The 60,948-nt window shown below is 38.8% G+C and overlaps 2 protein-coding genes across 2 annotated transcripts; both read left to right on the forward strand.

The window, feature by feature from the left end:
- Positions 1-11,257: 11,257 nt before the first annotated feature.
- On the forward strand, positions 11,258-26,076 carry EPHX4 (epoxide hydrolase 4; the record flags this gene model as incomplete). Its single annotated transcript, XM_079536376.1, has 7 exons — positions 11,258-11,500; positions 14,087-14,172; positions 17,571-17,728; positions 19,610-19,738; positions 21,543-21,646; positions 22,484-22,632; positions 25,842-26,076. 7 exons carry the CDS (start codon positions 11,258-11,260, stop codon positions 26,074-26,076), a joined length of 1,104 nt encoding a protein of 367 aa, XP_079392502.1.
- Positions 26,077-27,574: 1,498 nt separating this feature from the next.
- On the forward strand, positions 27,575-58,630 carry BTBD8 (BTB domain containing 8; the record flags this gene model as incomplete). Its single annotated transcript, XM_079536107.1, has 18 exons — positions 27,575-27,684; positions 27,758-27,943; positions 34,772-35,040; positions 35,949-36,066; positions 38,852-38,941; positions 40,653-40,733; positions 41,736-41,832; positions 42,391-42,479; positions 42,698-42,800; positions 45,640-45,822; positions 46,576-46,713; positions 47,773-47,902; positions 50,414-50,475; positions 51,426-52,062; positions 52,534-52,621; positions 53,242-53,381; positions 54,480-56,825; positions 58,161-58,630. The coding sequence occupies 18 exons, from the start codon at positions 27,575-27,577 to the stop codon at positions 58,628-58,630; spliced, it is 5,337 nt and encodes a 1,778-aa protein (XP_079392233.1).
- Positions 58,631-60,948: the final 2,318 nt, after the last annotated feature.

The raw sequence follows: 60,948 nt of genomic DNA on the forward strand, positions 1-60,948 counted from the left end.
TAAAAAGGAAGAGTTTGGCATTGACTGAAGTGCATCAACTTTATAATGCACTATAAGACTCACTTATTCTCATTTTCAGTGCTGAAGTTTAAATTCAGGTAGTCCTTGTAGTCATATATGTCAAAAGCTCACCTGTAAACCTACAGCTGTGCAGAGAGATGAACAATTCATACTGTGTGTTCTTGCTCTCTAGAAATATCAAGCTCCAGAAGCTTAACAAGAATCTAGAGGCTTTTTCTTTCTGTGAAATATTTAAGCACCATCTCCATGCTCTTGGAGAGCATGCTGCTTAGGAGGGCCTCTGCATAAAGAAGCTATTGATGTCATTGCCACAGCATGATCTCTTCTATCTTTGGATATTGAACTGTCTTTCTCAACATGGCTTTGAACACATTAATACATTATCATATAGAGAGAACTAACATGTTATCAGAGTATGTTTTGAAGTCTAATTTCTCTATTTCTCTTCTAGGTATCCAATACAACCTCCCCTGCTGATGATACTGATGGGACTAAAACTGAAAAAACATTAGTTAATCTAGATGAAGTTCAAAGCAAGGCCAGTGAGAGAGCCGCTGATTCAATATCTATTAGCCAAGAGCAGAGTATGTACTGCCATAATCAGAACCAATTGATTTGAAGGCTAGAAAGTTAAATGTCTATGAATCTGTCTTGAAGAAATAAAATGTTTAACACTTGTGCATGAATCAGTTGACAAAACACTTTCTTTTATTTGCTGTGTTTTTGGTGTGGGGTTGGTTTGTTGTTTTGTTTTGTTTTGTTTTGTTTTGTTTTGTTTTGTTTTGTTAAGGAAAAAAATGTTACAGGTCCTTTCTCGTTCTGCGCTAAAATACAGAAAGCAAAATGACTTAGTACTGACTTCAGAAAGTTAACTAAAGATAATTCAGTATTCCAGGAAGCTTGAGAGTGTTGATTGAACCTCCAGTCTGCACAGAATTCTGCTGGCCCTTGATTGTTTTCTGCTGATTCTCCAAGGAGGGGGGGGGAGCTCATTCCCTAAGAGCACTTTATGCTTTTTGTGTAACTATCTCCAGTTTTGTGATGAGGATCTGATAGTAAAGTGATGTCAAGTAACTGCAAATTTATCCCATGAGATTACAAGTAGGCAGGTCTCTGCATTCCACAGCAGAATGTGTCAGGCTTCATACATATTGCAAACTCAAGACTGCACGGTGAGGTACGGAGTGCCCTCACTTAAATCTGAGTGTTACTAGACACAATTACTTGGGTTTTGTTCCCTCTTCACCATTCCTTGCATATGATTGAACAGGGTGGGAACAAGCATTGGCAAAACCTAATTGAAATATCACAGATTAGTTCTTCAACTCTGGACAAAGGATAGTTCTTCTACTGTATTTAAAAAAAATAATAAGAAAGAATTTTAAAATGTGTAATAGGTGAATCAAATAGACATAACTTACTATATTCTGCCCTTTTGGAATTTAAATTCCTGTCCTGTGTACCACATATAGCGCCAGGATTGTGATTGTTTCTATACATTGAAGGGTTGGGAAAGCAAGCAGGAATGAATGAAGCTTACTGCTTCATGCTCACAGGGTTAGCAGGGGGATGCAAGCATAGCCAAAACTATTGTCTACTGCTTAGCCTTTAGTCTTCTTAAATTTTGACTCTTATCTTTCATTTAATTTGTCCTACTATCTCTCCTTCCCTTCCTCGTTCAATTCTGCATGTGCAGACAGCTTTGGGGGAAGGAGAGGGGGAGGAATACAGGAATTATTTCGTGATTAAACTGCCTTTGAGTATGTGTGAGCTTCAGCATTTAATTTTGAGAGGAACTATCTGACCTCTTCAGTAACAGTGGTGTTTGACTGTTCCTGCAATAATATGTGTTCCAGACATTCTTAGTGTTGAAGAAAAACTTTTTTGTTAATAACTTCTTCTGTAGAAAACTTGAGGGAAAAAACAGAATGCATGTAGTTGAATTGAACTGCACCAACCTGTAGAAAAGTGGTTCCGTTCAGCTTGAATATTAGGAAATGCTACCAGTATTTGGGAGTGTTTTTGTCATTTTGAACCACGTGATTTAATTTTGAAAATTCTGTGGTGTGAATTAAGTCATCTTCTAGATTGACTAAACAAATTATTTTTTATTTTTTGAGGTAACAAAATCCACAAAGTCAACATGAATAAAAACCCCATTTTTATTCTTCCGTCAGGTCATTGTAATACACCTAATGGTACAAAGACTCTAGAGACAAAATCCCAGAGTTTTCCAGAAAGGGTAGGTGCTGTCTTGTGAATTCATGTTTTCTAGAATTAAAATTAGAGAAGTGAACAGAAGGAACTGCATAAGAGCTGCAGTTGCTACTGGTTATTAAACTGCTTTGCTAGAGAATTTCAACACTGATGAAAACATCGAAAAAATGTACTGAAGTCTGCTTAGATTGCTTTATTTGCTCAAATATTCTTAGAAAAGTGAAGAATTTTTTGTTGTAGGTTGTCTACACTAAGTTCCCTGAAAACAGCATTGTGCTAATGTAGGAACCAAGTAGAAAATGGGTAATTGAAGTGAAAAAAAACAACTTTAGTAGCTGTATTATTGCTACTTCCATGTTTCCTCCCACCCCCTTTTTTTCTTTTGAATAATTTTAGGCCGCAGGAATTAAGAACATAGACTCCTGGGTAAGCTTGTGCAAAATGATGATGCTTCCAGCTCCAATAAAGTCATCTGCAGAGAGCTTCAAGCATTTCAGGAAAGTAGCCTTACAGAAGGCAGCTGGGCAAGCGCAGGAAAAAGAGAGGTTTGTAACAACATATGCTTAAACATCAATCTATTTTTTTGCTTACATGTGTTCAATCTACGTGCGTGATCTATCATCTGGATAGTTGAATAATTTTGTGGGCTAAATTAAAGAAGAATTAGCTTTGGACTGCTTAGGCAATGCAATAGTTGTCTTTTTTGTTGGAGCACTCAGTTCCTCTGGCCATGACCAGAATTCATACCTGCACTCAATACATTACTTTTCTGTATCTATAGTCAAAAAAATCCCTATCTAATTGATATCCAAAGGGACAAGTAGGATAAACTTGAAGGATAGTCTTCAAGAAGTTGGTGCTAATGTAGCTAAAGTAGTACTGCCAGTGTGAACTACTTTAGACAGTAATACTCACATTCAGAATGGTCTATCTGGAATCCTGCCATACAGGCAAGTAATGCTGGATCTTGCTTAAAGTCCTTCCCCTCCCAGAGGATCCTTGTTTAAGCACTACTGCTTTAGCAGAACTTGGTATAGATAATGGTGCAGCCTACACCTAACAGTTGCAAAAGCATCCATCTCATTCAGCAGAGCTTTTCTTCCCCACTGGCATGCACTGTAAGCAGCATCAGTTTCGGTTAGTTGCTTACATAATCTGACAGTCCCTCTTTGCACTCTTTCATATCTTCTATAAATACCTCTTTGTAAGTTTTCAGTGATTCATATTTACTAGTGCATAAAAAGTTTTTTTCTGGTTAACTTCTGCATCGTTTTTAACGCAAGAGAGGTATCTGTCGAGTGACATCAGAAATCCTTGTCTGAAGTTAGTGAAATAGAACTCAATTAATTTAGAAAGATGAATTTGGAAGCAAAATGTCCAAACTAACAGAAAATTAATCATGTATGAAAGAATGTGACTTCAGTAAAAGTTTTGCATAGCATGCATACAAATCCTGTGTGCATATAGATTGGAAATAGAACACAAGCAGCCTTATCTTACTACCACATAAAAACTGTGTACACTGTACTTCTTGCAAAGAGAAATTATCATAACTCATAAAATGGAACCACGTACTATGTGCTAAGTTCGGATTTATTTGCAGAATTCTGTTGAGTTGCACAGCCTTGTTACAAAAGAAAATAAAAAGATTTCAAGCCTGTACTTGTTTCTCCTCCATTCTCTAAAGGGTCCCTAAAGGCACAGGATTGGATGCCATGGTAATGAAAGACTTTAAGCCCCCAAAAGAAGAGGATATGAGCAAACAATTGCCAGAAGCTCAGCAACACCCTCTTGTTCAGGACCGTAACTTGGCCAAAAAAATGGAACAAGAACGCAGAAGGAGAGAAGCAGTAAGTTGCTGACTTTTTTTGGTTAATTTTGTTTCAATTCTAGTACACAACTGAGAGAAGAAATTCAGGTCCTTCAAAGTAAGAACCTGAACAAGTAAAAACAAGATAACTCTGCAATCTGAAGTTAGACCAGAAAATAAAATAGGATGATTAAATAAATCTGTAAGTGGCATAACAAAAGAAGTGCTCATATTATTCATACAATGTTACAATAATTGCATAACAAAATCAAATTATTAAGTAGGCAGAGATTCCCCTTTAAAAAGTCAAACCTCAAGTCTTTGCAAGCTGCTCTTCCTCTTCAACATGCTAACATACAACATGTCAACAAAAGTGCGCCATACTGTAGTACTCTGAAATACCAACATGGAGCCTTTTAAAAACTAACTTACTGGTCTTATTGGTACAGATAATGAGTGCTCTTTAATTGCTATTATGCTTTAGGTTAAATGTTTCTAAACCAGTTCAATGTACAGTATTACGCAGTTTGGCTAAGATCATAATAGACCCAGATAAAATCTCCTGAAGCTTTCATCTTGCTCAGCACTTTTCAGAAAGGACTTGAACAGTATGCATTAGCAAATCTGTAAAAACACAGGAAGCATACACTTCTTTGGGAAGAAGCTTTGTAGGTTTTCATTAAATCTTAATATTTGTCCTGCATAGTATTCATTACTGCCTGACTGCTCTGAGAAATACACTGATTTGCTTTCTTGCAGATGGCTTGTACAATTGATATGAATTTGCAGAGTGATATTATGGCAACTTTTGAAGAAAACCTTGAATGAAAATGGTCGTTAATGTAGAACTTAACTTTGGTACTACTGCTGACTATATGACTTTGCAAATATAATAGTTATGAGCTTAAACACTAAAATCACTTTAAAGAGCATGCAAGCTCCTGTAAAATGCTTGATGTGGAAAGCTTGCTCACTGGCATCTGAAGCATCACAAGATAGTTTTGTTTCTTGCTTATAACATAGATATGATCTAGTCTTCTATGCAGTGGGATACTGTTGTACTCCTGATTACAGTTCATATTTTGTACTTACATATGCATGATTTTTTCTAATCCTTTAATCCATTTTTTCAGACTTGCTTCAGATTCTGTTATACAGTCCACAGCCAAATGCTCTTGGTTTTAGTAGTCAGTGCAGTAAATGCGCAACTACAGAAACTACTTCAACTCAAAGTCTTGCCAGCTAAATGATTATTATTAAGACAGTCATTTGTTATCATATTTGAACAAAATCTGGGCTGTGACAAAAGATTTCATAACAATAATGATTTCTACAGAGTGTGTAACATTACTTGTGATCAGAAAACAGTACTTCCTGGAATTCTAATTTCAGTAGTAAATCTAACTCATTCGCAAATCCTATATACTTGCATGCCTTACAGACATGTCGATCTTCTGTTTAATGTATTTTATGTTAACATCAGTGTGCAAGCATGTTTGCCAGATGGTTCTGATTTTTCATGGAAAGAAATTATTTAAAATACTCCTCATCTGGGTCCAGTTTGAAGGCCTTTCTGTTTAATGCAAGATTTTAATAACGTTGAGATACTTATCTGAAGTAGAAACTAGTCTAAAAGATCTATATTCCTGTTGATTACATACAACTTTCTCAAACTAAGTACGGGATTAATTAGACATTTCTTTATATAATTAACACCAAAATACAGCAAGTACTATGGAAATGTTGGAGGAAGATCCCCCTTAGGATAATCTGGTGTAGTGATCTCAAATTTTTTGGATCATGTAGCCATCAGTAAAAAAAGAGCATGTACCAGGTATCCTTATACATTTATGAATTATGTACAACCATACAAATATTACATATCCTAAAAAACATACACAAAGATGGAAATTAAAGGATTAAATAAATGCTATTCTATTTTTTTCTTCTTTTGTTTATTAACAGTACCAAAAATAAATTTTCTTCCTGCACCTCAGCGGATTGTCTTGTGCATTCTCCTTTGTAGGCCACAGTCCTAGCTAAAGTTCCCCTTGAAACTCTCCCCATGGGGACCTCTGGTCTGCCGAGTTCTTGGATCAAAGCTGAAACTGAAGGGAGCAGACAGTGTTGTAGTGTGCTCTGCTACAGACCACCCAGTTAAGTGGACAAGGCTTTCCACAAACAACAGAATTTTCAGATAAATAAAATAAATTACAAAGCCTGCATAAAAACAGCAGCATGGGTGAGGAGACAGCGCTAGCCCCAAAATACCTATTTTGCCTTAAAAAGCTATTCTGTATCTTCTATTTCTGTCACTGATGGAATGTAGTATTTATTAATTTGTAGAAAGACTGTATATTGACAAATGCTCAAACTGAGATATTGCCACTTGAAACATGTATGGAAGTACTCTTACATCAGCTGTGTGTGGATGTACTCTCATCTGCCCACCATGTGGGAGATCTCAGTACTTGGCTAGGAAAGAGATTCTGGGTGACATATGGATTGTAATACACAGGGATACTGTTAGGATGTTATGTTTCCATTCTGCATCAAAAGTGATTTAGCTCTGCCTTCATTTCTAGTTTATACATCATAAATAACTTTCAATTCTGCAATAAAATATTACAGTTTACGTTCAGGACTCTCTACCTTGCCATTGCCTGGACATGCTTTCTAATGCAAGTTTAAGATCTTTTGCTTTGGAAACATGTATGATGGAAAGCAGAAGGGTAAATTATTATTTGCATTTCACCTGTTCTATATAGCTATGATTACATCATTGACGATATATACAAGTTAGTGCTCTTGCCCATTCAAAATTCCAGCTCCTGTAACAACTTCTCTGCTTAGAGTTTCACCTGCTGTGGTAGGCCTGTAGAGGTAGAAGTGAAATTAGCCTTCCCACTAATTGTGATACACAGGTAAGAAAAATCACACTAGGATTTCACACTACTTCATACTGTCACATACTGATGATTTTAAATCACAATGTCAGCACTGCTAGTGCTAATCTGATAAACCTGCTCTTTGCAGTCTACAAGAGGATAATCAGTTCTTCCCTACAGAGAGATGCTTGAGTTCAGAGGAAAGGGAGATGGCTTTCAAATGTGTGTAGCAAGTCTATAATTTCTGTCTTATTCTAGAGCTGTCACCATTTTCAAGACAATACAGCTTGCAAACAAAAACTGACTGAATACTCTAAGCATTGCTAGTTACCTGACTATGCAAATGTGTGTAAAGTTCTGTTTCACTGTGTTGCCTACAACATTTGTGAAAATAGCTTCACTAATGCATTTCTATACCAGCATCTGCACAAGTACATCACATCTAAAAGCTTAAATGTCCTCTGCCACTAACCTACAGAATGTGTTAATTCGTTTACTCTCAGCTGGAAGCAATCAGTGATGTGCAAAGGCGTCCTCTTTTGTCTCTCAGAAATGGGCTGAGTTGAACTGACAAAAGCTGAGCAGGCAGATGGCACATAGGGGAGGGCAAAGCACGCTGATAAAGCTTGTAAAAGTCTGCCCTGGAGTTGGTTTGGCTTGGAATCCATTACAACAATCTGAAGCAGAAGATGGGAAAATCAAAATACAAGGATGCTAGAGAAGGATTTGTAATTTTGAGGCTTCTCAAGTTTAGCTATATTTGCCATTAACTAGCATGGAATCTACAGAAGATTCTGAAATTCTTTTTGAAATGCTGGAAAATGCATGGAAGATATCTGTTGTGCAAGTTGGTTTGCCTTGTGAATGTAGACAGCATGGCCCTTCAGCTCTAAAGAAAGCATTTCTCGGTGAAAAGGAATTCTGCTGTTTTCTTGGCACAGAGCAGCTGAGGAAACTGAGGAAACTGAGGAAAAAGTTTGCTGATGATACGAAGTTGGGAGGATTGGCTGACACGCCTGAAGGCTGTGTTGCCATTCAGCAAGACCTGGATAGGCTGGAGAGCTGGGCAGAAAAAAACCGGATGAGGTTTAACAAAAGCAAGTGTAGAGTCTTGCATCTGGGGAGGAATAATTGCATGCACCAGTACAGGTTGGGGGATGACCTGCTGGAGGGGAGCTCTGCAGAGAGGGACCTGGGTGTCCTGGTGGACGACAGGTTGGCCATGAGCCAGCAGTGTGCCCTTGTAGCCAAAAAGGCCAATGGCTTACTGGGGTGCATTAAAAAGAGCGTGTCCAGCAGGTCGAGGGAGGTGATCCTCCCCCTCTACTCTGCCCTGGTGAGGCCTCATCTGGAGTACTGCGTCCAGTTCTGGGCTCCCCAGTACAAAAAAGACAAGGATCTCTTGGAAAGAGTCCAGCGGAGGGCCACAAAGATGGTGAAGGGCCTGGAGCATCTCTCCTATGAGGAAAGGCTGAGTGAACTGGGTCTGTTCAGCCTTGGGAAGAGAAGACTGAGAGGGGACCTGATCCAGGTCTATAAATATCTGAGGTGTGGGGGGCAGAATGGCGAGGCCAGACTGTTTTCAGTGGTGAGTGGAGACAGGATAAGGGGAAACGGCTGGAAACTGCAGCATAGGAAGTTCCGCACAAACATGCACAAGAACTTCTTTACAGTGAGGGTGACGGAGCACTGGAACAGGCTGCCCAGGGAGGTGGTGGAGTCTCCTTCCCTGGAGATGTTCAAGACCTGCCTGGATGCCTCCCTGTGCGACCAGGTGTAGGGAACCTGCTTTGGCAGGGGGGTTGGACTCGATGATCTCTGGAGGTCCCTTCCAACCCCTACAATTCTGTGATTCTGTGATTCTGTGAAACTCAGCTAGAGTTCCTGAGAGACAATGTTGGGCTGAGGGCAGCCCCAACAACATCTTTGTACAAAAGCTCTCAGAACTGTGAGGTTCCCAGTGCTCCCATCTTCCAGCCCTGATACGGGATCCATATCTAACAGCTGAAGATCACATAGCTAAACTCCATGGGCTACTGCAAAACTTGTGCATTGGTGAGAAATCTGACGTAAAACTACCTAGGTAGTTAGATGTATAAACATTTTCCTCCAGCCAAACTTTAGAACTTCATTAACTGGATTGCTGGTCTGCTGATGTACACTTTGGGGAAAGTTCTGCTGCAGCCAGTCTGGCACTGAGCAAGTGAGGCTTCTTCCCTGCAAAAAAGGGCTATTAGCACGAAGGCTGATGCATAAAAATTAGTTATGTGCTATTCCTAGGGTTGGCAGTATGAGTAATTGCAGTATGAACAGAAGGTTCAGGCTTGGTAGGCATGATTCATGTAATCCTGCTGGAGTCTGCAGAGGTTGGTGTCTTAACTGAATCACAGCAGCTTCTGGAGTTATTGCTGTTCTTCTTGCCTAAGACAAGGATGGGAGCATTACACAGCCTTGCACTCTTTTCTCAAGCAGACTGATAAAGCCTTGACTTCAAATCTGCAGGGCTCACATTAAGACAAGCATGGCTAGTGAACAGCAGGATTCAAATACTTTTCTGATTACATAAATCAATAACGCTGTTGTCAGCTGCTGTGGGTTACTGATATTTCATTTGGTGTTGATGAAGGCAGACAAGTTTTTTACAGCTAATTGAAGATGTCACCTTTATTAGTAGAAGAAAAAAAAAAGATATTGCTTTTCTGTGTTTAAGCTTTACAAAATGAATGAAAATTGGCAGCATTCCTTTCCGCTGCTTCAGTTCTTCATTTCAACACCTGACAGCGGAGAGAGTGGTCAGGTGCTGTACCACGTTTCCACAGAGATTGTGGGTGCCCCAGCTCTGAAAGTGATTGAGGCCAGGCTGGATGGAACACTGGCCAACTGATCTAGGACTGGATCTAGCAGCTGGCAGCCCTGCCTGTGGTAGGGAGGTTAGAACCTGGTGATCCTTGAGTCCCTTCTAACCTGAGCCATTCTATGACTCTATTATTCGATTTAATAACAGAAAACTTGAATCTGTTGAAACCAGCATTAATCCTGCCACTGCCTTCCAGAGGGATTACATGTCAGCACTGGGGTATATATTTTTAAGTGTAAGTTCAAAACAAGTAGGAGAACACATTTGGCATGCAATAGACAGAAACTGTCTGTAAGCTGTGTTCCATGCACAGTATAAGATAATATATACTGCCTGTATGCATGCAAGTATGCAAGTCCAATTTTGTTGTTTTTTTTTTCAGTAACTCATTAAATTACATGTGCTAATTAACAGAAACGTAGTCTCTTCCTGACAGCTTCTACTTGCACTGTCTGAGGGAGCAAAAGTACCCCTTGGAAGTTCTAATCCTCCAAACTAAACTGAACCAAACACAAATTCTGGTCACACGACATTTGGGCAAGACACCAGAAGCCAGGCAGGCCAGGTCTGTGTTACAGGCTGGGATCCTGCTCCAGGGCCTCTCCAAGCCTTGGACTTACTGCATCCCACTGAGGAACAAGTGCAGAATAGAGAGGGAAGTTGGTGTGCCTCGTGGAGAACTGAGCTTGTTCAACTCCCTGTGTCAACTGCAGGTGCTGAGAATTCAGTACCAAACTCAGTAATGGAAAACGGCTGCTAATGATGGTCCAATTGCCTCTACTAGCCAATACCTTGATTAAAGTTCCATTTTCTAAATTATAAACATTTGTGCTGAAGCTCAGAATTGGTATGTTCTTCAGAAACACTCATACTAACAGGCAGTTGAGGCTGTAATATATTTACAGAATCATCTTTCAATGGACAATAGTTAAACAGCAGAGACAGAACGCACACAGTTTTTAAAAATAATTGAAATCTAACCACACAGCCGTACACCTCTTTTTCATCTCACACCAGTAAGGTATGTGCGTCCAAATACGAGATCAGGGTGAGCAAAGCTACCGCATGCAAAGACCTTGCGAAGGCAGCAGAGGTGAGGCTGTCCCGCGTCTCCCACACGCACTTCTCGCAAAGACCTTTCGGCGAGTTTCGATGCGTGCGGCAGCCCTGGCCGTGGACGCGGCTGGGAGCAGCCCCTTCGCTCCTGGCCAGCTTTTTCCTTCGTTCCCTGCGGGCCATCGGGCGCAGATCCATCGGCCGGGCAGGGACGCGCCGCTCGGGGCCCGGCGGGGCCGGGCGGGAGGCGCGGCGCCGCGCGGTGCCGGGCAGCGGGGCGAGGGCCTCGGGGACCGCGGGGCGGGCGCGCCGCCGCCGCCGTGAGCGGTGCCTCCGCTCGGGCGGCTCCTGGCGGCGGCGGCGCTGCGAGCCCCTCTCGGCCGGCGGGGACGGCGGCGGCGGGGCCCGATGGCGAGACCGGGTGCTGCGTGCCAGCCGCCCGCCCGCCGTGTGATGGTGGCCGCGCGGGCGCTGCTTTTCTGGGCGCTGGTGTACAGCTACTGCGGAGTGTGCGCCTGCATCGCCGGGCTGCGGCTGCTATGGAGCATCGGCCGGCGACCGGGCGAGACCTTCCGCTGGGTGATGCGGGAGAACCCCCCCGCCTGCCTCAACGACCCCTCCCTGGGCACCCACTGCTACGTCCGGATCAAGGTGAAGGCTGGGGTCGGGGGGAGCGGGCCTCGCCGTGCGCACCCGTGCTCCCGTGCACGCGTCTCGGCTGCGTGCGCGCCCGCCCGCCGGTGCATGCCTGTACACGGGCACTCGTGCGTGCTCCCCTCCGGCGGTTCCCCTGCGGGCTCGCCCCGCCGCACGCACGCACAAGGAGCCGCTGCCCCGGGGGCGCCGCGGGAGGAGCCCGGGCCGGGCAGCGCTGCCCGTGGGGTGCGGCCCCGCGGCCTCGCGGCGGAGCTGCAGGGGAAGCGCGGAGTGAAGCGCTCAGCCCCATCCCTGAGGCTGCGCGGTTACGGCCCGCAGGGTTGTTAAAAGACTGCTCTGGGTCTCTGCCTGCGATCTGCTCCTCCGGGAACTGCCCGGAAAGAAGTTGTTTTAGCTCGGTTTCTTCTTCAGCTGTAGGTGAGCGCTGCAATTTTCATAGCGCTATTTTTAATTGAATGAGTACTGAGAGCATTGTTCTGAGGGTTCTGTGCAGCCTTTTTTGCCACACAGAGCTAACATAAATCGTTCAGCCTCCCAGTCCCTCACAATTTGCCTTCTTGCTTTTTTCCAACATCACCAGGAGACACGCACACACTGCTGCACTCACACGCTGTATTTGCCTCTCCCATAGCGCCAAGCAGTAATGCGGGGTTGCTGGGAAGCGAGGGGATGGTGGGAATAAGGGAGCCTTTGGGGCAAAGCAGACTGCTTGCCAGGATGACGGTCTGCTGCTCGGTTCAGGCAGCATGAAACTCTCTGGCCGCTGGGTAACAGCAGGCTCATGTGTTACCTCCCAGACACATGCATCCTAGAGATCTGTGCAGGTTCCAGCAAAAGAAAGACAGAAGTGGGTTGCAGAGAAGATGGCAATATCTGATGCCATGTTGTTGCAGTAATAAAAAAGAGGAGACCGAAAGGAGCAGCTGAACTGGTGGAGGATGGGCTTAGTTTGGGGTATGTGACATTCAACTTGCTGCAGTACAAGAGATGATTGAATTTGCATGAGTAAAAACAATATCCTTAAAAGCAATACATTGATTAAATAAAAACACTGAGGGTGAATCCCTAAAGGACACAAAGAGAAGCAGAATGGAGGAGGGCTAGATGACTGAAACGAGAGGAGAATCTCTGGAATAAAACTGAGAAACTTCTGTTGTGTTAAAGGGATCAAAGGCAGGGATGGTATGGAGAACGGTGGAGGTGTTGTAATGGCCCTAGAATTTACTAGAAAGAGATCAGTAAGTACCTAAAAATACAGAGATATTTCAACTTCACTGGCATCCCCAAAGAAAAGTATCAGTGTAATTTTTGATAGAATTGAGCAAAAATCCCTCCTGTATCTACAATGAGTACAAAAACAAGAAAACAGATGTGCCCTTTTCAGAGCCTTCTTAAACTCCAAGATATACGTTAATGGCTTGGTAGCTGGTTAGTGACTTCACTGTGCAGAAGTATTTCAGACAGTATGAAGCACTGTGGGCAAGAAAAGCTTTCTGCACAGTTCTGACCCTTGAGGGCTCAATCGACAGCAAAGGCAGGAGTTTTGTCTTCCCTTTTTAAAATAGCAGAGACAGTTCAGGCTCTGACATTTGTTCAGGAGCAGTATGGCCTTCCTTCCTGCAGTTTCCTTCAAATGACTCCTAATTAGCATGTTGTATTTTATGAGCTAAGTCCTCCCAACTTCTGTATTCACATCTGTGTAAGAATTCAGTAAACCTGGAGGACATCATTTCAGTTTTAAATTCTGCCAGATTTGACCCTGAGTTAGCATAAGCTTGCACACATCCATTCATTTCAATGGCATTTCAGTATTAAGCCTCTGGACAGCTATCACTAACTTATCTGTTGGTGATAAGACTCATTTGTTTAAAAGATGTATCAGAAATAGTGACTATAGTAGGGTAGAAAGAAGAGGATTGTATGAAGGCTTTCTCTCCTGAAGTAAGTCTGAAGCCTTGGACAGTAAAAAAGCAAGCAGGAAGAACTTCCTTTGTAGTTAGTTACTTTTGATTGCTTTGTTGTTTGTTTGTTGTTGGTTTTTTGTTTTTTTTTTTTTTTCCTAAGAATCCATGCAGTGCTTTATTGTGCAAGATTGTAACTTCATAGTTTTAAATAGTTGCTCAATCTTAGAAACTAAGTGAAAGATGAGAAGTGCATTCAAAGTACATTATGTCTGAAAGTCTTTCCATCAAGCACATGCTATGTCTGTAAGAAAGCAAGGTCCTTGCTTTTATAATGATCTTCATCCACCTCATCATCCCCATGCCATGGGGTGGTCTCTCAGAACCCTGAGCATGCTTGTGGCTGAACTGCCACGCACTCGCATAGCTGGGCATGTGTCAAAGCTGGCTGTACAGGAAGGGGCTGTGGCTGCTGGGCTGTGGGATGCTCAGCATTGTCAGGGTGTAGCAGTACCTGACCTCAGCATTACAGAAGACTTCAGCTTTGAGAACTGACAGCTTGATGTGTTTTCAGGGGCAGTACCTTAGAATGTTGTCTAAAACTACTTATTCTTGAATACCAGTACAGCAGTTATAATGCAGCAGTAAGAACACCAAACTTCTTTTTCTCTCCTTCTAGGATTCAGGATTAAGATTCCACTATGTGGCTGCTGGAGAAAGGGGTAAACCACTCATGCTGCTGCTTCATGGCTTTCCAGAATTCTGGTAAAAACTCCCTACATGCTTTTCTTGTATAAATGAGGCTGCTTAAGATAACCAAGAGAGATAATCAAAGCTTAAGTAATCTCAGAGTGAACTGTTCTGTAACCCTATGCATATTAACAGTATTAAGACCTAGTCAGGAACAAACTATTGACATTTCTAACTGCAGCAACCATAAAACATTCCTACAGCACAACTGTCTTTTTTGCAGTGTCATTCTATTCTTTCTCCAAGTACGTATTCTTTTCTTCAAACTTTGGGGAGGAACAGCTTGTTTTTAATGAACTTCCCTTTTGGAAAACACATAGCATTTGTACTAACAAAGCTGAACTTCAGAACTACAGCAGGGGGTGCTGAAATGAGGATCCAATGTATGTTAAGAGCAGTATGGATCACATTGTTAAAAACACTATACGTGAGTTTTAACTGGGGAAGGGAGAGAACTACAAGTTCTATAGGCTGCTTTGCAGCCTAATTTCAGAGTGCTACTTGGAGGGAAAAGGCTCTATTATTAGTTCATCATAAGATGAATGGCGAATCAAAACCAAGCCTGCACATTAGTTAATAACAATGAAAAGCAGTCATGTGCCTGATGTTTAAACCAAATCGCTTGAGCTGTCGCAGCCTGGTTTAACTAGGAGGTGTGGCTTGCAGAACTTCCACATAAAAAACAATAAGTGAATAGAGGAAGTGGTGATGCCAGTAATTCAGCAAGTTCAATGATCCTTTTCCTTTCTAAACTCAGATATGGAACTGTAATCTTTCAAGCCACAGTCAAGTCATACCATGATAAATTGACCCAGGTCAATGAGAGGCCAGTTCTCTTCCCTCAGCAATATCCTGCAGATACAAAAGGCATTGAGGATGATGGTAAAGAGTCACATTTATTATTTTAAGATAAATTTTCAAATAAATACACTGTCCTAATACTAAATTGCCAATTACAAGTCTAAAAGCTGTACACACCAAATAAAAAGTCAGTTACATTGGGGGGAATGCATACCTAATGCAAACATTATGCATATCTTGCAGAATGGGTATTTAATGTGTATTCCAACACAGAAAGACAGCTGAGAATACACCTAATTTCCACTACAGTGGAAAAATATGCAAAAATTAGCATTTCATGTATATATTCTACTGAAATTCAGTATATATCAAAATTCAGACAGCTGCTTTTACAATTTAGAATGGTGAGCCATGCTTTAAGTGACAGTTTATATATTATCTGACCATTCAAATGGAATGGAATAATGATTAAAAAACTGCAGTGTAGGTTACTGGGACCACCAATAGCACAGTTTACTATCTTTGGAAAGAAAAACACATACTAACCGTTTATAAAGCAGTCACACTACAAATATGATGCTGGCTTGTTAATTCAATCAGTGCAAGATTTTAATGCAAGGATAGAAAATGTTCTCAGAGCATGCAGTACAATAATCACAATTTAAGAGACAGTTAAATACGCGTTAAATTTGTACTGTTCAACTAGGAAAAAAAATGGATACAACTCACAGTTACAATTTTTAATTGCAGCAAATCCTTTGCTTTCCAATGTCTCAAGGTTATAAGTAGGACAACTATAACCAGAGAACACTGACCTTACCAAGTGACTCAGAATGTCTGAAGATGAAAGATCACTTAGGAATATAATGCACCCGAGCCATTAAGAGCTTTAGATGCATAAGAACTTGATAATCAATATCAATTTCGTGATAAAGACAAAATATTTGAAAGTGAGCATGATGTGTTGAGACAGCTGGGATGTGTAAGCTGCTGAATTTTGTACAAGCTGCCTTTCAGAAATAACATGAATAAAAAGTCACAAAATAATTTCAGTTATTTAGCCTTATGATAACAAAGGCATTCACCAGCATTCCAATTCCTGCCTGCAAAGCAACTGTCTTCTGGTTATATTTCATACACAGTAAAAAGATTTCTTTGGATATGAAACACGTTCAGTCAGACATTTGGTGGCGGATGGGCTGCTGCGGATAGCAGTTAGACATGCTCTGAAACAAACACAGATTATTTATTTATTTCTGGCCCTTTTTTCTTCTTACTGAAATATACATGATAGCTACAGCAGTTACCATGGCAAATTCAGCTTCCAAATCACTGTACAATGCATTTAAAAATTTAATTCCTAGAGATCTGATAAATATTGCATTTGAATCATATAGCACTAAAATGGAAAGGTTCTGACTTCTGTTTACATGAATATAAATTTCTATAATTAATAAATATTACTGTGATATTACTTACGATATTCAGAATGCCTAGTAGGTTGGAGGCAAAGCTAAAAGTGGAATACCCAATGAACTGATATAGTTTGAATTCAGGTAGAATTCTGTGCATCTCTCATGATACCTGATGATTCTTATGCTTTGTATCATCTACCTGATGGACACAGTTGAAAAAAGAGCAGAAGAAAAAGCTAGATCCTAGCAACATGCAGTCAATGTTATCCATGTCCAGAAGGATGATGTTTTTCATGTATCTTTTTATTATAATCTAAGGCCAAGTCTTCTTGGTGCTGGCTATTCTGAAATGTAATTGGTGTGAGTAACACTCGAAGGCAGGTAATTCTTTCAGGATCACCTTTGCCATTTTCTTGCTATTTTTGCATTACAAACATACTCATCCAGTCACTACGTACTATTGCAGAATGAGGAATAGTTCAAGCCTTTGCCTTCTTCATTTTGTATGTCTTTAAAAGTATGTGATGCTCTCACTCTTTTCCACAGAAATGCAAGCAATGCAATGCTTTGTGGAGTACCAACACGCTGACAGATTGTTCTGGAACAGTTCTAGCAGTAGAGTGACACAGATGAAAGTGTGCACAATATAAATCATATGGAATTCACCACATTCATTTGTTATTCATTGTATTTCTTTCTTTGGTTAATTTAGCATATGAATTGCCTGACATTCTTTTTCTGAAAAGGAAAAAAAAAATCTTTCCCTAGAGGCATATTTCCCTAGTCCATCAAAATTTGCATATGAACAAGGGAGAAGAGAAAGCTTTTCAGACCTTACTTTTTTGATGATGGAATGGTTACAAGGATAAGACAGAATACTCCAGTGTGTGCTCTGTTTTAAGCCTGCTTCCTTTACAGCAAAGGGATCATGCCAGGCTCCAAGAACTGTTAAAATAGCCAGGCTCTGGCCATGCTGCCTCTTCGGCAGCTGCATTTCCTTACTGTAGAATTCAAAAAGGGAGCACAGAATTGCCATAGCTACAAGGGATAAGCAACATACCATAGAAAGCAAAAAGAACCTAATTGCAAACAAAGCCATGTTAATGTATCCTCAACTATTTGGGAGCAAAACCATTGACTGCATTTTAGTATCATACTGCTTGACCTTATAACTCCAACTTTTTTTCCCTTTGTTAGGTACTCTTGGCGCCATCAACTGCGGGAATTTAAAAGTGAATATCGAGTGGTGGCCCTGGATTTGAGAGGTTATGGAGAAACAGATGCTCCTTCGCACAAAGAAAATTACAAATTGGATTTCCTGATAACAGATATAAAGGATATTTTGGAATCTCTAGGTGAGTTAGTAGAAGACAAACTACTCAGCTCACGGAAAAAAACCTTAAGTGTATAAATATTGATTTCAAAACAACTGCTTCTCTTTTAGATATACATATCCTAGATATGTAGAGATATAAAGCTAAGGATATTCCTAATATATGGACTATAACAGTACTAATGGAAAAGGTTTGCTTTCCACTCATGATGTATATACCAGTAGAAACAATGTATAAAGATGATTTTCCATCATGACTTTCAAAAACTCTTCTCCATGTGCTGTGAAATGCAGCAGAACAAACCTATGATATTTCCTCTAACTAAAAAGACCCTTCACTTACTCCTAACAGTTGCACTCAATAAATACTGTTATGGATTAGTCTAATAGCACTCTCAGACAAGAGAATTTCTATCACGTGAAATTCCTCTAGCACAAACAAGATAGAATAAATATTGTGGGCTTTATAGTGATGATGACAGTATATCTGATGCCTTAAGAAAAAATCCCAAAATACTACTCCTGCACCATAGTCATTTCTCAAGAGCTGAATCACTCTGTCTTACACAACAGTGAGAGGAGTGGAAGGGAGAGAGAAGGATGCATTGCTCTCTGTGCTAAAAAAAAAACGGTGTAGTAGATCCTGAACTGAAACATTCTGGTAAATTTTACCCCTTCAGTTCAGAAGGAAGCGCAGCTGTTCTGACAATGAAAAACATCACCTAGTGAGGGGTATTTCCTCTCTGTACAAATAGTAAGACAAAAGATTAGATTCATTTTAATTCGTTAGATACTCTAGGCATAGTGAAACAACTAACTGCATTTCACATTAAAAAATAGTGCAGCAGTTGTGCCAGTTCTAAGGCTTGAATTTGGGATTTGCTTTGCTTGCAAAGCCTGAATATTGTTGAAAGGTTGGGCAGGCAGCCTCCACACTGTGCTTACATTTTCCAACCTTTGCTGGTTGTGTTAATCTCCATGGTAATGCCATGGTTATGTTTGTGAAGAGCTCTCACCATCATGTAATTTCATACAGATTTGAAAATTTCTGAAAAAAAGTATTTCTGAGACTTCCTACCTTTGTTCTAACCCTAAGTTAAATTCTTTTGGAGACGCTGATTATATCAAATGTGCTTGATGAGATTTTTATTCAAGAGAGATTTTAAGATGCTTTGACAACTGCATCCACATTTTTCGGAATTCAGAACAGTTGGGCTTTTATAAATTTTATTTGTAGCATACATGCTCAGTATTACAATCCTTAGTGAGGACTATGATAGTATCTGACACTGTAGTATGTATTCGAGGAATGGTTAAAGAAGGAATAGTTAAGCTTTCAAAAACAGGCATGACTTTCCCCCTGCCCCCCACCTTTTATTGCTGCAAAATTCCCATTTCCATCAATGAAATAGTAATTAGGTGAATGCTAAGAACTTTGAAAAATTGACATCAAAACAGCATATGGAGAAGTATTACTTCTATACTTCTAAATATTTAAATGTGCATATTCATCTATATGTATATATACGGATCACCTAATACAGATATTAAATATAATCTAGCACAGTGATGATATATAGTGCTTAGCTAACCTCCCATATTCAAAGCAATCAATTCAAAGCAATATTTGACTGTGCACTGGCTGATATGTGAACAGAGCGGCATTTGGATACCACATTACTTCAATTTGATATCAATGTTAAAGCGTAATTGAAGTCAAATTAACTCATTTTAATATGTATTATATTTTTAGCAATAAAAAGACATTTTTCCTGGCCATTAGTAATGGAAGCAGTGCAGTATTAAGTAGTTACATTACCTATTTTATCCAGCACTTACTGTATGTGATGATCTCTATGGAATTTTTCTGAAAAAAACCCACAAATTTGTGTTTGTGTGGTAGGATACAACAAGTGTGTGTTGATTGGCCATGACTGGGGAGGAATGATCGCTTGGTTAGTGGCTATATGTTACCCTGAAATGGTGACTAAACTAATTGTGGTTAATTTCCCTCATCCTTCAGTGTTTACTGGTGAGTTTTATCATACTTACAATGTTCTGTATGTTAATCCAGAGTATTTGCATTAAGATTGTATTTGCGCTAAGCGATTAAAGGTATTTGCTCTTTTAGATATTCTGTTACCTTTTACAGTTTGGAATGTGTTTTATGAAGCAGTAAGGTATCCAGCATTATACTTTGGGAAATAATTTATTGTAGGGAGTGGGACTGTTTGTAAGCAAATTTACTGGGTTTTCTTCTTAATCCTTGAAGTCCAACAAATATTATTTTCATGAACATGAATCTGGCAGGATAGAATTCCCTGAACATGGCTGTATAATACCTAGGTTAAGGTCTCACTGTATTATTAAAAATGTATAAAACAACCTGAGAATCAGACTTCTAGAATGTAATCCTGATTTAGGTGACAAGTGAAACTTCATCTTACACAATATTCATTGGAACAAGACAACCTTTCCAGTCTGTTTACCAGAAGCTCAGGAATGTGCTAGCAGTTACCACAAAAAGATATCTGGTGCACTAACAGAATTTATTGTGTGATAGGCTTCAAGCTTGCCTGCTACCCACAATTACAAAATTTCATAGGGATTGGATCTACATTCAGTAATTACAATGACAGTAATACCTCCCTCATTTTAGTTTCTCAAATAGCTGACCTTATGCTGTTTTCATTTTTAAAGTCACCCCTAGAAATAGTTGAGAAAATTCAGCAAAGCTTTATCTTTCATCTCTGTTGAATGTAAATCTGACCTTATGACACCATGGAATCAGAACTCTTCACACATATTGTTCTCACAATGTACTTGACCACCCTTCCAAGGTATTAAAGAACATTTTGCAATGTAGTTAAGCTTCACTTACCCAAGGAAATGTCTGTTCTCCATTGGAGCAAGCAGGAGCTGCTGCAGTTCTTACATTGAGAGCAGGAGCCAGGCTGTATAGAAGCAAAATGCATATTACTATAGCTTTCCTTAATATTTGTTTGCATGTTTTTAAAGAACAAAATATGTTATGCAGCTTGATAAAGTCTCCCTGGATCAAATTTCTCCTACTGTGAATAAAATGAAAACAGAGAGCTTATACACTGAGCATTCTGCTTGCCTTTACTACTACAATCTTCACAATCATCAAAGTCTTATTTTTTTAAATATTTTTGTTATTTGCACAATTAATGCCATAACAGCAGTTAAAACACTCCCAGGCACTCCTAAGGGATTTATGTATTTATGAATTCGAAATTGCTTGATCTTTGACGTTGTACCTTCCATGTGACTGCTTTAGGCACACTCTAATTGCTTAGTTACTCAATGCATGCCATTCCTTGTTGCTAACTGATGGCAATTATGACACTAGATTTTTAAGAGTTCCATCTCAGGTTTCTTGACTTAGCACTCACAGTGTAAGTGGATTATCATCTACAGATTTCTCTACACCTCATCTTTGATGAGAGAATTACAGGCAAAAGTAACATTTGTATTTATGCCTCTTATTCTACACCTGAAAAAATGCTTCGGACTAGCTGCACTGATAGAGCTCTTAAGTGAAAACCTCTCATGTGATTAAGCTCTTGAATGTCACTGCTCTTACCTAATCTTTGGCAGACTTCATTTTGCTGCCTGTTTCTACTAACACACATAAAAGAAGAAATAAACTTTAATGACCACATCATACACTTACTGCTGAAACATTAATCATCTCTTGTCACATAATGCAGTATTTTAAAACACTCCTTTAAGTTTAACAGATAGTGATATTAACAGTAATTTTGTTTAAGTCATCAGTTTTCATTTTTAATTCATGGGCATTTTTGTTTCAGAGTACATTCTACGACATCCATCACAATTGATTAAATCTGGTTACTACTTCTTTTTCCAAATGCCATGGTTTCCTGAATTCATGTTTACAGTCAATGATTTCAAGGTGAGCAAAATGAGTGCTCTTGTTTGTATATTTATCTGTGAGTGATGGAAGAATTACCACGTACATTGATCCCTTCTCATGTAGTGATAATTACTGGAAAAAATACAGAGCTTTCTGATTTTTCTTCAGTTTTATACATTTATACAAAGCAGAATAAAAGCATAAAGAATCTGTGCTTGGTTTGGGATCTCTGGCAGGCATTTGGGACACACTGTTAACCCCCAGCACTACAGTGTGTTACTCCACCTCAGAAGTCACATGCTGTGCTCTACCATAGACACATTTGGTGTCAGGGGAACTCCTGACTTAGCTGCTGCTCCTGAGTGGTGGGACATCCCCTCATCATGCACTGACTGCTGCAGGATGGGCAGCCTGGCAGTTCGGATATTGCATTCTTTCAGGTGGTTAATTCTGCCTGAGAAACCAATAAGGCCAACATTTTATGTAATGTTAAACAATCAAAATGAATGTATAGAAAGAGAAAAACCAGTATGCATTGACCCAGACCCACATATATGCAGCCCAGCACAGCACTGTCAGTGCTGCAGGCATACAGAACAGCAAGCTGGGGGATGCTGCCTCCTTCTGCCTCCTTCTGCCTCCCACCTCTCAGCTGCTGGCTCCATCCTGAGGAAAAAAGTATGTGCCTACAGCCTGCCACTGCCTGTCATAGGCAGGATAACGTAACTGAGTACCTTGGTGATAGTGCTATTTGCGTGTACTCTAATTACTCTGGAGTGAGCTATGTATAAATAGGTTTTAGAAAGATGTGTCTTGTTGAAGGAAAGAAATAGCGCTCTGTAGATATGTGATGGCTTTTTACTCTTCTTTTGGTAGGTTCTGAAAAGTTTGTTTACCAGCCAGACCACTGGAATCGGTAGGAAAGGATGCAGATTAACAGCAGAAGACATTGAAGCTTACCTCTATGTCTTTTCACAACCTGGAGCATTAACTGGACCTATCAACCATTACAGAAATATTTTCAGGTCAGTCTAACGTTCCGAAACGAGGTAAAATATTCTAGAGCCCTCTAGAGTCCAAAAGCGTTATTGTCTCTTCTGCCGCTAAGGTAGTAGGGAAAAAATATATATATGTATTCCTAAAGTCTCAACAGTTAACAAAAACATTTGGCGTCAGGCAGCAAAATACATAGGAATAGGTATCCATGCAAAACAAAGTAACAACCAGAGTTTTCTCAAGCAGCCAGACTTGGCCTTAGAGGCTGACACCCTCTGCTTATCTACCAAAAACTTACCGGCCAGAATGTGTTTAAACCTGGTCATTCTCTACTCAGGACTGGTAGCCCCATGCTGCACGGATATATCAGGAGGTCTGAACTCTTTATTCCCTTAATTCCTGTTTCCAGCAGTGTTAAACCTCCTTCCCTGAACTCAGCAGAGTTTTGAAGCAGATTAACTCTCAGCTTTCCCTGTTCCAAACATATTGCCACCCTTCCTGCTCCTCTTGTGCCTTCCTCATTGCCACTGTCAGGAAAGCAGTCAGCAGCGCAATGCTGGGAGGAAAACAGGTGTTCAAGCTAGGTGCTGTCTGCACAGCCTAAGACAAAACAGCATAGAGAGACGGCATGTTATCTTCTAAATAAGCTAACACCAAGCACAGACACCAACGGTGAATATGAGAAGCGGCTGTGCTTGTAGGAGTGTCCCTGTTTGCAGCCACACAGTGCGGCTGATAGCAACAGCTGGGACATCCAAGGGCAACTGGAGCTGTGGAGTGTCACAGGATTCCCTGGTGCTAGCATGGCACAGCCGCAGCCTGCAGGGTATGGCTAATGAGCAGCTGGAGAGGCAGGAGGACCCTGAGCCTTGCTCATTAGGTTTGCCACAGCACCTCGCATCAGTGAGTGCACATTAACCAGCTGCGGCAGCAGCAGTGAAGAGACTGTAGCAGCTGCATTGCTGTGGGATTTGCATGAGTAGAAGACTTGTATGTTTAAACTACCAGTTCAGGCCTTTTTCAGGCTCAAGGAAAAGAGAGGTATTAATCAGGAAGTCTCTTCACAGAGCTATTAATTCCTCAGCGTGAATGTTCTTGTGCGCTGTTTGATTTACCTTTCTAATGAAAATACTCCTGCGATGAATTCACAGAATAACATTCTAGGTGGTATCAGCCACAACACAGCAGGATTTCCACTGGGAAAAAAAATATGGGCCTTCAGCTCTTTCTATTCTTGCCACCAATTCTGATGGTCACACCATCACACAAACAGGTGAATCACTAGCTATTATAACTGGATTGAAATTTTCACTTCCTCTCATATAAGCAGCACTTAGGTTCTACTGTCTTGAATTCACTATGATTCCCAGCGGGCTGGCACTGGTCTCCTACATGTGAGAGGCTTCCATCTCATTGCTGTCACCCTGGAGCTCTGATTCTTAATTTTTCTGGAAGGTTATTTCCAAAGAGATGATTAAGATGAGCTACTTCCCACCCACTGTGAACACTTACTTGCATAAACAGAACAGCAGTCACTCTGTTACTTTAGATAAGCAAGGCAAAGAATCTTGAAAGGCTCTTAGAGATGAATCTAAACGCACTGAATTGGATCACCAGATTATCAGTTGTTAAAGATGCTACTATGAAAAATCTATGGTTCTGGGGGTTGGGCCACTTTGTTGGAAAAATGAAATCTAAATCCACTGCTACAAAAAGTCATTTTAAGAATTTTACTAGTTCATCAATTAAAATGAAATTATTATTTAACCTGATCTTTTATTACTAATTCTCGGAATTATGTGTAAGTAGAAAGAAGGAATGTCTCCAAAGTCTCCACTTTTGTGTAACATTAAACTAATGCATAGCATCTTCCCTTTCCATTTTTAGAGTATAGTTTCTCAATTAACACCTAAGTTTGAACCTAGCAATAAATTTTTCATAAAAGCTTGTTGAGAACAAACTTTTTTTATACATGATTGGTTCAGCATTATCATTATTTGAGCATTAGCATAATAATGATTTGTATCTGTGCGTATGGAATCTGTTCTGAATTGTTGCAGTTAGTCTTTTCCAAGATAGAGTCTGTTCTAAGATAAAGCAGTTCAGGAGTAAATACAGATACAATTTTCAACATCTCTGAAGTAGATAAATAATGAATTCTGATGTGTTAACATGACTCATGTTGAAACAGTCTTTCATTTCTGCCTGCTTGTCTTCTGTGTTCTAACATCTATCCTCAATGTAAGGAAACATTTATGAAATAATTACATTCAAAATGACTGTATTAAGAAAAAATAATGGAAAGTTTTTATAGAAAGTTTAAATGTGTCAGTGTGGTGGTATAATTTTATTAACATTTTAGTTTCTAAGGGCTTTTCTTCAAAAAAATCAATGTCTTACGATGTGTAAATGCTTTTGAGTCTGTGTTGTGGTTCAACGCAGCACCACTCAGCTGTTTTCTCACTGCCATGCGGTGCAATGGGGGAGAAAACTGGAGAAAGGTAAAACTTGTGGGCTGATATAAAGACAGTTTAGTAGGACAGAAAAGGAAGGGAAAATAATAATGATAATAATGATAAAAGAATACATAAAACAAGTGATGCAGAGTGCAACCGCCTGATGAGTGATTCCAGGCAGACCCAGATCAGCTGCAGACACCACTGGCCAACTTCCCCCAGTTTTTATTGCTGAGCACAATGCTACATGGTATGGGACATGCCTGCCATTTGCTGGACAACCATTTTTGGTAACACAGTATGGGTAGTCAGGTAGCTGGATGCCTTGAACACTATATTCCAAACATGATTCAAAGCATTGTATTTCATTGAAATCTACATACAGTAGATAAAACAGGTTCAGAAATCTGCCATATCATTCATATCAACCCAGGGAAATCCATGGACAACCAGAATTCTGGGCATGTTGTTCCACATTCACTTTTATGGAGATTATGGAGCTCCTGGGCTACGCATCCTGAAGAAGTATCATTCATGCTCCAAAAATAAGACTTCTGTTGCAACCAGCTGCTGATTACAGACACGTAACTTCTCTATCCTTAACACTTTGAGCACTTTGAGTCACATGAGGGTTCTCTTCATATTGTAAAGATACCCTGGAACCTGAAAAGCTTGCAATAAGATTATCTGTGTTGATTTAAAAAACTAAGTAAATCGAATGATGAAGTAAGTTGGTGATTATTATGAAACAAGACTAAAGTAAGCCTATTTTTTTTTTAAAGCTGCCTACCTCTGCAGCACCATGAAGTCATCATGCCAACCCTGCTCTTATGGGGAGAAAGAGATGCATTTATGGAAGTTGAGATGGCAGAAATTACAAGGATTTATGTTAAAAATCATTTCAGATTAACTATTTTGTCTGAAGCCAGCCATTGGCTCCAGCAGGATCAACCTGACATAGTGAACAAGTTGATATGGACCTTTCTAAAGGAAGACACAACAAGAAAGAGAGAATGACTGTACATGTTCTTACATGTTCTAAGGAGTCTATGAAAAAGCTCTATAGATCTAAAAAGTAATTGTTATCAGGGCCATACTTCCAGCCTGCCTTCTATTTTGAGCTCTGTTAGAGAAAAGTGTTTTTGATGTACTGTACATTTGGACACCAATGTTTCTGCTAAAAGATGAAGTGACTATGAGAATACCAACATTGATTTTACCTGTACACTTGTATTTTGCACATAAAACACCTGCCTTAAGATACATGTATTTGTATAGAAAGAAAATCATGGAAAATTGCTTGGTTTTGTTTTCTCCCTTGCTTTACAGTCTCTGTGTGTGGTGCCTTTATAAATTTATAATGAAATAATGGAGTGGTGCCATACAGAAGGAAGTCACAAGTTTTCATTCTCAATTTGCCTGAATTTTTTTAATGTATTTTACCATTAAAGTTATTAACTCTTTTTATTATGTATATTTTAGCATACTGGATGACTGAAAAAATTTTGGGCACATTTCTAGTCTTCAAGTGAATAATGATACGTATCTTGTTGTATTGTTGAATGCAGCTGCTTTGTGCAATGTGTTTTTCTTGACTAAAAAATGGGAACCTGTACACTCAATGTCTGAACAAGAAGAGTGGGAAATTAAGATCTAACATGTATCAAAACCACCTCTGTCTAATAAAATGCAACTTACATTACTCCCTTTACCTGGCTTCCCACGGAGAGGTTTCTTATGGATGCTCAGAACGAGGTTTGAACAGCTGAAGTGTCTGTGCACTTCCTCACATGATGATTTATTGGAAACAATGCCTCGTTGCTGGCATCGTCCTTCCTATGTTAGCATCTACTGTTCTCATCTCTAAGAACTGCTGCCAAGTTTTTTTCCTAGTGTTTCAGACACTGATCCCACCTTTCCCACCTATGAATGGCACCTGATACTCAAGTATAATTTTCCCACCAACGTTTTCAACATTTATATACATCAGTAGTTACACGCCTTTTAAACTGAACTATAAATTGGGAAGATTTCTGTCTCAGAAGGACGCTGCAGAGCTGCTTTTACTGTTTACACAGCAGTCTTATCTCGGTACGAAAACCTTTGCCGGAAATTGAGGACGTTCCCCCGGCTGGCTGCGCCCTTGCGCGCAGCGCTTTGCGGGAGGCTCCGCCAGGCGGCGGCGAGCGGCCGGGGCACAGCGCCGGGACTGCGCTCCCGCCACGCCCCTCCGCGGAGGGTGGGGTCAGGCCGGAAGGCCCCGCCCCCTTCCCCGCCCCGCCCGCGGGAGGACGCTCGAGGCGCCGCGGGGAAGGGCGGGGCCGGGCGCCGCACCGCGAGCCCTCATTGGCGGAGGCGGGCGCCGGCCGCGGCCCGAGCCGCGCAGAGGGGCAGCCGCATCTTATGGTGCGACGGTGCCTTGGTCCCAGTGGCGGGAAAGGTGCTGTTCTTTCTGCCTTAGGACCAGCGGGCCGCGCTTCGGCGTCGTAGCGCGGGGCGCTGTGACTGCCGGCACATGGCGCGCTGCGGTAGCGGAGCTGCGCCAAAGGGCCCCAGCCCGGGGACGGCGGAGCGGCAGCGGCTGAAAGAGGCGCTGGCCGAGCAGCTGCGGCAGGACCTGAGCAGGTAGGTGCGGGCGGGCCGGGGCGGGCCGGCGGTGGCGGCGGTACGGGGTAACGGTGCCGCTGCGCTCCCGCAGGTTGCTGGCGGAGGGGACGCACACCGACGTGACGATCCGCGTGGGCGACGCGGCGCTGCGGGCTCACCGAGCGGTGCTCCTGGCGCGGGCGCCGCGGCTGTTCGGCGGCCTGGGCGGGGGGCGGCCGCCCCGCGAGGCACTGCGACTGCACGGACCGGGGCCCGCCGAGCTCCGGCGCTTCCTGCGGTGAGTGCGCGGCTGCGGCGGGCGGGCAGTGGGCTGGAGGAGCTCCCGGGCCCTCGCCCGGCACTTCCCGGCACTAACACCTGTTGCGGAGCTTTCCCTTTCTAAGCGGTTCTTCCACAGCCTTCCCGCCTTGCAGAAGAGTTTGCTGCACCTTGCTTATTTCCCACTGCACTGTCCCTCCTCTGACGGCACACAGCTACGTGCTGCTCGGTGTATTGGTATGGAATGTAGATGTTTGTGCAGTCGAAACAGAAAGGAAGCAGCGAAAGTGCTGAATGTATCCTTTAAAATTGTTTTTGGCTATCACTATGCTAATAGTAAGGCTAACTATCAAAAGCAACGAAGGAAGAATGTGCCAGTGGTATGCTGAAAAATGGTCAGTGCTGACTAGGGGAGCCAGGAGGACTTCGTGAGTGATGCACCAGGTCAGGAACTGCATGGCCATCCCCAAAGCAGTTATGGCTGGGGCTGAGCAGCACAGTTCCCTGGAGTGCTGGGTGAGGTGTGGGTGGTCTGGCAGCTGCTCAGGGACTACTGCAAGGGCCCAGCTGCCTTCCCATCACCAGCTGCTAGCAGCTCCGTGTCATCGCACTTATCCACTCCAAGCTTTAGGCTAGTACACGAGGGTTGCTGACTGGTGTCACTACCAGGCCTCACAGTCCTCCCTGACCCATAGTACCTCCCCTCCTTCCCAAGAGCCAAGCAGTACTTGCTTTACCCTGACAAAGTCACAGTGATGCACCTACCTCCTTAGCAGTAGTGCTGACTGGCGACATGGGTGTGCATGGGAGCAGAGCAGCAGGCACTGTCACACTTCCCAAAGAATTCCAAACGTGCCTAGAAAAAAAAATGCACTTTTAGGCTCTTGAGGGGTTGAGAGAAACGAGAAGGTGTTGCTATTCTGGAGTTAAATGCCTAAAAATAATATAGGCTGGCCTTTTGTTGTTCGTTTCACCCATTCTTTTCATAAACTTGTAAATAAGGCAGCATATGACTGAAATATTTATTCTGGGTACAAAACTTTTAAGTATGAAATGATGTTTTTTCTATTGAGATTGATATCTAAAGCCATGTAATCAGTGTAGCTGAGCAGGCTGATAACTGATGTTGGTCAGTTTTCTATAGGTCTCAACCAAGCATCAGTGAAACAGTGAGAAACAGAATGCAGTTTTTGTCTCATTTTTGTCTTACATACATTAGTGCACTTTCATTACTTTACCTTTCATATACGTGACAGTGCAAAAGACTTTCATGCAGAAACATGATACTGTAGATGAAAAAAACTCCAAATTATTTTAAGGTGCTAATTGGGAAGTTATTGGGAATAATTATCTTAATTATTTATAAACTGCTATAGTATAACTTTACTGTCCTAATGGGATGCATTTAACATGCCTAGAGCTCATAAATATTTTATTTTGCTTTGGTCTGTATGTAGCAGGGCAAATAATGACCTCTGGAGTCCTGCAGGCTCTCCAAGAAGTACGGTCTTAATCGTGAAAAAGATCAAATCAGCTCATCTAAATAAAACCTTTTTCCATTCTTAAGAACTCTTATTTTTGAAAAGAGTCGTCAAGCTCTTTTCAATTCTTAGGTGAACTTCCACACGTGCTCTGAACAGTGTACAAAGTTGCATTTTTGCAGGATTAATTTGAGAAAAAAACAACAATCTTCAATGCTGTTTGATACTTGAGCATTTGAATTGAGTCACCTAGTAAGTTCTGCAGAACCAAGTGCCACAGAATGCACTGAAGTTTAGTGACAGTGAAAGGCTTTGGACCAAGGAAAGGAAGTAGCTCTGGTTGAGAAGAGCTTAGCTTCACTGTTGGACTGGTGACTTCTGCTAGTATCTGTGATTCGTACAGCTAAGACAAAATGACTTGGATCTTAGCATACCCGAAGTTGTGCTTTGAGTTACAGTTTGTTGAGAGGAATGTATCCTAGTTCTTGGAGCACATGAATCACTGTGAGGAGTTGCATCCTAGACCTTACCAAAGACCTGGTGCTGCAATTGAGCTCCTGAGAGAAAATTATTTTCAATAAAAGTTCTAGATTTTCTGGTTATAAATACTGTACCTCAGTAGAAGAGAAGCAGAATGCTAATATAATACTGAAGCCTTCATCAAAGCTACAAAAAATTTCGTTCCCTTTTCCTGTTTGCATTTAGCTTGTCTTTTAGCTTTCCTTGGGGATTTAGGATTTCTTTTTCTCATAAGCTATATTTGGCTTTCATCTCGGTGAGACTTCCTTTGGGCCTCTGCCCTTCTTGTGCAAGAGGGACACAGGCCACATGTTACTTGCGGACTGGAGCCTATGCAGCTCCCACAGCCAAACTTCTGTTTTTGAGCAGGTTGGAGGACATGGTGAGCTTTATGCTGGTCAGTGTGACCATACTTTTGCTTATACCAGCAAAGCCTCAGTGTGAAATAGGTGAGCGCTGCTTTGTTTTCCCTTTTATACTTCAATGTCTCAGGACACCAGGAAGAAACTACTGGTCACAAAGAAGTGCAGCATCCATATTGCAGATGCTGATCACCCTATACATTAACACTTAAAAACACAACCAGAAATGGTCAACAGTTGCAAGCATGTCAGTGTCAGGAGATTACTGCTCACGCAGGGTTCTGCAGTCTGCCTCGAGAAGTGAGAAACTCAGCATTCCGGAAGGACAACAATTTGTTGCAGGTAATTAGATCATTAATGTCTTACCCTCTGAGAGGTAAGCTGCTTTTTACCCTTTTTCCCATGAGGGGACAGAAAGTATATGAATTTCTGTATGGATTCTATGGAATTTGACTGGTTCCTCCAGTAAGGAAGGACTGTTTGTAATAAAAGATGTTAAGTGAATTTTGTTGCTGTGTATCATTAAGGTGTGAGGAAAATTCTTTCTTGGATGGCCCCATCCAGCCTGGTCTCGAACTCCTCCAGGAATGGAGGCTGGGCAAACTGATCTAGTGGGAAGTGTCCCTGCCCATGGCAGGAGGTTGGAACCAGATGATATTTGGCAAAAGCAAAATAAATTGAGTTTGCTTAGCCTATAAGGTCCATTCCAACCCAAGCCATCCTGTGATTCTATGGTTTTTTACACAAACTGAACTATCAGAGTTTCTAAATGAGAAAATGATACTTAGTAAATAACATGAAATCCTGAAAATCCTGATAACTGTGCTGAAACATGTTAAAAGTACAAATTAATTGATTGTATTTATATCATGCTTTGAGAAACAGCTGGAAAAAATATCACCTTTCCCAAAACAAATGAAATTAACAAATACTGTCCTCTAAATATGGGGAATGTGAGAAAGCTTATGCAACTACCTTTAACTTGATCAAGCAGCTAAATTTTGAATTGTGGAAGTTAAAATGTTCCATGAAGTCTCAACTTCGGTGATCAGTAAATGTTGAGAAAATTGGGAACAAATGCTTGTAAACCGAAGTGTTTTTCACCCAAATTAAGGGATTAAGGATTTTGCTCCTCTGACTCGTCTTCTAAAGACATTTGTCTATGTAACCATGTTCTGTGATCTGAGTTTGTTACTACAGCACATGAGCTTGGCTAGTCAGTGAGAATATTCAGAGTTTGCTAAGCAGGGAACGTGGAATGGAGGGAAATAGGTCAGATACTACATGTGTTTTGTAGATTTTATGCCATGAATTTGTGTATCCTGTGTATTTTACACAGAAGTAAAATGTAATTCATAAGAAATAGGCAAAAACCTTTCACTTGGACATCGATTGCTTAAAAGGACAGATTGTTCTGCTGACATAATTAGCTTTCACATGGAATTGTAAAATTGAATCTGGCAGCAGTGAGGCAGCTGATGTCGCATCTAATGAGAAGAAATTTACAGAAATACTGGTCACGATAAATCAATTAATTTAAAATTACCATCTCAGCTACAAAAAGCTAAGCACTATCAAGCAGATAATTCTTCTAGGAAATCTAAAGGGAAATGGAAGAATCTTAAGAGGTAAACTGAGGTTGCACATGTGATATGCCTAACCTGCGTTAACAAGGATTCGCTGCTATAGATGTACTCCTGAAATATCTTAGCAAGTCTCCCACTGTTAAGTGCAGTGCACAAAACTAGTTGCTGCAGTTATGTTCACTGAAGTCTTTGTAAAAACTATGGGTGGGAAATTGTTGATGTGTTTTCTACATTCACTGTTATTTGATCACAGCAAAAGTTAATAGATCATGATTATTTTGGCATTTCATTGTGATAATACATAGGTCTACTGTTTGAGTAAAACTGTTTGATACAGTATTTTAGATATCTGCAGAGGATATTTGAGGTGAAACTAGTTACTGCTTGAAGTTCTAGCACGTTATACAAAGTTCCTATTGAAAACAACACACAGTTGTGTACAAGTTGTAAATAAAAAGAGAAACATAATTTGTGTCTGTGTCTGCTGATTGTATTATCCCTCACAATACCAAGTACCCCAGTTTGGCATCTACACTTGTCCTTCTTTTATAAAGTTAACATTACATTTAACCGATGATGTGCTGCCAAAAAGTAGACTTAACCCATTTCATACAGGTCAGGCTCCGGTGCTTCATGCTTACTGTGGTATTTATGATGGAGAGTTTTCTGATGGATTTTAGCATTAATATCTGTTCTGCATTGCTAACTGAACTTAGGAGGGGAAAAAAAAAGATCAAAATAGAAAAACAACCCTCTCTCCTACCATTGTTCTGTAATCTTTACAGATGTTCTAAGAGTCTGGACATATGTATAATATATCTACAATGACATGTACCAGATCTTTTCTGCTTAAACACTAAGCATTTAAAAACTCAAAAGTGCTTACCTAGTGACACTTATGTATGTGTACATATAAGTATGCGTGTGTGTATACATGTTTGTAGAACTATTTATGTATCTGTATATATATTTACATACATATAAACATATACATAGGTGTATGTGTGTATATAAAAATAACTTGGTTTAAGGAGAGGGAGGCTGGTAGCTGTTTTCTCCAGAAGGGCTTTCAGTGAAGAACTCTCTCAGAGAAAGCAGAATCTGTTGTAGGCAGGATTTAAAAGGCTGCTTCCTAAGTAGCTGAGAATATGGTTTTAGATTTGGTTAATATTTAAATCCAGTGTTCTTTCATGCAGGTTTGTAGCTGCTTTGGGACAGTAAGAGTGGCTGTCCTAATAGGTTTCAGAAAAGCTTGGTGCTAACGGTGACTTTAGGTATTCTTGGAAATAACAAAAATGAGTTCTGCATAATTTTAAATACGGATTGTTTGTTTTAAATCAAGTCTTTTTCCACCTTTTTGCTTAATTGTGTTCTTCCCATGGCTCTTAGTGGTTTGGACCATGTCTCTTTGGGATTTTTGTCCGTCTTGTGGACAGTGGCTGTGGTTTGCAGTAAGGAGACATGCTTCCTAACTCAAAGGACAAAATAAATAGAGCATAGAGTAACTTCTCAGATCCAGAAACCAGTTGTTTGGTTCTGACTTAACATCATGTCTGTTTACTTGTTTTATTTGTAGGTTTCCTAGTTGCAGCAACTGGTGCCATTTTTATTGACTTAAACTTACTGGTAATAGAACCATATTCCCGAGGTTTCCTATGTGAATTATCTGAAAATACTCTAAGGATTCCCTTTTGCCTAGTTTAGCAGATTGTCTATGGGTATGTTTTTCAGTTACTGGCAGAAGGAGAGCAAGAATATTAAAACAATTATTTTTATGACAAAGCAGTACATCTGTTAGAACCAGTTCTCCCTCAATCAAGTTGTACTGTCTTTACATGCTGAATATGCAGTGGCAACAGAATGGTGAGTACATAAGTTTGTGCTGAAACATTAACTCAACATGTTGAGAGTTAAGAATGAGGACTCAAGTCTTTTGAATACAGGAAGGTGATTTCTTTATATCTTTTCTCTGCCCCTTTAACAGCACAGTGTTGGAGTAGCATATTCCAATTACTGCTTTCACAGCGTTAACAATAAATCCTCTTCACCATGGAATGACTTATTAACTGCAGATCTGCAAGTATCTATCCCTGGAATCCTAGGCAACTGTAGCTCTTCTGTTAAACTTTGTTAACTTCATCTATGTGGTATGAAACTGCAGATGAAACATCTTATCTGTTCGCATTGACTATTTAAGGCTCTATTAAGTTGCTGAAGAGCAGCATCTTTCTTTAAACACGAGAGCTCTGCAGTCACAGACTGCAGGCTTTGTTAGCCTTTCCAGATCTTAAGCCAAAAATAAGTTGGTGAAACAGATGGGAAAGCGGGAAGCTGGAATTACTAAAGGAGAAAAATGAAAACTTTAGACTAATTTTAACTGAAAACTTTCATGCTTTCAAGAATTCCTTTTGAAATTATTTTTTTTTTCTCTGTAAAGTTTCACATGCTTCTTAGGTTCTTGATGTTAGTAGGTTTTTTTTTGTTTGTTTGTTTGTTTGTTTTTTTAAAATTTGATTTAAAAGATAATGTCTTTTCTTGGTCATACTAAGATTTATAAACCTCTGATCTATCATTACTAATGCACTTCTACTTTTGACAGCACATGATGATGGCATATGAGTTACGAAGAGTAGGGAAAAATGCCTTTGTTCCTCGTAATTTACCGGTACAATTTTATTAGTAACGTTACTTTGGTTCTTTTTTTGGGAGGGGAGTGTTAAAGAAATGCATTTGTTTTCAGAGTTTTACAAAGTTTTCTTGTTAACTGCTCTACAGCCCAGCCTTTTTTTCCTTTCTGTTCATGAATTTTGTTAAGCAAAAAATGACATTCTAGATTTTTTTTTTTTTGGTTGGTAAATTAAAAAATTGCAGGAATGAAATTCAGTATCATCTTTTATAGGCTTGTATATTCATCTGATAAAAATCTTCAAGAATCTGAGGAACTGGCTATGATGAAAAAAGTTCTGGAGTCCAAATTAATACAAGAAAACAACAGTGCTGCTCTTCAGAACACTGCAACAGATGTAAGTTGTCTTGGAGATGACAGAAGTGCAGCAGCTGATCAGAATGCTCTAAGCAGAGCTGTTCAGAAAGAAACTGCTTCTTCACCTAGCAGTGAAGGGGAAATTCCTGAAGTCATTGATGCAAAAAGTAACAAAGCCATGGCAGGTAGGTTTGCTACTATATTCTCCTTGGTTTTGTTGTGTTTGTGTTTTGGGTTTTTTTTTTTTTCCTTTTAATTAATTATCCAATACATATGTATTTACATATGTAAAAATGAGGGAAAAGATTAAAGTTTTTGTTGTAACACAACCTACTTGGATATTCTTTGCTATGGTCTACCTCATTTTCACATACCCTGAAAAAATGAACTGCTGGAGAAATTTGGCAGGAACAGTTCCCTACCAGTCTGTAGTGGAAATCTGTTAGAATGTGCTAAGCACTACTCATGTACATCATCACTATATCCTGCTTTTTCTCTGTAGTGCAGCAAACTTCAGTCCTGAGCACACAACATCTCTCCCCCAAGCCCCCTGCCTTTTCTTTTTTTTGTGATCCTACTAGTTCCACGTGTCTTATTTTATGAGGGCTTTGGAATCTCTCAGAGCTTTCCCTACTGCAGTTGTAACTGCATCCATGCTGGAGGTGGTTGCTGCTACAGCTGTGTCAGTGGGGTAGGGTCAAGCAACCCATCTGTTCAGACAAAAGCAAGTAGCTCTACGTAACCATGAACTTCTTGAAAGTCTGCTTCTCTTGAGTACTGAGGTACCAGAGCTTTGTAAAAGAAATGAACTGGCTACGTGATCTTACAAAAGAGTCACTGTAGCACTCTTCTTGCATAGATACATAACCAGAAGCACTGGTCATTTTTCAGTACCTCTGCTCATGATGCCAAATAAAATGCACGTCCTACTGCTGGCTCTGAAAAACCTTTCAAGGAGAATTCTACTTTGAGTATGCAGTGTTAGAATCTGACATCTGAATTTTTTTTTCTTTCAAATATTTCAAATTGTATCCTGAAAATACTCCAGTGTACACCAGACAAAGTGAAAATGGCTACTTTTCTCCACCTGCAGGTAATTACAAGCTAGAAACAGCATCTGCATTAGGAGATGACTTATTGAGGCTGTACAAGAAACGCTGCTGTCCAGATATAAATATTTGCATAGAAGGCAAAGATTTTCAAGCTCACAGGTATATAAATGATGAGTTTCTTCTAAGTTTACCATTGTAAACCCATATAATGACTATAGCCTCATGTATAAATACTGTGTAAGTTTTCTTTGTTTTGACTTTTCAAAACCAACCTGTGTTCTCTATAGGAAAAGAAAAATCTATGAATAAACTAGTCAGCTATTGCTACTGAATAAAATTACCATACAGATTAAAACAAAACAAAACAACTGAGTTCTTTTTTCTACTCTTCAGAATCTGTGCATATAAAATTTGATTTCATGTTGATTACATCAGTCATGCCTATGTACAGACTGCTAATCTACATTCAGGAAGTCAGTGGCCTTTACTAGATCAAAAGTCCAAGACCATTTAAGAACTTTGGCCCACTTGCCTTCTGTAGGTTGGGAAAGTAAATTAAAGGGGCAGTACTATTCTTATCTTGTACATTTGATCAGTCTGTTTGCATGCAGTGTTTGCATCTGGAGTAGAAAATTGAAGAGCCTGTGTTTTGCTTGCTTTATGTACAAGTAAATAATGGGGAGATGCTCAAAAACCTCCACTACTTTCAGTATTTTCTCAACACAGAACTGGTGTACTGGTAATATAACTGGTGTTATATTACTGACACTGGAAATATTTTTACAGGAGATGCATCATAGTGGTGGTGGGTTGTTCGCTTGTTTGAGGTTTTCCATTTGGTTTGTTTGTTATAAGAGAATTAGGATATATACTAGATTTCCAGAATGGACTGTTGTAGGCATGTTTTTTAACTCTGGTCTACGCTGTAAGGCATGTTCTCAGAGTGGCAACTTTTGAGAAATGAGTACTTTATTGCAAAAAAATATTTTATTGTACAGAAGTATTCCATCATCTGAAATTCTTTAATTTAGGCCATCCACTGCCCAAAGCAATGGATCTAGTCTAACCAGCATTTAAAAAATGTGGCAGTAAATCATAGAGAAAGCAAGGAAATAGGCACAATAGTTAGTTGTTTTAACACCACATCATATGAACAGCAGGAATAAATAAAAGAAAGCTAACTTTGAGTACAATCATAATGAAAGTACCGGTATGATTTAAATGGATTTGTTTGTTTTTAAATTCTAAGACTGAAGATAGTTGAATCATCTCAGTACTCCTTAATTTCTCACAAAGTCCAATGAACTTTCATTAGACTTTAAACCAGAGCAGCACTCTAAGAGAGTTGACAAGCTATATCTCACTGATGCTGTTGTATTAGAGTTCTGTGCAGCAACACAATGTGACCAGTAATTGACTTGTGGCACAAACCACAACAGAAAAACAGATACTTTTATGTCAAGTTCATATGGTACATTGATATAGCTCATAAGGTACGCTTTTATCGGTGCTGTATGTTTAGCTAGTAGGTACTTGTCAGTAGTCTGCTAATGACTAACATTCATCTGAAGTAGAACGACAAAATTAGGCGTAGTGCATTTCATCTCTATGATGCTGTGAAGTTTCTTGCAATAGCAAGATAGCATGCTCAGAGCTGTGATATAATACCCATTTACAGGTGGACATATTAAACTGCAATGTAATACATTCTGTAAAAGCTTAATTTTTGTTATTGCTCAGTATACCATTGGAGGAGTGCCCAAGAAGTTCCTAATTTTAAATATTGAGGCTCCCAAAGGAGGAAGAAGAGAGAGTTATGAGCGATTGCAGAATATCTGACTAGAAAAGAAAGCATAAATAGCATTCTTCTTACTACTTCTTCCTATGCAAAAATGAAAGTACTATGAAACCTTTTAAGAGCCAACAAATATTTGTTTAAAAAAAAAAAAAAAAAAAAGTATTCTCGTGCCAGACATAACACTTGGTTTTTCTGCCACAGGAAGTACATGACAAATAGGAGTTTTATAAATAACAGGAATCTTAGTAAGTGTTGGGGAAAGAAAACCCATACGCACAAGAATAGCCTCTACTGATACCATAATCCAGATAGATGCATAAAGGCCAGTGCTATAACTGGTATAAATCTGGAAGGCTGAAATCATAAAACAGTTCTCATCTATTATCTTCTCTTGCTTTCTGCCCTTTCGCTTCCACCATAAGAGGCTCCTGTTGCAAATGTTTCCTCATCTGTTCTCTGAACACCGATACAGGGAGAAATACTGCTGGCCTGGGGTTTCTTTATTGCCTTTGAAGTAGTAGTAAATTGGATGAGCCCTTTTATAGCCAGTTATGCCTTGTGAATATGCAATATGAGGTAGTAAGTCTAAACAGAACAGATAGCTCTTCACAAATAGTGCTGGAAGCACACGGCATATTGTTGGGTTATGTTGTTATTAAGTTGGTTTTTTTTACTTCTAGGATGTGCTTGTAAGTGGCCAGACAATTTTGAGTAAAAAACCTTATACTTTTCATTTAAATGAAATACATGTTGTAGTGTAAAGAGAATTTCATGCAGAGGTTCAGGATATAATCATTTTGCCAAAATGATGCTGTACGAACAAGATAATTTACTTTATTTGGTCAATAAAACAGAAGAAATGAATGTGCAGCTTTGTATTACATAAAAGGAAAATATTTGTGACAATAGATTTCTTCTTAGTGGATGTCAATCATACTAGATGGAAGTTGTAGCAAAGAAATTTAGAGTGCTTTTGTTTTATTCTTCAGTATATTTTAAAATTCTAAATATACTGAGGGATAAGGCATGCAGTGTGCAGATGACACCTTAATACATAAAGGGCAAAGATTAAAATCAGTGTTATCAAAGAGTCTCATAATAAGTATTTGTATCTAGTGAAATAATGCTTATTTTGTTCTCTCTCAGGGCCATTTTATGTGCCAGATCTAGTTACTTTGCTGCTATGCTGAGTGGAAGTTGGGCTGAAAGCTCCCAAGAGCGCATCACTCTTCAAGGGTAAGTGTTGTCTTTGCAAGCCATGTGAGAGCAAAGGTATGCAATTTAAAATCACTGCAAATATATAGCAAGTGTGGTGTGCACTGAAAGATAATCTGCCCTGACATTTTTGTTCATACAAAAATGATACATTTCCTGACTACTGTTCTGACTTAGGTATGAAAATGGTGTATGTATATTTAACATGTCAGATGGCTCAGGGGAAGTCTTTTTTGTCAACAGAAGAGTACCAATACTTTTTTTTTGTAGTGTATTTTAGTATTCAGTCTATTTGTAGTACATGAAAAGCATCACAGCTGGATGAACAGTGTATCTTCATAGCTGTTTGTACAAGCATATTTACGATGTAAAAACAAAAAATACCTATTTCTTAATTAGTGTTTGTTTGTTTATTAATGATATCATGTACAGTTTTGATAGTGTGCTTGTTCATTATGTGTAAGAGCTGAAAATAACTGAGCTGTCAGTGCAGGACAAATACTTCAGATTTTGTATCTGCAAACTGAGGGCTGCCACATTAGTTATGTTCCTATAAAGAAAGATTGAGAGATGATCTGCACTTGTTTAGCTTGGAGAAGACTCCAGGGAGACCTCATTGTGGCCTTCCAGTACTTAAAGCTTATTTCCAGGAGGGAGACCAACTTTTTACACGGGCAGATAATAACAGGACAAGGGGGAACGGTTTTAAACTAAAACAGGGAAGATGTAGGTTAGAAGTTAGGAAGAAATTTTTTTCTCAGAGGGTGGTGAGGCACAGGTTACTGAGAAAAGCTGTGGGTGAGAAAAGCACCTCTGAAATTATTCAGGGCCAGGCTGGATGGGGCCTTGATGGGGTGATCTAGTGCGCAGCAACACTGCTTGTGGCAGGGGACTGGAACTAGATGATCCTTAAGGTCCTCTCCAACCCAATCTGTTCCATGATTTTGTGGCTACCATGTGTGCAGCCATGTGTGTCAGTTTGTGCTTCCTAGTGTGTTACCACCATTTATATCTTTTCTTTTTAGTCATCAATATCTGCTGGTTAAACATGTCTAACATTGTAAGGGATCTTAACTCAGTCTGCATGTCCAAGTTCCACTTACAGTAATGTACACAGCTTACAGGTTTTGAAAATTGCACACACACCTCTGTGAAGGACTTCCAGATTTCTTAATCTGAATCCAGCTGTAAAGACTTTGTCTAAATATTTTGAAATACAACATTCCTACCTCGTGTTGTAATCAAACTACTGACTCTATTTTTACTGCAGGAAAAGCTAAAATACATTTGTAAAAGTAATGAATTTAAAACATTATAAAACAATTGTGAAATATATGCCTACTTAAGAACTGACTTATTACCACTAGTAAAGGACTTAGAAAAGATTTAAAAAAAAAAATCCTTTCTGCATATTATCAGCAAAAATAATAATATTTAGATAATTGTCAAATCTTACTTGTAGATATTCTGCTTAAGACTAATAAAAAAAACTACTGAATATGAGTTCAACCAAAATATCATCCATATAGATACACTGCAGTGATCTGGAAAATGTATGTAATATTAACAGGTGATTCCTGATAATTCCATTACCTGCCATTCACAGAATGGCTGGATGATGTATCACCCTTTTGATAAAAAAATTGTTTACGTGAAGAAATGTAGTTTTACCTATACTTGTTTTTCATCTCTATTTGTGTTTGGGTTTCTTCTTTATGTTTTTTCTTTGCAGCTTAAGCCATATAGAAATGAGTGTCATCTTGCATTTTATATATGGAGCTATTGTGGACTTCCCAGATGAAGTTGATGTTGGGTATATGTCAACCTTTATTACTTCTAACTGTGTTATGTGCTTGTTCCACAATTTCTCATTTAAGAGTCTAAAGGAAATTTCCTCTTGTAGAATAAATACAGAGATGTAAATATCTTGTAAATAAGACAAAGATGTCAAGGGTAATGATTATTACACCTAAACATATTTGAGGAAATTCCTATAAAATAGCTGTTGAACAAATACTATTTATTCAGCAGCTACTGGAAAAGGTGGACCAGGTTATTACCAGGCTTTTGTAATAGTATGCAAAGACAGTGAAAAACAGGAGGATCTATAGCTGAATAATATATGTTTGCTTGTACATTTCTTTTAGCTTTCAGAACAATACTTACAACATAGTAATAATAGCAAATATTTGGAATGTATTCTGAAACCATCACTTGATGTAACAGCTATGTAGTCTTAAATATGCCAATATAACTGTTGGCATTTTTTTCTGGTGTAATTTTTAAACCCAGTTTCATGTTGCTATTATATGATAATCCTGTTTTAGTGAAATAAATTCTGAAATGTATGAATTAGTTTCTGAAATGATTTGTTTGTTAGCTTTGGAACTCTGCCACTAAATATTAAAAAAAAAAACCCTAAAATAATATGCCCTGTAATGTCTAAATTTAGATAATTAATTGATTATTGAAAATAAAGTGAAGGTACTGATTATGATATGAAACTATTAATTTTGTAGGCACTATGGTTTTTACTATTTGGAAGGGACACAGTTTTCAGATACTGTGTAATCACTAACATTTTACGTAGTGCTTGGGAAAATTACGAAATGCCAGAACTCCACTGGCACAAGTACCTTCTTCACTTGCTACACTTAAGGTAGAGAAAATGCGAGTTCTTATAAACTGTTCTCAGCCAGGAACTGAGAAATTCTGACTAAGCAAAGAGGTGAAATTAGTATGTAAATTGTCTTGTAAGCAGAATGCATATATCCCAACGATTGCTTGATTCCTATTGTTCTTACTTTCTCTTTAGTCGCATGTTGGGCATTGCAGATATGTATGGGCTAGATGGGTTGAAAGAAGTAGCTATCTACATTTTGAAGAGAGACTACTGCAATTTTTTCCAAAAGGTACGTCAGTTCTCATGCTACTTTGTCAACTATAAAGCCTAAAGGAAGAATTTTGATTCCATTACTTACAGATCATATTGATGAGATACTTAGCAGCCATGTGGTTTGTGTTTTGGCTGAAGTCAGCAGAACGTGTTCCTATGTGTGAATCTGTTAAACTCAGAAGGATTGATGACGGCAGTAAGGCCTGTGTTATCACCCACCTATTTATAGAAACTGCCGATAAAAAGCAGTATTCTACTCCACAAACTACATTAAATTACACGGAATAAAATGTAAAACATTCCATTGTATATGTAATTATTCTTAACAGTAGTAGGAATATGTAAATACCACATACTTGCGTATCAGATTTTGTGGATGTATAGTTAAAATTTATTCCTGTTCAGTAAAAGCAGTTTAAAAACAAACAACTACTTAGAGTCGAGCATTTTCATGCGTTAGGCTCATTAAGCTGAGTGCTACTTTATTAACCTGCAGCAACTAACACTAGTTCCATTTGAATTTGTAGCTCTATACAGTTTCTCTACAATAACTGTGATAACTTTTTAACTTCAGCCTGCTCCTGGAAAACAGCAACCCGTATTAGAATGCATGGCTATTGCTCACTCACTGGGAGTGGAACACCTGTATGCTGCCTGCATGAAGTAAGTTAAAATATAATAAATTATGATTTATGTTCTGTTTGTTTGCTTCTCTGCTTTCTAGTGTATTTTGAAAGATTGGGCTTATTTTGACTTACAGAAGTTCACATTTTAAACACTTTTCCTCATAGGACTTTAGTGGAATCACTTGCACAAGAACACTTATTGTCAAGCTCACCTAAAAAAGACACTTTTTTTTTTTTTTTTTTTTTTTCCAACAGATGGGTAGGAAAACATTTTGCAAAATGTTTGTCAGAAAGAAGTTTTGCCACTCTACCTACTGAACTGCAGAACAACTGTCTTGTTATGTTGATTAAGTCTTTGGTAAGTAGGGTACAGTGTGTTTTATATAAAACATAGTACTACTTTTTACAGTGTATTTAGCTTTACAATGTAATTCAAGAGAGAATTTCAGTAGTATTTTAGACCTATAGTACAGTTATACGGAGTAGAAGTTACCATTAAGACAGCAGTGTAGGAAACAGCAGCTACATCTGCAGATTAAAATCTATGTTTATGGAACTCAATCTAGAGAAAATCACACCCAGTATAATAATAAGAAAGAAGTCTGTGAAACACTGCTGTGACTTCAGCACAACACTGTATATTCAGAGGGTGAGCAACAGCAAATTGTTGAATCAAAGATTATGTTAGGTGGCAGCATGCACTGTCTGTGATTGCCTTCTCCTCTTTGCCTATATTCTAGTTTGGAAAACTGAACCTTTTTTTTTTTTCCCCACATACTTCAGTCAATCACTGATTTTTCAAAAGTACAGTAACAGTACAGTATACCTGCCTTCACAGGTGACAGTACAGAATTGGTCTCCTCAGCTCAGCATTCATTGTTTGTCATATATTTACGTTGTTCCAATTTTGATCTGCATGATCTGATTAAACTTTATTATTGTTTATGCATAAAACTACCCTCAGCGCTGTTTGAAATGGAGCTGTTATTTTAACAGGAATTTGGCCCAGTAATTAGCCTATAAATACACTGAATCGTAATACAGAAGTGAAGAGTAAGTAGAGGAGCTACGGGTAAATTTGTACTGCTGTTGCCAGATATGATTGTGAACTAGCTGTGAACTAATGTGATCTAGCATACACAAAGTTGAATGTAGGTAGCTCAGATAACAGTCACAGCATGATTTTGTTTCGTGTTTGTAGTAGACAGCTGAGTATGTGAGGTCTTCAGAATGCTTTTATATCTCACGCTTAAGACTTTATTCTCATGTCACTGGGCTGTTGTTGTCCAAGGTAACTAGCTTAGGTATGGCTACCCACACTGCCAAACATACTCCCTAATTCAAGAGATGTATGTCAAATAATTCTGGCCAAGAACTGCCCCTCAATGAAAGGCTTCCCAGGACCTTTTTGGATGACTTAGCAAGAGAAAACTTACCTCTTCAAGTGCTGAGGCCAGTACGTCAACTATAAGTGGTGACTGCTGCTGCATATTCAGGTGAAAGCCTGAAAAAACAAGAGATTTCAAAACTATATGGCTGTACTTGAAGAAGACTGTGAGTATCCACAGCTATAAAAAGCAGTCGTTCTACCAGCATGCTTTGGTTTTAAACAGAATGAAGATAGTAGCTATAGCTTTCAAGATAGTATGTGTGTTTTGGCACTGTATTAGATCAGTACACTCAGTTCTTCCTGCAATATTTAGGTGGCTTTGTGGTATGTCATACAATGTGTAAGTATCTGAGAAGCTTTGAGTATAGCTTTCTGGATCGTAGATCAGTGCATTGTGATCTGCACCCTTCTCTAAACTAGCTTAAATGTATTGCATAGACTAGAGTGTACTCTGGACACAGCTCTAGGCTCCCTTCCAGACAGTGAGACAGTAACAGGACAACATGAAAGTAAACCCACACCACTACAGGTCTTTCTTCCCTTCTGTGCCTATTACAATAAGATGAGATGCTGTGGATGCAGTTTGTGCTGAAATTCATGATTTGTCTTTATCTATCAGCTTTTGCACAACAATTATAGACTGTGGTACTGGGTACCACTCTAGCAGTGTACCCAGCCCCTCCAGAAGATTTAGGAGGCTGGACTAAAGTATTTGGGTTCCTGTTCTAGAGAGTTAAATTTTGGTCTGTCTCTATAAGATTCACCAATGTTTTATAAACTGAAGCCTATAGAACTTCTGTAATCACAAATTGGACAAACAAAAAATAAGCCTCATCTGCCCACAGAACAGTTCTGCTGAGTGATCATTTAATTCTGAGCAATTAAGACCCCATCCAAAAACTTGTATACCTCACTCTGAAGTTTTTAAGAACTCAAAATCTACAAAAATGCTTCAAGTTGCTTAAGGGAGAAAGAAGTCTAACATGAATTTTGCAAGAACTATCCTGAGTTTTGCAGTCCTCACAGTGCTCTGCTCTAGAACTTCTTAACAGTTATACCCAGTTAAACGGTATCACATTTTTATTCTTTCATTTATCAATGGTGTTCAATGGTTATCAATGGGTGTTCAAGGAAAGACTGGATGTTGCGTTGAGGGACATGGTTTAGTAGGAGCTATTGGGAATAGGTGAACGGTTGGACTGGGTGATCTTCTGGGTCTTTTCCAACCTTAGTGATTCTATGATTCTATGATTCTATGAATATTGCAAACATAAAACCTTATAAATATGGGGCAGCCCTTAGAGAGGCAAAGAAAAGGTGAGTGAGTAGAAAATCTCTGGGAAGGCACTGCAATAAGCACAGAAATGTTAAAATGGGATTCCAACTAGATGTAAGAAAATTACCAATATTTTTTAGGTAAGTAAAGTGAATTTGATTTTAGAATGGTTAGAAAAACCATGATGAGAGAAGTCAAATTCTGCTGGAGCCCCTCCTGAGAAGCCCTGATTTGATTAGATGATTAAGCCACGTGTTAGCCAGTGGAAGCTGCCTTCAGTTAATAAATAAATGTGAATAAATACTTAATACAAGTATGAACGAAACAAAAGCAGTGACCAGCAATAGATAGTAGGAAATTAATTTTCGTATTTTAAATGTATCATTTTCAGAGCTATCAAAATCAAATTTGTTTTCAAAAAGGAAATGAACACATCACTGGATCCTTGTGCAGCATTCAGTAACTGAACAGAAGTTCTCTTACAAGCAGCAATTCTTTGGACAACAGGCTAATTTTTGCTTTTATTTTAAGAACCACAAGAACGTTGCTTCACTTTTGATGGAAAGTGACCGGCTGATCAATAGTCTTCCCCAGGTGAAGTGGACCGAGAGAGCTGTGGCCGTGGCATCTAGGCTACAAGAAGAATGCTTAACTTTTATTGTGGCAAACTTTCTACATGTAGTACAAAGTGAAGGCTTCTATATTCTGCTGCAGGTAAAAGTGCCCTCAAGTTGCTCTGTTTCCAAATAAATTGTATGACATCACACTAGGCCAGGCTGTTAAATAATCAGAATAGGTTCAACTTTTGCTTCAACACACAATTATATGGGGAAAAAAATAGGCAATGCTAAGTTTAAGTGTCGTTAACCCATATTAAGGGTTAATACCTTTTTTGAGTGTGTGCCTCAGAGTAAGCGTTCACAGAAGAATTCAGTGAGACAATCTCTGTGTTGCATGGAGATAAGTATGTACACAAGCTTCCCGAACTTCGAGCTCCCGGACTGACAGCTTGTACTTATAGGAATAACTATTGGCAGCATACTCAAACTTCCACTGATTTTTTTGTTGCAAGAATTTGGCAATGCCACAGATCCTAGTTAGAAAATACCTGTTCACAGCAGGTAAACTCCTCCAATGGAAAAAAAAAAAAAAAAAAAAAATGTGTAAAGGGTTAATAAAATAAATATGGAGATGTTAAAACATTTTGTCTTTGAATTTAGAGTTTTCTGTGGAGACAAATTCATCACAGCATGTTTGTTCCTAAACTCTGGATTAGCAGGAGGTCTCAACACTATTCATTAGATGCCCAGAGTGGAGCATGTATGTAATGGATGCACGGGAAAATGCTCAACTTTTGGAATGCTTCCTGCACTGACACAGCAGCAGATTCTCTCTGCTAAGTAATACTTTTGTGGATGCAAAGTACATTCTTTTGTTTTAAACGTCTGCGTTCTGTTGTTTTCTCAGGCACAGGCAATGAGCAGCAAACCTGATCTCCTAGAACTAATTTTTAATGCAATTGAGAAAAATACAAATAATGAAAATAGCTGCTTTCTTCTTGTAGCTGTGGATACGTTGTTGGACTCTGCAGACGTGAAGGAGTTGGTAGGTTTTGCAACGTGCAGTGTTTGTAGGACAAAGTACTCAGGTATTTACACTTCAGAATTCCAGTTGCATGATGTAGTTTGAGTTCAGGTGGCACAGTCCTGCAGTTGGGCAGAAAAGCATCTGCATAAATGCAAGGACCTGCTGGTCATCTGCCTAAGATATTGGCATTTATTTAGCGGACATCAATACTTTTTTCTTTTAAGGAGAAATACTATATATGGCAATAACAAGGTGTATTACTGAGAATGTAAGTCCCACGGGCACTACTGCTCTGCTGATCTTTACTGTCGCCTCAGATTTGTCATGAGGGAAATCTTATGAAAATGTTGCATTACGTGAAACTTACAGAGTAAGGGAGCATCATTTGACTGTGCATCTTTTACCCTTCTTTTTGTAAAAGTCCCAGCTATGATTTTTTTTGTTTCAGACTTCTGAAGCAAGGGGTGCCTGTCAACCAAGTGTGTGTTTTTTGGACTGGGGGGAGCTGTCAGTCTCTGTCTAACATGTCATGTATATTCCCACAATCTAAATAACGAACAAAGATATTTAAACTGTGGTTGGCTGGGGATAATTCATGAATAATATGACATACTGATTAAAATCCAGAATGATGCTACAAGCAAAGAATAAATGCAAAATGAATTACTGCAATCTGGTGCTATTATAGATCTTGGTAAAAGCAATGAAAATTTAATCAGATACATTATTTTTCCCTGGAGTATTTGACCTTGTTGTGACACAGCTGACAGTAAAGAACTATTAAGGGGTTCATTAAAAAAAAAAAAAAAAAGGAAAAGAAAGAAGAAAAAAATAGGATGTAGTGTTTTCTAGTGTTTTAGTCTGCCTTGAAGAGATTTGATGTCAAAGTACTGTAAAAATTACCACAGTGGGCAACAATCCTTCAAAAACAGCATCTCTATCTACCAGGCCATTATAAAATAAAAGTGATGACATCATTGATCTAGCTTAGGGAGTAAGTAGATTCTGAAAGGAATAATGACTGGTTGCTATGACAATATGCCTCTCGCCAGCTGCTGATTTGTTACTTGAACACAGGGTTTTACGTGCAAGATCCAGGCTCTGCGTGATAAGCTCTGGGTCTTCCTGGTTCAGTCTTTTTATGCTGTTCGTCACACAGAAGGCTGGAAGCTGATGCGGCCAGACCATCAACAGAAAATACAAGCAGGTATGTCTGGCATCAACTGGCATTAGAATTTTTTTAGTAATCTGTTTAGCAGATAAAATGTAGGTGATATTGTGGAGCCAGATACAAATTAAAGCACGGTTTGTCATGTGTTTCTGAAATGTTATGTTAGAATAGATGCATAATAGCATGCGTAGGTAGTTTCAAATGTAGAAATCAGTAAATCTTCCCTGCTTTTATTTTCAGGAGAGTATATACTGGGAAGCAGAAATACCTAGATTGATTCTACTCTTGTTTACAGCTACTCTAAATCATTTAAAATACTGCAGTGGGATTAAAAGCCTTATCTGTCTCATTTTTAAGGAGATAAGCACCATGGAAATATTAAATGTACACAAAACAGAGGATCCGTTCCATGAATTCTGTTTCTGTCCTTTATCTTATTCTACATAATGCATAAATTTTGCTTGTCTCTTGCATAATGCTTCTCTCGGGCTCTGGGAGTAAATGCAGCCAGCTTGCCTTCACAGTTGATTGGTATTGTGACATTGTGTGTGCTACTGCAGAGAGCCCCTAAGGAGCTGCACAGTGTTCACTAAAAATTGTAGCAGGCAGCACTCCCAACAAAAAGGAGTTTTTGTTCTGTGCGTTTCTTTGTTTTGAAGCCCACAAGTATCCTGAGGGTGCGGAACCAACCGTGGAGTTTGGGCTGTGGCTGAATATTAGCTTTGACGGTACAATGTTGTAACAGGAAAGAATGTTTAAGACCTCTTTAAAATCAAAGCACTTTTGATTCAAAGAAGGTAAACATTTCAGTGTTCTTTTTGTTAAAGACTTCAGGAGCTAAGCTGTGGGAGCTGCAGAGCTGTTTGTGCCGACAGGCTGATGAAAATTTTATTCCAGAATTACAACATGCTGAGAGAAAGATGCAGCGTCAGTCTTGGAGTGTGATTTTGGGGTGTAGTCAAATAACAGCTCGCTGTTACTGGAGAAAACAGATTTGTGATTGTTTTTTTCTGGATTATGAAGTTCGTCTGAAGCTAAGGAGCTGGCTTCAGAAAACAGAAGGGTCTGTTTGCTTTGTTCATATGATTGTTCCCTTATTGTAAATAATGTTCAAACTGTTTTACGCTAGAGCTTTCGATATGAAACAAAACACTTAAGATTGAGGTGTGCCTTAGTTGTCCAAACTCCGTCTTGCCAGATACTGTTTTGCTTTCATCTAGATTAAATTGTAATCCAGAGTTAGCATACATGTTATTTGTAAACAGCAGGGCTGCATGAATTATCTGGTTTTAATTACAGGCAAAAAAATCACGTAATACTGGTAGACAAATTTTAATCTTCAAGTGAAATTGGGCTTAGATGATTTAAATTAACTTCTGTCTTAAAGATTTCTGGCAATGGAGGTGTGTCTTTTAGGATTTTAACCTAACCATTTATATAGAATGGGTGGGAACACTGTAACAGGAGGAAAAATGCCACAAGAAGACAGATGATATTGTGGGTTTTATCATTCACAACGTGTCTTGTGCTTTCTTAGGCACAGGTTTGCATGGATTTTATCTTAATGTGTTAGTATGTATTAAAGTGCAGAGTCATTGCTGGAAAAGAATTAGGTCCCCAGGGTGCCATTTTCAGCATATCTCTTCTTCTATGATTTTTACAGCACTACAGTTAAAAATATTTTTGTTACCTTACATAAGAATTCAACAGAATTTTTGTTTCATTGTTACACATGGATACATTTTTGTGTATGTACAAATATACATCAGAGCACGAGGGACTGAATGATTAATTTTTAGTAACATTACTTAAAGGCCCTTTTTCAGCTGAAACATTTGGGAAGAAAAAAAAAGGAAACCGTATCGATTCTGGGTGCCTACACTGACTATAAATATCCTTTTCTATTCTGTAAACTCAATTGATTTAAAAGCTTTATTGAAAAGTGCTTCTCTCCCAGAGTAGAACAGGCAAAAAAAAAAAAAAAGCATTCAATGCCTGCAAATTTCACATGACAATCACAGGGACTGCTCTCATGACATGCAGCTATATGCTATTTAGAGAGGCACCGTGACCTTACTGTGTACATTCAGATTTGGCTTTGCCACTGTTGAAAATTAATATAATTTAGCTTACTGTAATCAATTTCCTATTTAAATAGTATAATTTATAATTGTCAGTAAATCACTTAAAAGTCACTCTAATTCTGACAGTCTCTCTTTTTTGTAAATTTCTGTACACACTTTGTAAGGCCTCAGTACACTTCAAGCGTTACATGAGGTCAGACTGGATCAACAAAAGTGTGTTTTCTGTTTCTCTATCTCCACAGTAAGGGTTAAACAACTTGCTTGTGGCCATGTGATGTTACAGAGATCACGTTTCTCTTTCCAAACGGAAAACCATATTTTTCCATTTAATGTTTTCCATGTCACCAAAATTAGCCTTCATAAAGTAAGGATGAATTGCTCTCTGATTTCAAATGAGTATAGTCTGAATTGTTCAGTTTTCTTTTCTGCTAAATGGTCAATAAAGGGCTTTTCCTTCTTCCAGCCGCATTTGACAAGGGTGATGACAGAAGACTTGCCAAAAAACCTGTATTCACTAGTTCTCAGGTAAACTTCATCTCCAAATATCAGAAGTACTCAGAAGCTTGAAAACGTAACTCTTTTCATTATTTGTTTTATATTCCATATTATTTGTCTAATTTAATTAGCAGATTTTCCTTTTGGAGAATTTGTATTCCATTGGTGAAGTTCAGTTTCTGCACAATTAGTAACGTCCATTATTTTGAAACCTCTCAGGACTTGGCTTTATGCAGATAAGCTCAAATAAAAGATAGGAATTTGTGTTCAGAATCTCACATTCCCCTGTTGCTACGTAATGAAACTGATCTGTTTCCCAGGCCAAATGGTTTGCTCCTGAGCTAATGAATCTCTGCTGCTGTCACAGCCATGGCAGCACCGTGTCTGTTCACTCCCTGCCCTGAAAAAATGTTCCTCTGGTCTCAACAACGCTTCTGTTGAGATTTACACTCAAAGTTACATTACTGTTTATAGAAAACTAGCATGGGTTTCATATGATCTGATGGTCATGGATACAGTGTGCTTACATGAAGATTCCATTTCATGTACTTAATTCTCCCATCTTTCAGAATGGCTTTGCCTGAGAGCGAGGATAATTACTGTCACTTCTCTAGTGGAGACACTGTTTGGTAATGGTTAAGAAAGAATCACATGAATTTTAAGTTAATTCTTATGTCTGTAGTAATGTATAGCCTTTATTCCTCTTTGGAAAATATGCGTAAGTAGCTAAAAAAAAAAAGTTTTCTTCCATCATCAGGCACTGGTAATACACATAAAACAGACAAATTTGTATGAAGACTTTTTTTTTAACCTCTGAAAGGCAGCAACCTGATCTGAAAATATAGATCTTAATTACTTCACTTTTGAAGCTTGTTTTAGATTCCTGTACTATTTATGAAATAGCTGATTCAGAAATTAAAGATTACCATTGCTTAGTGTGATAAATTTCTTCTGTTTTCTTTCGGATGCTTTTTCTCTAGCTAAATAAATCCATCACTGAATTTGCTGGTAAAAGGAATACTTCTTGGACAGAACACGGCAAGAAAGATTGCTGGGGAGATTCTCCCACTAATCGGGATAAAATGAAATCTGATGGATTAGGAGCATCTGGACATGCATCGAGCACCAATAGAAACGCCACTAGTAAGACTTCAAAGCATGAGGATATAAAGGGAAAAGATGGCAAAAAAACAGTTTCCAAGCTTAATAAAGATTCAAAACCTGGGGAAAAAACTACTTCACCAAAGGCTAGAGCTGTTATAAAAACAAAAATAGAAAATAATGGAAATGCAAAGGCTGAAAGCATGCTTGCCAAGCAAGATGCTGAAAAGACATCCACTTCAAGTGGACAAAAAAATTCAGGAAGTGTCAAAGGATTAAAGAACCATGAAGGAAAAACAGCAGGTGCCAGACCTAAAGTGCTGACGGTAACCTCAAGTGTGCCCAGCAAAACAAAGCCATTAAAAAAAAACACTGGGAAGGAATCTCCATCCACCGCAACTGCAGCAGGAACATCCAGCAAGTTAACAAACTCCAGCACAGATATCCAGGCTGCCAGTGAACAGACAGAAGAATCCAAAGAGGAAAAATTGGCAGAAGAAGGAAAAAAACATACTGGTAATTTTTATATATATATATATATATATATATATATATATATATATATATATATGTATAAAACTATATATTATATAAATTATATATTTATTTATTTCCCAAAAACGTCATCTGAGCTGTCCCAGGCCAGGCAGGCACTGACAAACTCCCTAGGGAAACCTTAGAAGAAAACTATAGATTGATACAAGTCCCCTTTCTTTCCCCATAAGCGAATATTAACTCTAGAAAACAGTATACTATTATATACTTTCCTAATTAGTATATTATTAGTATGCTAGTAGAGTATTAAATTCATAGACTTTGTTTTTAAAAAGTCTGTCCTCAACTGATATCCATATGAAATGCTGTAAGTTTTACAGGTTTAGCATCGATCTGATTTTCAATTGCTGACCTTCATATGTTAGATTATTTTTTTTAGTGATATGCACTGCATTTTATCTGATAATTAAGTTAGAATTTACTTCACAACAGTGATAACGAAGTCTTCTTTGAAGACGTCAAATGGAGTTGCCAACAAAAAAAAAAAGGCTGATCCTGAAGTTAATATCACAACAAGCAGGTTTGTTACAAATCAGCACGGTGGGTTTTGTTGGTGTGTGTGCGTGCACGCATGCTTGTGAAATGGTATTTTTTTCAGTTGAACTGTTACACTTGCTATTAAAAGTCAACCTGTTCTTTTTAACCTGAGAATATTTCAGAATGACTGTCTATCACATGTTATTAACAAAATATTGAGTTAGTGGTTGGAGCTATTTTGCAAATGAAAGATTGGCTTGTTTTTTCTATTGCTTTTTTTTAATGCTAATTGTTTGAATGTTGTTATAGGTCATTCAGAATTCTGCATACTGGAACATTTAATGACTACCCAAGGTGTTGTAAAATTATCGTTTTGGGGATAGCTTAGACTGAGCTGCAAAAACACTGGACAGGAAGAAGTTCAAACCCTGTGAAATATTACACTGGTCATTTGTATTTTGATATATGAGTGTGTACGTGTGCCTGTATGCATATATGCACATATACAGGTGAATGTATATTTTCTTTCCAAAAGAAGTATACCTTTTAGGTTGGATTTTCAATGTTTTTATGTACGTGTATAGATTTAAACACATACACTGCTTGTTTAAATACAATCAAACATTGCTAATCTTGAAAATAATGCAAATGATTTATTTGCAGTCTAACAAAAAAAACAGCTGGAAAATTGTCCAGTGAACAGAATGCACAAGCTGTTCTAAAGAAGAAAGGGAATGGGAGCAGCAATGCTGCAGCACAGCAGAAGGCTCAGGACACACCTACCCATTCTCCTAAGAGCCAAGGTATAGTTTCACACTGCAATGAAACAGCCCTCTGTTATTTTTTTTTTTCCTTTTTACTGCAAGCATTGGCAAAATCTTGTGAGCAATTCTGTTTTCCGTATTTCACTTTTGGTGACAGCCCTAACCAGTGAAATTTATCCAAGTGTCAATTTTAAAATATTTGAAGAGACGGCCTACAGTTTCACTTGTTGTTTTCTTCTGCTTTGATCTGCTTTGCAGAGCCTTTTACTTGCAGTTACCTTGTGCCACTGCAACTACAACTAGCATTATGTTCAACCAAAATCTGTAGGTCAAGCATTTATAATTAGCACAGAAGATCAGGACTGCAGACAGCTTCTTGAAGCATCAGTTTATGCCACCCTTTTTATTGATGCCCCCCAGAAATCACTGTACTGATGCTGACCTGCCTCAAACTAATTTCCACCACAAGTGTGGGAAATGACTTTATGAGCACAGAGAAGAAACTCAGCATTACAGAGATACAAAGCATTCAGGATGGAGCTGTTCTTAATCTCATTTGAAGCTGGCACTCACCAACAGTGGTAGGAAAGCATGTTCAAGTTGCATTATCCTATATGCATTATGATACAGAAAACATAGATCCTGTCAGTTTATGGTCATTAGAGATCTTGCAGCATTGTCAGGCAGAGCAGGGATATTAATTCTGGTATTCTAATCACATTATAACTAATGTAATTATTTTCTGCCTTCTCTCATTTCCTCTACAATATAAATTACATACAGTACTCATCACTTCCTGTGCTAAAATGCTGTGCGTGTGCAGTGTTTTTATCCCTATCAGATAGCTGCTGCTTTCTGCTCCAGTGATGGCTTCTTCAGCAACAGGTCAAATTCCTTTATGTCTACAAAGCACTTTAGTTCCAAAGATGGTATGTTAAATACAAGATGCTGTTTTCATCTTGTGTTTATATTTAAGATCTCTGCTCTTTGTGCTTTAACAAGCTTTCCATTCTCTAGTTGCACAAAAACCTGAATAACCTGCTTCTCAACACAAACACACACAAATACAAATTCAGTGCATAAATGTTGACTACAATGTACAATCTTTATTTATTAACTTATTTTACTGTCTGCTAGGAACTATGGGGGAGTCACCAAATTCACTGAAATCAGGAGTGTCTCCAAAACATAATGAAGAAAGAAATGTAGCACAACATCTGGTTCAGACAACACCCCCAGAAAAACATCCTTCGGCCAAGAAGAAGAGTATTAAGCCATCACAAACACCTGTAGCAAAAGCCACTGCAAAAATCGTAATGCCCAAAGCTCAAGCTCTGTCAAAGCATGGTGAGATAACAAACAATAAAGACCCAAAACCAAAAACAGCTGGGCAATCTGTATTAAAATCTCAGTCCTCTACCCCAAAACATTCAAGGTGTGAATCTCCTGTTGTCCAGAAGAATATGCAGACTTCTGAGCACAGAAGTCCAGGACAGAAACTTGGAAAAAATGCAGCTGATGTGGCAACTGTTCAGCCTCATGACAACAATGAATGCAGTTCTGCAAAGCAAAGTGAATGTCTGAAATCTGTGATGGGAGGTAGCAGAGAAGATGAGCTCCTGGCATCTCGTCAGCCCGATAAGCAAAAGTTATTGGTTCCTGAAGACGGAGAATACAAAATACAATCAAAATCTTCTTTAGTTATAGGAGAAACGGTTTCTAAATTGCATGTTTCACTGCAAAATGGAATGGAAGCAAGAGAAATCTGTGGGGATCAGGCTGAAATTAATCAGAATAAAGACAGAAATTTAGCTGATAATACTGCTGAATTTTGCTGTCATGCACAGTCTACCAGTGATGAATACTCAGACTTTTCCAAGGAAACAAATCAAAATGCTGCTACTTCAGAAGAATTGGTAGAACAGCCAAAAGCAAAAAAAGTCTGCACGGAACAAAGTGATCAATTAAGCACTGATACAGGTCTTAACCATAGTGAAAACATTTTACCAAGCTTTTCCAAAGGGATAACTAATAAAGAGGATGTAACATCACCTCCTCACATTCACATGGAGGGATTTCGTCCAGCTGATGAGTCATGTGGCGCATCAGCCTTGCCTGAATACAAATCAGGTACAGTAGATTTAGATGATGTTTCAAAACATTCCATAGAACAAACAAGAGACAAATGTTCACATAATTACACAGAGTCTATTGATCCCACAGAAATGCCAGAAAACCAGGAAAATGCAGAAATTCCCTTTGTGGACCACTGGAATACTGGTGCACTAGATCCAAAAGAGAGTCCTGAATCAGATACTGGCAGTGCAACCACATCCTCTGATGATATAAAACCAAGATCAGAAGATTATGATGCTGGAGGCTCTCAAGATGATGAAGGATCCAATGAGAGAGGGATTTCTAAATGCAGCACCATGTTATGCCATGATTTTCTTGGAAGAAGCAGCAGTGACACCAGTACACCTGAAGAATTAAAAATTTATGACAGCAGCCTTAGAATAGAAGTCAAAATGAAAAAAGAAGGCTCTGATCTCTTCCGTGTTAATTCAACAAGTGATGATGAAATACCAAGAAAAAAACCTGAAATTTGGTCTCATCAAGAAAGTGCAAGGAACAGAACCAGAGAAACTGAAAATTCTACATTTGGCAATGCACCGTTTACTCAGGAAGCAGACCAAGTTTCTTCTTCTGCTGATGAAACAGAAGATGACAGATCTGAACCAGAAAATGTTGCAGGAAACATTCTTTCATCAAACGTTCCTGCTCAGCAGTTCCAAGGAATCGATAATTTAGCTTTCGAAGATGCAACAGAAAGTGCTACTGCAAGTCAAGAGTTTTCTAAAACTAAAAGTTTCAAACGATCTGTTTTACTTTCAGTAGATGAATGCGAAGAATTGGGATCTGATGACAGAGTGGAAACTCACACTTCACGTCAGCATTCAATAGATTCTCTTACTCCTTCAGACGTATTTGACAGTGTTTCCCAGGAGCACCATGGAAAGACTTTTTATTCAAGATACTCATTGGAAATTGAAGATGGATTCTTGGATTGCAAACAGCCTAAGGATCAAGACAACAGAATGGATGAAAGTGAAAGTTCTCTCCAACATCTTCATGGTACTGAAATCCCAGGGAAGGAGGATAAAGGTGCTTCAATGACTGAACAAAACTGTGCAGAGGAAGTACACTCAGTAGCTAGTCCTTGTCCAGGGGAAAAACTAAACACAAAGAATGAAGCGGCTACTGAATTTCAGCAGTGCAATAAATACTTAGACAATGATGCAAAATCTCAAGAAAGACCGTGTCATCTGAATCTTCATCAAAGAGAAACTAATGCTGATGTGCAAAAGAGCAACTCCGCAAAACCTGCAGAAGCCAGTAAGAATCAGATACTGACTCAGGAAGGCCAAGTGAGAGACAGTCAACCAGCACCTACAGAATACGCTAATACTGATTTACTTCCAGGTAATGTACAGAAATAGAAACGTTCAGTCGTTCAAAAGCAAGTTACTAGGGAAATCTTTGGCAATTTGTATGGGATTGAATCCTGAACTGAAGTAATTTTGGCTAAAATTACATTAAATTTAAATATTTTTAAGTATTTCACTTTGGTACAGAATGATTGTCTGAAATATCCGTAAATACTGTGCTGTTCAATGAGAAACGTTGAAAGAAATTTTAATGTAATGCTAAAAGAAAGATTGGATGCAGATTTCTGTACTTAAGTTATTTTTGATCCAATCTAACATTGACAGCATCTGATGGAAACTTAGTATTTGTTTTGTCTGCTTGACGACATATAGTATGTCTGAATGGGATGTGCAATAACTACAGTAATAACCTTAACTAAAGCGCACTGAACTGTTTACCTGCACAGCTATATGCATTACTGTTGTAATTTATTTATTTATATATTTCACATAAATTTGGATCCTTCTCCCACTGAATATAACTATTTGCCATATTCATCAGTGGGAACAGGTTTGAATTCTGACTTAGAGCTTTTCAGATGTCTACGATTCTAAATTTTACCAGTAAAAGCTTATTTCCTAAAATAGAGATTATACTTAGAAATGATGCTTACACATAGAAAAGTTCTAATTTGTTTCATGTGGCTAGATGGAATACTTGTCTAGTTGTTTTGTGTTTTGTCTTCTTTATACCAGTAACTCAGTCTGTTTATCTCATCAAAAATATACAATAGTGTTATCAACTATTGTGTATTCAAGAGTAATGAAAAACTGATGATGATCTATGTTCAGCCAGACTACATAAAAAGAAGACATTAAAAGCTGTACTTCTTTCTTTTTTTGAAGTTTGCTTGCCCTTGCCTGCAGCTGCCCTTGCATGTGCAATGTGGAAATAAGCCTGTGGATAAACTATTTTGTTTTTAATTCTTTCCTAAGCTGACATAGCTTAAGTCACCATACAGTAATCATTCTCTATTAATTATCTCCATGCACCTCCTGGTCTAAATTTAATTTATGTAGTAAATGAGAAATTTCATGTGCATTAAGTGTGTATTTACATTGTCATTTTCTGTATCAGAAACTTAATTATGGAGGTTATTGTTAATTATCAGTGGTGATTGCTGCTTTAACTTAATTTATAAACCATACTTTGTTTTCTATATAGGAAATAAATGCCTAAAATTTTGTCAATTTTGTATAACCCTCCATCATTCCCTTTATAACCTGGTTGGATTATCTTTCCTCAATGAGTTAAGTTTTGCTCTACACAACCCTTGAGGGGAGGATCATCTGCAATTTTTACATTGTACAGTATTGTGAATTATTTCAGGAGACATAGATGATTATGACACAATGGCACAAACCTGCATGTATGAGCATCGGCCTTCAAAAACCCTTTCTCCAATATATGAGATGGATGTTGGAGAAGCAATTGAACAGAGGATGGATTCAGAAACAGCAGTTCTTGACGTGGATTTTGAAGATCAGCAGTTTGTAGAACAGGACTGGACTCTTCTCAGGCAACTGTTATCTGAACAGGACTCAAACGTAGGTTTCAAAAACTCTGTTCCTGAAGACCTTAACTTAGCACAATGTCTAATCAATCAGACGCTGTTTCTGGCACGAGATGGTTCAAATCCTCAGGGTACATCACAAGTTGACACATTCAGTAGGTGGACTGAGCTTATGTCTCCACTTGATGATTCTTCAGCAAGCATTACAGTGGCAAGCTTTTCATCTGAAGACTGTTCTTCCCCTCAAGGGGAATGGACAATTCTTGAACTGGAAACTCATCATTAAGGTGATCAAATGTTTGCAACCTAACTCCAACCCGTTCCCCAAATCTATTTTTGATGTGTTGTTTCCATACAGTGAAATACTGCATCAGTCAAGAACAAGCAATTCTTGGTATTGAGGCAATCTTTCTGATATGAGGTAAATATGTTCATTTATAATCTAGATTTAATTGCAAGTACAGAAATTTTTCAAGTCTTAACCGTATGTCTTTTCTAAAATGAACTTTGAGCATGTATTTTCTAGACTTGTTAGAAAAATTAGATGACATGAAAGAAAGATCTTGGTCTCCTCTCTACTTTTATCTTCCTTTTGGCCACTTCATATGCTCATTGAGCAAGAGATTAAAGATAACTGCACCTTTAGTAGGGCTACTCCCTCCTTTTTTTCTTCTCCCTCTCTATATGGTGACTTCATTTTACAACAATAAAGATTCAGACTGGTTATGTCAAAAGGTCATGAGTGCCAACATTGCTTTTAATACTAGAAACATATTTTCGTTCACAGAAGAGGTTTCAATAGGAATCTTGTTTGGGCTTATGAATAAGAACAGATTTTCATTTGTTGCTGCCAGACTTCATATTTTACTACTTATTGTTTGCTTTGTTTACAAGTTTCTAATAATTTTTTAAATGTTATTCCCTTCAAATACTTCTATATAAAGGGTCTGTGCTAGAGGAAGGGCATCACTTCTTGAAAATGTACTTAAGTAAATATTTTTTTAATGGCATAGTACATTAATTGAGAGGAGTTGGGAGAATGCTGCTCCTGTTTGAAAAACAGCATGTCTGATATTTGTGAAAGTATACATTTCAAGACCTGGTGGAAGTTATCTAGTCTGCTGACTCTTGTCTTTCACACAGTTGAAAACCTGAAGTATTCTACCTCCTCTTAGTCACCAAGAGGAAAAGTGCCTTCATAAGAGCCATATGGCAGTAAGAGGCTACTAATGGTTTGGGGTTTTTTTGTTAGAACTGTTTAAGACAAACATACAATGTGTGCTGACTATAACCATTGGTAATAAGGTCAGTTTTGCAAGCTTTTGTGTAACTCCGACAGTGCACCTTAATTTTGTTTAGGAACTTCATTTATTTTGTTCATGATCAGAAACTCTCAGCTGTGTCAAAATATGACTGAAGACATACCTTGTCTTATCTTTGGATTTGACATAATAAAGAGCTCTGAGGCAAAACATCTACTCAAGAATGCTACTTTGTTGCATTTCTGATACAGAAACAAAAGTGATGTTTTCCACAAAATAATTGGAAGAGGAAAATTAGGTCATTCTTTAACATCAAGAAAGCAGGGAGAAAAAAAAGTTAGTTTTCCTTTCTGTTTGACAATGATCTTAAAAACCTATGGAAGAAAGATATTCAACATGATAATTAAAAACCTTTCCTGTACTACTGAATTGAAAAATAACTGACAACTAGCCCACAAAGCTTCACATGTGTTGTACTGGAATACAATCATATTACAGGGTTGTGGGTGGGTTTTGTTTGTAGTTAATTTTCATACTACAGCTGAGAAAGCAAGACAGATTCTCTTCTCAAGTCCCCACTGATGCTGGTGCTATTTCTGCAATAGTTTTGTAGTAGACCAGTGCGGAGAACTTGGTGTATTATTCAGTTGATGTATACTGATGTAAGAACAGAATTTGGCCATGTAGTTTCTATAGAAGTAGCAGGAAGAGAAAGTTGTATTGTTTTTAATTCATACTACCCGACTGCCTGTGAGCCTTAATCAGACCAGTATCCCACTGGCTAGACACTGTACAAACACAGAATGAAAGCAAGGACTTCCACAGAGTGGTTATAATCCAAGTTAAGACAAAAGGTTTAAAAAAAAAAACAAAAAAACACACATAGATAGAAAAGAATCAGAGTCAATATTTGCCCACCTGATTAGCAATGGTTTCAGTGCATCATCAGCTTGAATACTTTTTCTTGTCCTCTGTATTCATTATGGGAAGGGAAAGTGGGAGGGTAAGATTTGAAGACCAGATAATGAGGGACAAATCCTTGTTTGAAACCTTAATACACAGGCAATCAAAGCTAGCATCATGGGCCCCAAGTAAATTATAAGAGCTCCCACTGAGCTGCAAAGTGAAGACTGGGTATGTACAGCTGAGGAAAGGGCAGAGGGGAAATCAGTGATGATACTGAAGAGACAACATAGTCAAAGCTATTGCTAAGGACTTCTCTTGGCAGTAGTATTTTAAATGAAACAGGGCAATACAGTTGCTTTTGTCAAAACCTAAGGTGAGAAAGGTACAGACAAAAGGTAACAAGTTACATGAAATTCAGTTATGTGTGGATAAAGAT

Source organism: Tetrao urogallus (assembly GCF_951394365.1).
Source record: "Tetrao urogallus genome assembly, chromosome: 5".
Classification (NCBI taxonomy): domain Eukaryota; kingdom Metazoa; phylum Chordata; class Aves; order Galliformes; family Phasianidae; genus Tetrao; species Tetrao urogallus.